We start from the raw sequence: 60,948 nt of genomic DNA, 5'->3' as shown, positions 1-60,948 counted from the left end.
ACGGGGTCAAGAACATCGCGGTCACTGGGAACCAGCTCGAAGCAGAGAACAGAAGGCCACAGACCCGGGAGATCTCACGACGCAGAGAGAACGGACTGCGCCCGCCCTGGGTGCCCGTCCGCACGCCCGCGCTGGCATCACTGGCAGAGTGCTCTGTGCCGCGGGGTGCTCCAGAAGGAATCGAACAGAAAGGTTTCAGGGGAGGGAGGAATGAAGGTGGCTCTGGGAATCGCAGGAGAGAACTCCAAGGACGCCTTTATTGCCAGGAAACTCCACGTCAGCCAGTCTGCTCTGGGGAATCATCATTGCTGCCTCACCTTTCATATTTCAGTTTTTTTTTAAAAAAAGAATGTGTACCCTAGTTTGTATCAAGGGCCATGGCCAAGGGTCAGGGTCATAAATGAAAGAAACCATCCCAAACAAAGGAGGAGGTGTAAAATAATGATAATAATAATAATAATGGTAAATGCTAGCCCTGGGCACCTGGCCCTGGGCTCAGCGTGAGTCTAACCCGGTTTCAGGCTGAGCCCGGCAGCCCGGGCTGAGCTCCTGGTGCAGGATGGGGGTCTCGGCTCTGACACTCGGGGAGCCCCGGCCGAGCAGACCCGGGCACAGGGCCGGCCGGCAGCCGCAGTGCAGAAGCAGGGAGCCCCGGCCCCGGGCCCCTCTGAGAGCCTCCTGGGGGCTTCACAGCCTCCGCGGCGGGGGAGCCGGAGAGGGTGCTGGCAGCGGGGGTGGGGGGGCGCGGGTGGGGGGGGCAGGCTGACTCCAGTCCCGGGGCGTCGAGCGCCACCTCGCGGCTGCTCGAAGCACCGCACGCTGTTTCCCAGCAGGATCCGGGCGCAAACCGCGAGCTCGCGGCCCGGGGCGCACTGATGGGGGGTCACAGAAGATGAGGTTCGGGGCCTCTCGGATCCGGAAGTTCGGGGCCTCCGGAGGGCCTCTGGGTCACACAGAGGATGTGAGGTTCGGGGCCTCCGGAGGGCCTCTGGGTCACACAAAGGATGTGGGGGTTCGGGGCCTCCCGGATCCGGAGGTTCGGGGCCTCTCCGGTCCGGGGGTTCGAGGCCTCCCGGTTCCGGAGGTCCGGGGCCTCCCGGGTCCGGAGGTTCGGGGCCTCCCGGGTCCGGAGTCTCGGTCCTCGGGAGCGCCTCTGGGTCACACCCAGGCGCACAGCTGCTCCTCGCCCTCGGGGCGGCGCTCCTCCAGCTCCCTGGCGCCGGACGCTGGGCGGCGGCCGGGTCCCCGGGCCCAGACGGGGGGCGGCAGCAGCGGGCGGAGGCGCCGGGCCAGGCGGGCGCGGGCGGCCGAGGCGAGCGCCAGCAGCGGCGGCAGCGACAGGAAGCCCAGCACCAGGAGCGCCGCGGCGGCGCGGTCCGTGAGCAGCGCGCGGCACGCGGGGCTGGGCGCCGGGTGCACCTGCGGGCGGGCGGGCGGTCACGTGGGGCTGGGGGCGGGCGGGAGGTCAGAGGGCGGGATGTCAGGGGCGGGGCCTAGAGGGGCGGGGCGGGCCAGACAGTAGGGGGCGGGCTCTGGAGGGTGGGCGGGGCCAGGCAGCAGGGGGGGGGCGGGGGGCGGGATGGAGGAGCGGGGTCTGGGTGAAGGGGCGGGGCGGGGTCTGGGTGACTGGGGGTCTGGGTGGTGGGCGGGGCCAGGCAGCAGGGAGGGGCGGGGCCTGAGTGACTGGGGGTCTGGGTGGTGGGCGGGGCCAGGCAGCAGGGAGGGGCGGGGTCTGGGTGGATGGGGGTCTGACTGGTGGGCGGGGCCTGGCAGCAGGCGGCGGGTCTGATTGGGGCGTGGTCTGGGTGGTGGGCGGGGCCTGAGGTCCTGTGGGGTCTGTGCTGAGGCTGCTGTGGGTCTGTCATTTCTCCGCCAAGGAAGGAGCTCAGGGACCCATTCACCGGAGTCCACACGGCGAACGGCCAGAGTAGGGATCTCTCCAGGGGAGGCTCAGCGAGTCCCCGCCCTCCCCGCTGTTGCCCGACCCCCCTTCCCCAGCCACACACACTGCTCCCCCGACCCTCCTCCATGCTGGCATCTGGCCCGGACCCCGGACCTGTGGGTGTCAGCTGGTGTCACCTGCTCTTTAGCGACCCCACGTCCCTCCCTCGCCTTAAGCCTACAGAAAGGGACACAGCGGCTCATCTGCCATCACCCTCCCCGCCCGGGACCAGGCCACAGCCCACTGCACATGGGGAGCCCGGCCCAGGCAGGAGGGTGTGCCAGGGGCTGTGTGTGTTGGGGGTGAGGGATGGGATGAGGCTGTGGACTGGTGAAACCTGACATCCTCTCCTCTTCCTGGAGCCCTCTCCTCCTCCCACCCTGCCCAGCTGCCCGGCCCTGGTGGCCCCTGGTACGAGGCGGGGGCCTCCGGGAGGGGCAGGGCTGTCCCCAGAGTGCGGACAAAGGCCCTTCTTCTGCTGTGGCCCACGGGGAGGGGCCGGCAGGAGGAGGCCCTCCGGGGAGGGACACACACGTCTCTGGGGGCAGGGGGAAGGCTCACCCTCAGGCCCCCTGCCCTGAGCTCCCCCAGGACCCCACGCCCCGGAGTCCCCGCCTGTGCCCCCCTGGGGCCCAGCTCACCCTGGAGTGGCACAGGAATCCCAGGTAGATGACGGCGGCCGCTGGCGTCAGCACCAGCAGGAACACGGCCCCGGGCAGCAGCAGGTGGAGCAGGAGGCCGGCCAGCAGCCGGCTGGGCAGCAGCAGGGCTGCGGGTCCGGCCCTGCAGTCTGGGCGCCTTCGGGGCAGCAAGGGCGCCGTGTCGGATGGGCCCCTTCCCTCGTCCTCCTCCGTCTCCCTCTCCTGCTCGCTCATGCTCTCCCAGCCGCCGTCAGACAGCGACCAAGACCCCTGGGGTCACCTCTGGGTCCGACCCCTTCTCAGACCTCGGCAGCCAGAGACTGGACCCGAGTGGAGGGCAGGACCCTGAGCCGGGAAGGTCCAGCCCTGACCATCCGTCACCCCTGCCTCCGTTTCCCCACGGCCAGGCGGCGGGGCCTCTGTCTGCCGGGCGGGCGCCTGCAGCTCCGGCCCTGGCCAGCCTCTGTGGCCAGCTCCTGTGGGCCGGACCCTATGGCCTGGCACTGGGGCCCTCCTCCCTCCTGGCCCCGCCCTCCCCGCAGCCCCCGCCCCGGCAATGACGTCATCTCATAGGCCTTGGCTATGATCACTGCCCCATCAGGAGCTGGTCTCCCTGGACCCCGCTTCCCCGCCCTGGTTCCTGCTGGTCCCTCCGTTCCAAACCTGGCCCTGCTCAGCCTCGGAGCGTGGGAGAGGGGGGTGCCCACACCCTGGACCTGGGAGAGGACGTGGGACCCGGCACCCGCTGGCTCGCCATGACGGCAGCCCAATCCCTCCTGAAACTGGGGTCACTGGTTCCGTCATTTCTTTATTTTGTTTAATCCTCACCCAAGGATATTTTCCCATTGAGTTTTATTTATTTTATTTTTTTAAAATATATTTTATTGATTTTGTACAGAGAGAAAGGGAGAGAGATACAGAGTTAGAAACATCGATGAGAGAGAGTCATCGATCAGCTGCCTCTTGCACACCTCCCACTGGGGATATGCCCGCAACCAAGGTACATGCCCTTGACCGGAATCGAACCCAGGACCCTTCAGTCCCCAAGCCGACGCTCTATCCATTGAGCCAAACCGGTTTCGGCTCCCATTGAGTTTTAGAGAGAGGGGAAGAGAGGGAAAGACAGAGAGACGAATTGATGTGAGAGAGGCACATCGATGGCTTGCCTCCTGCACACACCCCGGACCAGGGCCCCAGGCCGGGGAGGATACTGCAACCTGTCCTTGTCCAGAATTGAACCCGGGCCCCGTGGGTCTGTAGATGCTCTATCCACAGAGCCACACTGGCTAGAGCTGGATTCCATCCTTTCAAGGGGAGAAAAAGCATTCCAGGCCCTTCCAAAAACCCCAATGACTGCCCCCCAACCATCACTAACACCCCCGCCAACGCCCGAACCCGGGTTCCCTGCGAATGGAGCAGACGCCTGAGCCGCTGAGCAGCCACCGGCATCCGGCACTGACACCCCTCTCTCCCGCCTCCGCAGCCACCTCTCCCCGCAAGCTTTTCTCTTTCCCTGTCCCTGTGCCAGGCCTCCCGGGCCCACCGTCTCCCTTCAGACGCCTTAGAGTGGGGAGGCGACCGTGAAGTGGTGAAGTGGGGGGAGCGGGTTAAGGAACACAGGCCCCGTCAGGACCTCGGCAGCTCCCTGGACGCTCATCCACACCTGTCCCCAGGCACAAGCACAGCTCACACCTCAGGGTCTTTTTTTTTTTTTTTTAATATATTTTATTGACTTTTTTATAGAGAGGAAAAGGAGAGGGACAGAGAGCTAGAAACATCGATGAGGGAGAAACATCCGTCATCTGCCTCCTGCACACCTTCTATTGGGGATGTGCCTGCAACCAAGGTACGTGCCCTCGACCAGAATCGAACCTGGGACCCTTGAGTCCGCAGGCCGATGCTCTATCCACTGAGCCAAACCAGACAGGGCAATACCAGGGCCTTATAGGAACTATTCATTTCACCAGTGATGTGTGTGGCTGCTTTTGCTCAGTGGAGAGACCCTCAGCCTACAGACTGAAGGGCCCAGGTTCAATTCCGGTCGCGGGCACGTACTTTGGTTGCAGGCTCCTCCCCGGCCGGGGCCCCCAGCTGAGCAAATGTAGGAGACCCATCGATGTGTTTCTCTCACAGGAACATTTTTCTCTGTCTTTCCCTTTTGCTTCCACTCTCTCTACAAATCGATGGGAAAATATCCGCGGGTGAGGATTTTTTTTAATGTATACTTTTTATTGATTTCTTACAGAGAGGAAGGGAAAGGGATACAGAGTTAGAAACACTGCTGAGAGAGAAACATGGATCAGCTGCCTCCTGCACACCCCCTACTGAGGATGTGCCCGCAACCAAGGTCTGTGCCCTTGACCGGAATCAAACCTGGGACCCCTCCGTCTGCAGGTCGACGCTCTGTCCGCTGAGCCACACCGGTTAGGGCTCGGGCTTGGATTTTGTTTTAATGCTGCAAGTGGTTTGGCTAGTGTACAGACGGCGGCGAGGGTGCCTGTCTCCTCTCTGGCCCCACCCCCTCCACAGGTGAGTCACGTACACACACGCCAGGAGCAGCTCTAGGCCCTGGACTTGGCCGTGATTGAGGCCGACAGAGGGAAGGGCTGCGTGTGCCTGCCCTGACGGCCTTGCCTGAACCCACAGAGGCCGCGAGGAACGTGGAAAGGCTGCCAGGAGGCATTCCCAGGCTCCCCTGGCTCTGACCGGGTACGGGCGGCCCCCTGGGCCCCAGCAGCAAGGACTGGATCCCCAACAACAGGCAGCACTCTCTCCACCCCTCCCCCTGGTGTGGCCCACAACCTGGCCTGTTCTTTTTTTTTTAAATACTTTTTTTTTCTTTCTTTTTTTTTTTTTTTTTTTATGGATTTTAGAGGGGAAGGGAGAAAGAGACAGAAATGTCAACGATGAGACAGAATCATGGATCCGCTGCCTCCTGCACGCCCCACACTGGGGATGGAGTCTTCAACCCGGGCCTGTGCCCTGACTGGGAATTGAACCGGGAACTCCTGGTTCATAGGTCGACACTCAACCACCGAGCTGGCCCGTTCTTTTCGGTGTGACCCTGGGGGACAGGGACGCAGAGAGCTGACACCTTTGCTGCCCTTGCTTTTTCTTTCTTTAAATATATTTTATTGATTTTTACAGAGAGGAAGGGAGAGGCATAGAGAGTTAGAAACATCAATGAGAGAGAAGCATCGATCAGCTGCCTCCTGCACACCCCCTACTGGGAATATGCCTGCAACCAAGGTACATGCCCTTGACCATAATCGAACCTGGGACCTTTCAGTCTGCAGGCCGACGCTCTATCCACTGAGCCACACCGGTTTCGGCGTGCTCTTGTCTTGCTTTTTCTGGCAACGTGAGCAGCGAAGTGTCTGAACCCACCCTGAGTGCTGGCTGCCTTTCGGCCTGAACCTGCCAGCCGGGCTTTGGTCCTGGGAGAGGAAGGCAGACGTTAAAAACCAAACAGATTCTTTCACAGAGTGGTAAGTGTTAGGAAGAAAATAAAACAGGGTCAGGTCGGTGGTCAGGCGGGAGGGCCCCTCTGGGGAGCAGACGTCAGAGCAGGGGGGCCGTGGGGTGGGGTCCCTGTGGCTGGAGCCTGGGCCCCTCAGCCTCCTGCCTGGGGACCCACCCTTGGGACCCGGTACCTGCAAGGGCTGCTCTCGAGGGGGGTGGAGGGAGCAGGACAGGGCCCACAGGACACCCCATCCTTGGGAGCCTGAAGGTGGGGGCTGGGGTGGGAGCAACAGCCCCAAAGCTGTGCTGCCTCCTGGTGGACAGTCACAGAGGCAGCTGGCGCACTTCCTCCTCCTGTCGGACCCCTGACAGGTGGGCTTCCCTGGGGATGAGGAGATGGGAAGGCAGGGCCAGCCCCCCCCTGGCCCAGTCTGCCCTAGAATCAAAGTGACCCGTCCTGCAGGCCTCCCTCAGGCCCCTTCCTTCCTGCAGCACCAGTTCCAGATGCTTCTAGTCTCGTCATAGAAATGCTCCCAGGCCCGGCCGGCGTGGCTCAGTGGTTGAGTGTCGGTCTCTGAACCAGGAGGTCAGGGTTCGATTCCTGGTCAGAGCACAGGCCCAGGTTCAGGGCTCAGTCCCCCGAGTGGGGCATGCAGGAGGCAGACGATCGATCCATGATTCTCTCTCATCACTGATATTTCTCTCTCTCTCCCCCTCTCCCTCTCTGGAAGCAATAAAAATATATTTTAAACATGATACCATAGCCTGGCTCCTCCCTCTCCTGCCCAGCGGTCTGCCTTCACGGCCTCCACTGACCTGCCATCTTGAGGCGATCCCTCCCCGATGCCCTCACCCAGGTTGCCTGGCATGGGAGGGAAGGATCCCACTGTCCCGTCCACCTCCTGGAATGAGGCAGGAGGCAAAGCTCCAGCCCCAGGTGGGTGGTCTCAGTCGGCATCCCAGGAGGGGGGTGAGGGGCAGGGCCTGAGGGAGGGGCCAGGGAAGGCATGTGGGTGCCTGGGGGGGGCGGGGGGGTGGGGGGCCGGGGGGGTGGGGGGGCGGGAGGGGGGAGGGCAAGTCTTGGCGCATTAGAGGCTGCTCCTTGAAGGAGCTCAGTCCAGGGGCTTGCTCCTGCTTGCCTGGTCTTTGTCTGGGTCGGGGAGGGGGGGCACAGGCTGTTGGCAGGGAGGAGGGGACTGGGAGGGGGAGGCTGGGCCTCCAGGCAGGGCCTCACCTTAAGTTTCTGTGTAAACAGTGTGGAGAGCGGCCCTTCACCTGGCCCAGGAGGCACCCGCTCACTCCACCCCCACCCCACCTCCCCCCTACCCCCCACCCCCACCTCCCACATACACCCCACACCCCACACCCCACACCACACACACAGGCAACTGCAGCTCCAGCCTCCAGCCCTCCGGAGCCCACACCCACCTTCACAGGCTGTGGCTGGGCCAGGACGCACATGGAGAGGAGCCCCGAGTCCCTCCCGGGGCAGGCTCCCTCTGGGGTAACTGGGAGCTGAGCCCGGCTGGTGGCCTGGTTGGGGGAGGGGATATAACCGGTCCATGCTGGCCTGGAAAGGGGGCTGGGCCTGGCCCGGCCTCCGGTGTCCACACAGGATCCTTTTCTCCCAGCCAGTCTTGGGCGCCCACAGCCCGGGCAGCAGGGCCTCCCTGAGGCAGCAGCCGGGCAGGAGCTCAGGGGATGGAGCTGGGATCAGTGGATGGAGCTGAGCTCAGTGGATGGAGCTGGGATCAGTGGATGGAGCTGGGATCAGGGGATGGAGCTGGGATCAGTGGATGGAGCTGGGATCAGTGGATGGAGCTGGGCTCAGTGGATGGAGCTGGGATCAGGGGATGGAGCTGGGCTCAGTGGATGGAGCTGGGATCAGTGGATGGAGCTGAGATAAGTGGATGGAGCTGGGATCAGTGGATGGAGCTGAGATCAGGGGATGGAGCTGGGATCAGGGGATGGAGCTGGGATCAGGGGATGGAGCTGGGCTCAGTAGATGGAGCTGGGATCAGGGGATGGAGCTGAGATCAGGGGATGGAGCTGGGATCAGAGGATGGAGCTGAGATCAGGGGATGGAGCTGGGATCAGGGGATGGAGCTGGGACCAGTGGATGGAGCTGGGCTGGTGTGGATGGAGCTGGGATCAGTGGATGGAGCTGAGATCAGGGGATGGAGCTGGGTTGGGAGGAGGCCTGAGGGCGGGAGCGGAGGGGCCCGGTGTCCCCCAGGCCCAGGGCGCCTGCTGCAGGCTCCGTGGACGGGTCACAGGGGGCCAGCGTGGAGGAGAGGTGAGCCCCCCACCCCGGGGCTGCGCGGGGAGGGTGCATCCGGCCAGGAGGTGTGTGTGGAGGGGTTTTCCCTCAGGGTGAAGAGCAGGTCCGGGCGCTGGGCTGGGTGGGCGGGCAGGGGCCCTCACCGGGCGGGGCAGGACCCGGTCTTGCTCCCAGGAGCCCGCCCCAGCCTCGCCAGCGCCCGCAGGGCCCGCGCGGGGAGGACCTGCTGCCTCTGGCCGCGCTGCCGGCCACGCGCCCTCCTGGCCACGCGCCCTCGTGCGGCTCCGGCTGCGGCTCCGGCTGCGGCGCGGGGCGCGGGCCGGGGCGGAGGCGGCGGGCTCTGGGGGCTGGAGCTGCTGGCCGGGCGCGCGGGCCCAGGCCGCGAGGGGCCAGGGCTGAGCATCGCGGCGAGTGCGGGCCGCCGGCAGGTACTTGGGGGCCTCGCCCCCGGGGGGCGGGGCGGGGAGGGCGCGGGCCGAGGGGACGCGGGCAGGAGGAGGAGGAGGTTGTCCGGCTTCGGGGCTCAGGCTGGCGGGAGGGTCCAGGAGGGTCTGGGGTCCGAGTGCAGCCTGGAGTTTGCTTCCGGTTGTAGCCACCTCAGAGACGCCTGGGGAGGACCCTGGCCGGGTGCTCCAACTTTATTCTGAATACTTTTTTATTGCCCTGGCCGGTGTGGCCCAGTGGATAGAGAGTGGACCTGTGGATCATAGGGTCCTGGGTTCGATTCCGGTCAAGGGCAGGCACCGTGGTTGCAGGCTCCTCCCTGGCCTGGTCCCTGGTCAGGGCTCATGCAGGAGGCAGCCAATCCATGCATCGATGTTTCTGTCTTTCCCTCTCTCTTCCACTCTCTCTAAAAATTAATGGCAAAATATCTTTGGGTGAGAATTAAAAAAAAAAAATAAAAAAAAAAATATATATATATATAATCATTGATTTCAGAGAGGCAGGAAGAGAGAAAGAAACATGAATGATGAGAGAGAATCGTTGATTGGCTGCCTCCTGCACGCCCCACACTGGGGATTAAGCCCACAATCCAGGCATTGAACCGTGACCTCCTGGTTCACAGGTCAAGGTTCAACCCCTGACCCATGGCGCTGGGCCAGGTGTTGAAGTGTGTCTAAGGACGAGGAGGGGGGGAGAGTTAGTCTCTAGGCAGAGCCCTCCAGGTGCCCGAGGGGCTGGCACACTTACCGCCGGGAAGCCGTGCCGAGAAGAGGCCGTTAGGAGACCAGGCCAGGCGAGTGGGGATCAGGCAGATGGCGGGGCGGCCCTGTCCTCTCCTCCCCTCCTCTTCCAGGACGTGGAGACTCTGCTTGACCGGGGGGCAGACCCCAGCCTCGGACAGGCCGGGCGCTCTGCCCTCCACAGGGCCGCCGCGGGCAGACACCTGTCTGCCGCCGGCTGCTGGCCCCCTTGGGAGCAGAGGTGAATGCTGGGGACACACTGGGCCTCATCCCCGGCACCACGCTGCTCAGAGCGGCCACGTGGACGTCGCCAGCCACCTCTGGACAGGGGCGCGCAGGCTAATGCCATGGGCTGGCCCCGCTCCACACCCCTGCACCTCGCTGTGGAGCGTGGCCGCGGCCCCACCGCCAAGCTTCTGCTGAGCCGAGGGGCCAGCCCAGCCCCGAGGACGCAGTGGGGTGAGGTGACCCAGGACCACGTGGCCAAGGAGGGCCTGTCCCGGGCAAAACCTCCCCTTTGCAGAGAGCTAGGGGCCGGCTGGTGTGGCTCAATGGGTTAGCATCGACCTATGAACCAGGAGGACATGGTTCGATTCCTGGTCAGGGCACATGCCCTGGTTGGGGGCTCCATTCCCAGTGTGGGGTGTGCAGGAGGCAGCCAATCCATGATTCTCTCTCATCACTGATATTTCTATCGGCCTCCCTCTCCTTTCCTCTCTGAAACCAATAAAAGTAGATTAATTAAAAAAAAAACACACCACAAGAATGACTGCCAGGGGCACACAGCTCGGGGGATGGGAGAGGCTGAGCCGCACAGCGCAGGACAGGCGGCTCCGGGCTCCCACGGCCTTGGGGTGTGCCAGGACCCCCTCTTCGGAGCTGAGACCTGCCTGGGTGGAGGGGAGGACTGTCAAGAGTCCCTGGAATAGACGCGGACAGTGGCATCAGACTGACCCACTGACTCCCAGGAGCGCCTCACCTCTGCAGTCCAGCCTTCTCCACATTCTCCTGCAGAGAGACTGGCTCGTGCCCCAACGCCTGAGGGTCAGCCCTTTGTCTGTCCACCGTGGGGGTGTCACCCTCAGTCGCTCTCTGTCTCTGGGGGTGCTCTCACTGTGCTATCTTTGAGTTGGCATTTGTTGATTTGCAATCAGTCATGTCAGGGCTGAACCCCTGGCCACCCCTGTGATCCAGAGCCCACACACCCAGCTAACATACCCCCAACCCCAAATCACCAGGGCCAGGTACCAGACAGCTAGAGGTGGCCCCTGTGCAGCAAGGCCCACAGGGATGATCCAACAAACCAGTCCCAAGAGGTTGCCCTGCCCTGCACTGCACTTCCTGCTGGAACCCCCTGCTTCCCCACTCCTGCCTCCTCACTGATACGGGTCTCCCTGTGGCACTGCAGGCCCTGGCATGTCCCCTCCACTCAGGAAATGTAAGTGCCCACCCCTGTGCCCTCACAAAAAATCATTGCCTTTATTCAATTTAAAAGTATACCTTTTAAAAAAAATATATTTTTTATTGATTTTTACAGAGAGGAAGGTAGAGAGATAGAGAGCTAGAAACATGGACCAGCTGCCTCTTGCACACCCCCTACTGGGGATGTGCCTGCAACCAATGTACATGCCCTTGACCGGAATCGAACCTGGGACCTTTCAGTCCGCAGACCGATGCTCTACCACTGAGCCAAACCGGTTTCGGCTAAAAGTATACTTTCTTGTCTGGCCCATGTCGCTCGGTGGATGAGCGTCAATCCAGGAACCAAGAGGTCTCCAGTTCAATTCCCAATCAGGGCACGTGCCCAGGTTGCAGGCTCAGCTAATCAATGATTCTCATCATGGATGTTTCTCTCTCTCCCCCCCATCTCCCTTCCTCCTTGGAATCAATAAAATTATACATATATATATATATATATATATATACACACACACATATATATATTTTATCAAATAAAGAAATGGAACAAAATGTAAGCAATGGGTGCATCTGGGGAGAACGTATTACAGAATTCCTTCAACTAGTGTTGCAACTTTCCTAGAATTTAACAATTACATCCATGGGGAGGGGAGGGGAGGGGTGGGAGATATGGGGGAGATAAGAGATCAACCGAAGGACTTGTATGCATGCATATAAGCATAACCAATGGACACAAAACTGGGGAGGGAGGGCATGTATGGGAGTGTGTATGCGTGTGGGAATTGGTAAGATATGTACACTTATAATACCTTAGTAAAGTAAAAAGTAAATAAAAATTACATCCAAAGAAAACATTATAAAGAAATTGCAGCCAGGACCGGTTTGGCTCAGTGGATAGAGCGTCGGCTTGGGGACTGAAAGGTCCTGGGTTCGATTCCGGTCAAGGGCATGTACCTTGGTTGCAGGCATATCCCCGGTAGGGGGTGTGCAAGAGGCAGCTGATTGATGACTCTCTCTCATCGATGTTTCTAACTCTGTATCTCTCTCCCTTCCTTTATGTACAAAATCAATAAAATATATTAAAAAAAAGAAAAAAAGAAATTGCACCTACTTTTTGCCCCCTCCCTATTTTTTATGGTAAAATACACAGAAGGTGAAATGTACCAGTTTAACCATTTAAAAAAAAATATTTTTTTTAATTGATTTTTTACAGAGAGGAAGGGAGAAGGATAGAGAGCTAGAAACGTCGATGAGAGAGTAACATCGACCAGTTGCCTCTCCGGGGGTGTGCCCGCAACCTTGACCCTGGACCTTTCAGTCCGCAGACCGACACTCTACCAGTTTCGGCAAGTTTAACCATTTTTAAAGGGTCCGATGCGTTTAGGACTTTCACAGCTTATGCAACCGCCCCCGCTACCCCGGGGCAGAACACGTCAACACGCGAAAGGACACCCTGTCCCCGGGCCGCCACTCCCCGCCCCCCTCCCCGCCCCGGGCCGGTCCCGGTGGGCTCGGAGTCCGTGGACCCGCCAGTTCCGGGTATTCACCGGACGGAACCAAACGACACGCGGCCTTGGTGCCCTGCTGGCCCCGCCTGAGGCAAGGCTCCCGCAGCGGCGGTCTGCAGCGGCCCTTCGCCCTCCGCGGGGCACGCGGAAGGCCCACGCGTGGGGGAGGGCGGCATTGGCTTCTCCACCGCCCCCGCCCCGCCCCGCCGCCGGCGTCCACGCCCCCGCCCCCGCCCCCGCCCCGCCGCCAGCGTCCACGCCCCGCCCCCGCCCCGCCCCCGGCCCGCTCCGCCCCCGTCCACGCGCACAACCGGACGCGGGGGGCGGGAGGGCGGAGAGAGCGGGAGGCTGCGCGCGCACCGGCCCGCCGAGCCCGAGCATGCGCACGAAAGCGAGGCGGCGGTAGGGCCGGGGAGCATGCGCGGTGCCCCGGAAGTTCCCGGTGGGCCGCTGACCCGGAAGCCCTCGGCCGGCGCGGCGCGGCGCGGGCGTCGTTCAGCGGGGACGCGCGCGGGGAACATGGTCTTCCTCACGACGCAGCTCTGGCTGCGGGCCCGCGTCACCGACCGCTATTGGCGGGTGCAGGAGGTGCTGAAGCACGCGCGGGTGAGTCGGCCGCGCCCGCCCCGCGCCCCGGCGCGCCCGGGAGCCCGCGGACCCCGCCGCCGACCCGCCTCTCCCGTTCTTTTTGACCCAGCACTTCCGGGGGAGGTCGAACCGCTGCTACCGGCTGGCCGTCCGCGCTGTGATCAGAGCGTTTGTGAAGTGCACGAAGGCCCGGAGACTGAGGAAGAGGATCCTGCGGAGGGTGAGCCTGGACCCCGGGGGCCCGGCGTCAGCCCCCGGCCGAGGGGCCTGGCTCCCACCCTCCCCTCCCCTCCCCTCCCCTCCCCTCCCGCGGGACCCGCGGCGGCTGCGGCAGACCCCGTCCCCCTGCCGCCGAGGCGGAAGCCTCAGCACCGTTCTCCAGGCCTTTGTCTCTCTCGTTCTCATGCCCTTCACCCCAAATCCCGCAGGAACCGGTGGCCAGGGTCCCGTGCCCGCACCGCCAACCCCCGCCTGCGGCACCGCCCGTCCTTCTCCGCCCAACCATGTCCGCTTCTCAGCTCCCCTCCACCTGAGGCCCCGGGCGCTTCCCGTCCCTCCCCGCTCGTGAGGAAAGGCAGAGCCCAGCCGTGGTCACTGTGGTCTGGTCCCCGCCCTCCCGCCTGCTCCCTCCCAAGCAGTTTGCACTTGCACTTGGGTTTCCGCGAAGTGCCACCTTCTCAGGCCGGCGCCGCTCAGCGCCCTCGTGAACTCGGCATCCAACGCACCATGTGTTTTACTTGGTTGGTTGTTCTTTGCTCGCCCCCTGCCCCCACTGGAACGTAGGTTTCACAGGGGAATCTTACTGCTGTTGAACGCTGTGTGACCCAGGGTCCAGGTCAGTAACACTCTGTAAATATGGGCTGAATGGATAGAGGGGTGGGGTGTGATTTAAAAAAACATTTTGATTTTTTACAGAGAAGAGGAGAGAGGGATAGAGAGTTGGAAACATCGATGAGAAAGGATCATCGGTCAGCTGCCTCTTGCACACCCCCCACTGGGGATGTGCTCACAACCAAGGTACATGCCCTTGATTGGAATCGAACCTGGGACCGTTCAGTCCGCAGGCTGACGCTCTATCCACTGAGCAAAACCGGTTTCGGCAATTCTGACTCTTTAAAAAAGTATATACATATATTTTTATTGACTTTAGAAAGGAAGGGAGAGGGAGAGAGAACCACTGATGGGCTGCCTCCTGCAACTCACAATCCAGCCATGACCTCCTGGTTCCAACCATTGAGCCACGCCTGCCAGGGCTGTCCTTTCAATGTCAGACCCACTTCACAAACCGTAGGTTTGGTCCCCGCACAGTGAACTGTCCCTGCCTGTGAGTCTGCAGAGGGGTCTGTGCACCCAGTTCTGTTGTTTCCCCTCTGGGTCTTATCAGCAGGGGATAGAGGGGTGCTGGCCCCCCGGGCTCCTGGGGGAGACCCAGCTGTGCGCCGCTGGTTGGAATGTGCTGTGAAGAGCTGAGAGCAGGGCCTGGCAGCTCCCTCGCGTTTGCTGCCACCGAGCAGCAGGGGCTCCGGCGGGCCCTGGGGCGGCACAGCGGCTGGTGGGGCTGGCAGAAGTGTAGTCTCGGGCTCCCCGGGCACCTGCAGCAGAAGCCCCGGAGGTGGGGCAGCGATTCGTTTGACAAGCCCGTGGGCAATTCTGATGCACGGCCCAGCTTGAGGACCACGGACGGAGGGAAGAAAGGGCCCGAGCCTTAGCACTGAGTCAGGCGTGGCCTGAGAGAGCCTCCCTGTTTAACGGAGCAGTTCCATTCAGAAGCCTTTGCGTCACTGGCTGGTCCCTTCCCCCTAGCCTCCAGGTGCCTGCTCCGGAACGCCCTGCAGCTCCTTGCCAGCCAGGTCCTCCCTCCCTGCAGCCCTGCTCTGCCCTCCCCCTGCTCCCTGAGGGAGCCGCACCTCCGTGGCTCCTGCGTGACTCCACACGCGGTCCTTCCCAAACTCTGAGCCGAGTCTGCAAGTCCCCTTCAGCTGTGTTCTCGGTGCCTAAAGGGGTTTGAATTCCCCCTCACTGCACCCACTTCCCTGCGAGCTGAGAGGAGCTGGCCCTGGGGGCGAGCGCCGGCCTGGCCTCCTGCTGCTGGTGTGGAAGCCTGTTGGCCTGAGCAGGGACACGGACTCACATGCGCTGCTACAGCAGCAGCAGCAGCTCGCTCGGAGCCCTGCTGGGAGGTGTGGACTGACGTACAAGTTATGTTTTTGTTGTTGTTAATCCTCACCCTCTTCACCCTCGGATATTTTTCCATTGAATTTTAGAGGGGTGGGCAGGGAGACAAACATCTGTGACCTAGGTACGTGCCCTTCCCTGGAACCAAACCCAGGACCCTTCAGTCCATAAGCCGACACTTTATCCACTGAGCCACACTGACTAAGGCTACTATGAGTTCTTAAGTTTCTCAATATTTTCTTAATTTCAGCTCTGGGTTAATCGGATTACAGCTGCTTCCCAGGAACACGGCCTGCGCTACCAAGCATTCACTGGCAATTTAGTTAAGGTATGATTGAGGATGGGGTTCTGGTGAGATGTTGAATGTCTGCAGAAACCAAACTTCTTGACCCCATGCACCTGAACACTGATTTGTCATCCGCGTGGAGTTCTGTCAGTTCAGGGACCCCCCACATTAGCTTTGTGCTTGTCCTGCTGGTGGTAGAATTGGGAATGGACAAGACACAAATACGCATTTCCCCATCGAGGGAAAAAGGCAGAAAAACTTGGCTTTAACTTTTAAGTTTAATTTCACAGTTTTTTGGTCTGATGAGGCAGCAATGAGAGTTGAAACTCATAATAAAAGCTTAATATGCTAAGTGTCCAGTTGTCCAGTCGTCCCTTCAACTAATCAAAGCGTGATGTGCTAAAGATGTGCTAAGGCTGCTCAGCTGCTTGCTGTGACGTGCACTGACCACCAGGGGCAGACGCTCCAACCCCTAGGCTAACTTGCTGCTAGGGTCCAGCCTATGGGGACTGAGCCAGACCCTACAGGACATGCCCTTGCTGGCTAACCTCCCCTGTCCCTCCTCGGCCCCAATCATATACTGGTGGGGTACCTTGGCCTGGCCTTCGTCCGCACAATTCAGGACCCCTCTGGGGATATCGGAGAGCCAGTTTCGGCCTGATCCCGCAGACCTCTAGTGCAACCATAAAGGAGGAAAATGTCTTGAAGGGGGTAAAGGTGTGTCACAAAATCTTTGTAATTGTTCTGTTTGGTGTTTATGCTATTTCCTGAGGGGTTGGGGTTGTGCTTCTATGTTGTACCCGTTTCTGTCCTTGGTATTTTTTTTTTAAAGCTTTTTATTACTTTAGTTAATCCTCACCTGAGGGTATTTTTTCCATTTAAAAAAATATTTTTATTGATTTTAGAGAGGAAGGGAGAGGGAGAGGTAGAGAGAAACATCAATGATGAGGATCATTGGTTGGCAGCCTTCTGGCGGTCCCTTACTGAGGATTGAACCCACCACCCAGGCACATTCCCTTTTGGTGCATGGGAACACACTCAACCAACTGAGCCTCCTCCCGCCCTCCTTCCCCTTCTCCAGGCTTATTGATTTGAGAGAGAGAGAGAGAGAGAAGGGAGAGGGAGAAACATAAACCTGAAAGTGGAACATTGTCAGCCTTCTGCCTGCCCCTGCCGGGGATCAAGCCCACCACATAGGGCTGTGATGGGCCGAGGACTCAGGCTGGCAGACTTTCGGTGCACGGCACAGGACAGTGCCCCGCCAATTGAGCTGCATCGGCCAGGCCTCCAATTCCGAAGTCACCTGCAGATTTACTTTACCGACGACTTGGTTTGGCTGTCTGTGGGAATTGGGAAAGCCCAGCTTGGGTCCCTGCTTCCCCTTTGGGGCTGTCTTCGTCCTTTGCAAATGGGAGTTGTCACTTCCTCTTCTGAACTTGCCCCAGGCCCACAGTTGCATCCGTCTGGGTGATGACCCCTGACCCTAAGCAGGATCCTTGGTTTTCTGGCATCAGGACTGGATGCCAGCCTCCTCTCTGCTACCTCCTGCAGAGGAGCGCTCCCTTCCTGTCCACATTCCTCCTCCAGTGTCCTGCTTGGATGGGATTCACCTCTCCCTCCCCTTCCCCTTTGAGGGCAGAGCCTGCCCTGCAGCCGTGCAGGACATGCTCCTAGGAGTGGATCCAGCTTATGTGCTGGGACTAGGAGCTCAGCGCCTTCTCTTCTGCTTCAGAGAAACGCATTTCTGATGCTGAACGGGCTCTGCTTCTCTCCCAGTGCCAGGTGGAGCTCAACAGGAAGGTGCTGGCTGACCTGGCCATCTATGAACCAAAGACTTTTAAATCCTTGGCTGCTTTGGCCAAAAGGAGGCGAGAGGAAGGGTTTGCTGCCGCCTTGGGGGACGGGAAGGAGCCGGAAGGCATATTTTCCAGAGTGGTGCAGTACCACTGACGGGACACTGACACATTGGCCCTCTGCAGCTGGTTTCGCAGGAAGAGGCGTTTCCTGTGATCCTTAAAACAAGAATCCTTTGCCAAGAATGGGTTTAGTATGATTTGCAGTTGTGTTACTTATTTCAGTAACCATGTGAGAGAAAAGGCCTGTCTGTCCTCCTGGGGAAAGACCAGCGACTGCTTGTCGATTGTGTTAATAAAAATTGTGTGCTGGTCAGCGTTTCCGCGTGTGTCCTCTGCGTCAAGCAGGCACCTCTGTGCTCTGCCTCACGTGGTGGGAGCGGCTGCCAGGGTGAGGCGTATTGCCTGGTGACCTGCCCACTTTTCCCCATCCTCACTGCAGGCCAACATCCCTCTGGCTCCAGTCACTGCACTGGCCTAAGAAACGCCTCCTGGCCCTTGTCACCGTGTTCGGTGATGGCCACTGGACTGGAAGCGTTTCGAGGCTTGGGGAGGAGTCTCCTTCCCTCGTTGCACCTTGCCTGGGGCTGGGCTGTGCATGAGGTGCTCAGTGCACACGCTCGTCAGTAAATGGCTCCTGGGCAACAGGTGGAGAAACAGGAGCCCTTCAGTGTGGTGTGAGCACCACGTCCTGCTGTGGAGGAGCCGCCTTTTTTTAAATTTTATTTATTTTTACATATTTTATTAATTTTTTTTTGCCCCCCTCCCTCCAGGAGCTGCCTTTCAGCCAGCGATGTGGGGCAGCGGGAACACACACACACCAACCCATCGTTTTTTCTCTTCCACGCTCTAAAAGTCCGTGGAAAATGTGTCCTCACTTGGGTGAGGATTAAAAAAAAATAATAAAAGTGGTGGTGGTGGGGGAGAAATGGGGGAAAATGCAGGAGTCACCAGCAAGCAGTCAATGCTGCTATATGCTAGCAGCAACACTGGACCCATTTCCCTTCCCGGGCCTGGCCCTGACTGGATAGAGCCATAAGCTGTTGGCTGAGGGTTCCAGACAAGATCTTACTCTGGTGAGAGTTTGGAAAAACTAGCTACAGATCAGTAACACTGCGTCTGTTCCTCTGGTACAGCTACGAGAGCAGCATGCCGTCAGGTGACTTAAATACCACCAGGGGCTGGCAGTCACTAACCCAGAGCGTCCGATACAACCGACCAGGCAGTGGTGGTCAGTAGTTAGTTCATACAGGTATCAGCACCTCAAGAGCTTCCTCTGTTGGTCAGATGAAGTCCGCAGATGAAGCCTTGACCACAGCTCCTGGAACATCCCATCCTGGCCCCCTGCCCACGATGCCTAGGGAACCCTTGCCTTTCCTTGGGGTGTCATGGACTTAGGAGAAACATGGAATTCTATGTTTCCGGCTACCCCTCTTCCCGGTGAAGTCAATTCTGCTCTGTTTTGTCTTTGGCTCCATTCTGAGGGCAAGAACTCTGGTGATCTGGTAGTATTATTTGTACCCCCAACCCTGGATTCGAGAACTGAAGAGGGATGACAGTGCCAGCTGCCACGTATTAATTCAAGCAAACAGAAAAAGAGAGCCCTCAGAACAAAACCCAGAAAAGTTCAGAACACAAAAGCAGAAGGTCGGACCCAGGAGAACTTACCCCTGGAGCTCCTGAGCCGAGGAGGAAAACGAGCTCAGCTGGGTCTGTGGGCGCCGCACCTGTTTGCTCCCCAGACCTGGCGCTATGGGGACCAGGGGTCTCTCTGGATCCCAGGTGAGCCCCAAACATGCCGGACGTAAGTAAAAAGTCGGTCAGGTGTTCATTCAGCAAAAAGGATTTATTGGGGGAGGGGGTGTGTGCGGTGGGGAATGGGAGATTGCAATCCCAAATGTGTGGTCCAGGCCAGCCAAGTGGAGGTTTCCGTCCGGAGGGAAAGGAGAGCAGTACAGCCGAGAGCGGAAGAGGAAGCTAAGGGCAGGGGTCCGTCACTACCGCGGGGCTGGGTGCTCACTCCAGAGCCGTCCCCGCTGGGTTCTCCCGGTGACTGGGGTGAGAGCCCCTCCCACCCGCGGCCTAGGTTCACCTTTCTGATCTCAACGTTGACACCTTCAAATACCTCCCGGAGCCTCCGAGGGTCCCCCCAGGCTCAGGGGGCGCACCTCACAGCGGAAAAGCAGCCACGAACCCCTGCGCCTGCCCTGGTGCCGTCCCGCCGAGTGACACCGCCCCCCGGTCCGGGCCCTCACCCAGTGCCTTCCGGGTGCCCGCAAACCCCTTCGAGAACAATCGGACCCCCAAGAAGCCTTAGGGCTGCAGTGCGGGGCTCGCGAACTCGCGAATTGGTGAAGACGCAGCTCCGCCGGGGCGCCCCGGAGCGGCACCCGCAGCGAGTGCTTCCGGGTTAAGGCCCAGACCACAGCCTCTTCCGGGCGCCGCGGGGCTTCCTGGGTAAGGAGCACGGCTCCCCCCCCCCCCCGCCCGCCCGCGCCGGGTTCCGGCATCGTGCGCGGCGCTGACGGGCAGGTCTCGTAGCCAATAGTGTCAAAGGGTCGCCGGGCCTCCCGCAGGTCCAACCAATGACGCGGCAGGGCTGGATGGTCCCGGACGTAAACGTCGCGAGGAGCCGCCCTGCCGGGCAGAAGCCCGAAGAAGAGTCGGCGGCACAAAATGGCGGCGGCGGCGGCAGCGGCTGCTACGGCCGTGGCCGGGGCTCAGGGTCCAGCGGCCCCTGCGGCGGCTGCGGCGGGGACCCCGGGCCCGGGGGGCACAGCTCCCGGGTCGCAGGGCGTGCTGATTGGGGACCGACTGTACTCCGGGGTGCTCATCACCTTGGAGAACTGCCTCCTGCCCGACGACAAGCTCCGCTTCACGCCATCCATGTCGAGTGGGCTCGACACCGACACGGAGACCGACCTCCGCGTGGTGGGCTGCGAGCTCATCCAGGCGGCCGGCATCCTGCTCCGCCTGCCGCAGGTGAGGCCGCCGCGAGCCCGGCCCGAGGTAACCGCCGCGCCGGCGCCGGCGCGGGGCGCGGCCGGGCCTTTTGTTGGCGGCGGCGCCGGGCCCGTGCTGACCCCGACCCCGTCCTTTCCCCGCCGGCCCGGGCCCGGCGCTCCCCGCCGCCGGATCGCCGCTGGCGGAGAGGGCGCAGGCTCCGTGGACGTGTTGAATAAACGTGTGTTTTTCCCGGGCCGGCGGCCCTGCGGCTGTTGTCGGGCGCCTTTAAAACGCCGGCACCTTTGTCTCGCAGGTGGCCATGGCGACGGGGCAGGTGTTGTTCCAGCGGTTCTTCTACACCAAGTCCTTTGTGAAGCATTCCATGGAGGTAAGGGGTTCCGCCCGCTGCCCGCTGGCATGTGCTGGGGGGAGCCAGGGCTGGCTCTGCCGGTGGCTTCTCCGGAGGGGACGTTGGGAGTCCCGGGACCCCGCCCAGGGGGCCTGTTCCTCCGGGCGCCCCCGCTCTTAGCTCCCCGCCGCCCGGAAGCTGCGGGAGGCCTGGCGCCGGAGCAAACCTCTGCGTGTTGCAATGCTTACGTTGCAGCACGTGTCCATGGCCTGTGTGCACCTGGCCTCCAAAATAGAGGAGGCGCCCAGACGGATCCGGGATGTCATGAACGTCTTCCATCGCCTGCGACAGCTGAGGGAGAAAAAGTGAGTCCAGCACCTGCCCCAATGCCTGCCTCCTCCTTGCCGTTAGTAAGTGACACTGTTTCTGAAGCAGAATCCAGGGTGTGAGGTTCTTGTTATTGATCCTCACCCGAGGATATTTTCTGTTGATTTTAGAGAGTGGGAGAGAGGGAGAGACAGAAGTAACCAACCGTGTGAGAGAAGCACATTGATTGGTTGCCTTCTGCATGCAGCCGGGGTACATGCCCTTATGGGAATCGAACCTGGGACCCTTCGGTCTGCAGGCCTATGCTCTGTCCACTGAGCCAAGCTGGCCGGGGCCAGGGTGTGAGGATTTTAGACCAGAAGGGGGCCTGTGCCCCAGGGTCCTCACCGCGCTGCTGAGTGTGTTCAGGCCCCACAGTGAGGAGGACAGAGCGCTGGGCCTCCAGGCTGCTGGTGGGTTTCCTGATTTCCTAAAGCTGATGGACGTCCTTAGGGACTTGGCTGTTTAAAGGTTGCGCTCAAGCCAGTGGCTCAGTGGTTGGGGCTGGACCTGTGAGTCAGGAGTCCCGGTTCGATGCCATCGGGGCACTGGCCCTCTCGGCCGAGTCTGTAGAGCGGGTCTCTGGGTCAGACGGGAGGAGGCTGCTGAGGTTAGCGCTGGAGCTGTAGGGAGACTGTGGTGGAAGGACATGAACTTGCCACTTCTGTTTTGTGGTGTTTATTATGGTAGACTAGAGGCCCGGTGCATGAATTTGGGAGAGGGGTCCCCCTCTGGCCAGCCTCAGGGGGATGACTGGCAGTCGGACATCTTTTCACAATCCTGCTCACCTGCCTGCCTACCTGGTTGCCCGTCACTCCCTCCCCCTGCCAGCCTAGTTGCCCCTAACTGCCCCTCCGCCCCCTTGACGGCCTGTTTGCCCCCTACTGCCTCCCCTGTCGGCCTGATTCCCCCATGCAGCCTGCTGTTCAGTTGTTTGGATGTCCCTCACTAACCCCCTAGGCAGCCATCTTGTGAGGGTTAATTTGCATATTATCTTTGTTATATAGGAAGGATTCTAACTGGGTGGGGGTAGCCAAAAGATTAGGAAGAGTTTGTCTTGTTTGACCTGATGTACTGTGTCTTTGTAGGAAACCTACACCTCTACTGCTGGATCAGGAGTATGTTAACTTGAAGAACCAGATTATAAAGGCAGAGAGACGAGTTCTCAAGGAGCTGGGTTTCTGCGTCCATGTGAAGCACCCCCACAAGGTGGGTGGGGGCCCCAGGACCCCCGGAGCCGCACTCTGTTCTCTCCGAGATTGAAAACTGAGGACGATTAAATGTGTCCCTGGCGTGGGTTTCCATTTTCTCTCCATAATCTGAAAATGCTCTTCTCCGTTAGCCTTGTGTTTCCTGTTGATTTTGGTATTATGTTTTTAAGCGTTTTGGAAGTAGCATTCTGTTTTCAGAAATAGTGATGAAGTTGTAAATAGAGCATCTGTCTGTTTACATTTTTCTTTTTCAAAAAAATTTTTTAGCCTTCATTTGATGCGTTTTTGCTTAAAAACAAAACGATTTGAGCGAGCGAGCGAGCGAGCAAGAGAGAGAGATTGACTGCCTGCCTCTTGTATGTGCCCCAACTGGGGATGGGAACCTGCAACCTTTTGGTTCACAGGACAGTGCTTCCACCAACTGAGCCACCTGGCCACGTCTCAACAGCTTCTTTTCTTTTCTTTCTTTATTTACTTATTTATTTTAAACAGCTCGTTTTCCTTTATTTATTTGTTTGTTTGTTTATTATTTATTTATTTTAAACAGCTCGTTTTATTTATTTGTTTATTTGTTTATTTTAAACAGCTCATTTTTAAAGTTGCTTTAGTAACGGCTTCATCTCCTCCTATAACAGCCGTTTTTCATGAAGAATTAGCTGAGGAGCGTGGCTACTGTAGGGTATTCTGGTTCCTTCTCCGTTCCTCTCAAACACAAAGCTGTTGTTTATTTTGAGTTGATTTGAGAGGGGGCAGAGGGAGGGAGAAAAGGGATGTGTGCTCCGCTTATTTACGCATCCATTGGACGCTGCTCCTGCCTGTGGGGATTGGGACAATGTTCTCCCCGTCTGAGCCACCCAGCCAGGGCCCAGAGCTTGTTTTATTTTATTATTTTTTTAAAGTTAGCCTTTTTTAAAAATATACTTTTTTTTGCTTTCAGAGATTAAAGGAGAGATGGAAACATCAATGATGAAAGAATCATTGATCGGCTGCCTCCTGCATACCCCCTACTGGGGATGGAGCCTGCAACTCAGGCCTGTGCCCTTGACTGGAATTGAACCTGGGACCTTCAGTCCAAAGGCTGACACTCTGTCCACTGAGCCAAACCAGCTAGGGTCTAAAGCTTGTTTTAAAAAATACTGCTATTTGTATCTTTGTTTTCATTTTCTTTTTATTGGTGGGCTTCCTCATACTCTCTTTTTTTATTTGATTTTCTGGCATTAATTCAAAACCTCAATCAATTACCGTAGATTTAAGAGCTTTTCTTCATTTGCTGGCAGTGTTTTCACACCGTATTGTGTGTAAGTTGGTGATGGGTACACAGCTGCTGGGGGTGAAAAACAAGGTCTTCCCTGTGGGTGCAGGGAGCAGATGGCAGCAGAAGCCTCCCGCTGAGCTGTGTCCTGGGCTGGGGCCAGGAGCCTCCTGGGAGCTAGCATGAGGCTTACTGCTGCATGGCGCCCTCAAGATCTGAGATCTGGATTCCAAGGTTCTTGGTAATAACAGCCTGACCCGTATCTTCCAGATAATCGTTATGTACCTCCAGGTGTTAGAGTGTGAACGTAACCAACACCTGGTCCAGACCTCGTGGTGAGTTGGTTTTCCTTGTTTTATGAGACCAGCCGGGGCAGGCAGGAATATGTTGACTGTAGGCACTTGGGCAGTGGGTAGTTGGTCCCATGACTTGGTTGTGGGCTGGAGTTGTCTTGAGTGCCCAGTGTTCCTGCCACGTAATTCCAACCAGCCTCCCAATATCAGGCACTGGCTAACGGTAAGGTGGCCCACACCTTCCCCTGACCTCCGAGGGCAGTCGGTAGGCTTCCTGTTGGGGCTGCAGACGGGCACCCCGGGATCTTACCCCGGGTACGGGCACAGTCTTAGTCCTGTGTCTCCTGTGAATTTGCTCCCCGCTGTCTCAACAAGACTCCCAGGGAAGAGGGGATGTAAAGTTGGTGTAAGTTCTGGGGACGGGCTTTAACCATATGTTAGAGATGAGGCCTGGAGTCACAGGGCAGTGCTGGGTGCGTGGTGAGTTTCCCCCCGGAGTTAAGGCTATAAGGGTCATATTTTGCTGCTGAATTGTCTGGTGCTGTGCTATCCAAGAGAACCTGTTTTGACTTTTCTTTTCTGTACTCTTTCAATCAAAGGGGAGCCTCTGAGGGTAAGTGACTAAGACCTCTCCTCGCTGTCCAAGCGCTTCGGTGCAGGGACAGCGGCCGTCCTCAGCCACTCCCGGGCAGGCTCCACGAAGGCTGGCCTAGATGGTGGTATGCTCACGATAGTCTAGTGCTGGCCGACGCTGCTGTGGTTCTGACGGTTGCGCTTCTTGTTAACCCTCTGTCGTGCTTTGGTAATTGTATTGATTAGACTTGATAACTGTTTGACTTGAAATTTGTTCCTTTAAAACTGCTGTACCTACCTGTGCACTAAAGATGCAATACCTGTCTGTGAAAAAAAATCTGTGGAAAGCTGTGAGAATTGGCTGATGGGAACTGGGATGTAAGTAAGGGATAATGGCACTATTTCTGGAGGTTCTAGGGCTGCCATTTCAGCAGCTGAGTGAAGGTAATGCATCTTTAGATGACCCCATGAACACTTTATATTGTAACATTTCAGATATGCAATTAGCTTAAGTATATGTTTTGAGCAATTTGTCTTGTTTTTAGGACTTTAAAGTTAATAGATTAATGTTATCACTATTTGAATATTGAAAATGTTCTATTAAGATAAAAAAAAACTTCTCGATGGTTATGTGCATACGTACAATGTTTAAACTGTTCATTTGTGATGCTCTGGGTCCTGGGCCTTGGTGCCCTCACACTGGTTCTCGGTCACCTCCTGGTGCTGGAACATGAGCTTCCAGCAGGTGCCGCCAGCGGCATGTGCGGGCCTTGAGGACCTTGGAGTGCTTTGTCTGTCACCTTCTCCAGGGCTTGGGAGCAGCAATACCGGGTGGGGGTGGGGGTCGGGGTGGGGGTGGGGGTGGGAGTGGGGTGGGGTGGCGGATCAGTCAATCACAGCGTGACTTGGCTCACCTGTGGGTGCAGCTTGACTCAGGCTTGTCACCTGGGGGGTGGGGGTGGGGAGCGGTGACTGTATGACCTGTTCACCTGTTTCTCATGGAATTAATCCTTGTGTGTGCAAGATTGGTAAAGTTTCCTGTTAAGTCTTAGAGAAACACGTATGAAAGAAAATGTTAAATGTAGCCAAGTTTAAAATGTCACCTTTTAAAAACGCAAAATATTTTTGTATTTCTCTATTTTCTAAAGTATGATAAAGTTTTTAAATGTACTGGTTATGGTGAAAATGATGGTATTTTGATGCTTTTGTCTGATCTTATGAATATTCATTTTAAGACTCCTTGTTGAATGGGACAATTTGGAAATGGTTTTTGCTAAGCCTGAGAAGAGGACTGCCCTCTGGGCACTGAGCCCTCCTCGGCATGCTGTTCCCTGCTCCCAGGGCGAAGCTCCTCTCCTCGCGGACTCCCTCGTGGACGAAGGAGGAGGAACGAAGAGGACGGCTTGTCTCAGAAAAGCCTGTGGTTCCGAGCTCGCAGTCCACTGAGTTTGCATGTTTCTCTGCACTACGGATCTGAGCGCTTAGATTTCTCTAACCAAGTACTCTCTCACCCCTGTTTCTTTCTGAGGCATTGTGCTTTGCATGAGAGCAGGCAAAGTGAGAGGGAAAAGGAGAGTTAAAGTTGGTTCTCTTTCATAGCAACACCGATTTGACATTCAGCCAGGTTAAAAGTTTTTTTTTTGCCAACTATCTCCCCACCTAACTGTCCTGTGTTCAGAAAAAGCAGTTAGTTCGTTTTCCCCCGAACCCAAGAGTCCCAGGACTGTGTCAGGTCCTCACAGCAGGCTCCTTAGAGGAGGTGCCCTCCCTAGCTGAGCCCGATGGGCGTCCTGGGTTTGCCGGATGTTGCAATTCTCCCTGCGTTTGATTTCAGGAATTACATGAATGACAGCCTTCGCACAGACGTGTTTGTGCGGTTCCAGCCCGAGAGCATCGCCTGTGCCTGCATTTACCTTGCAGCCCGGACGCTGGAGGTCAGTGCTGCGCCCAGGGGTTCCGGTCGGGCCCTTCTCCAGCCTCCAGAGCTCTTAGGGGTCGGGTACAGAGTGTGCTCATTGGTGCGATGAGAGGCCGCCTCGTAGTGACCAGCGGGTGGCGTTCACTGCACCGAGTGCCTTGTTGGCCGTGAGGGCAAGCATAACCGGTAGCATTTGTTTTCAGATCCCTCTGCCCAATCGTCCCCATTGGTTTCTTTTGTTTGGAGCAACTGAAGAAGAAATTCAAGAAATCTGCTTAAAGATCCTGCAGCTGTATACTCGGAAAAAGGTGGTTCTGTGTTTTTTTGTGTTTTTTTTTTTTTTTTTTTCATGTAACATCTGTGTTTGTGATAGAAGCACCTCTTTCTGAACAGGTGGATCTTACCTTTTCTAGGTTGACCTGACACAACTGGAAAGTGAGGTGGAAAAGAAGAAGCACGCCATGGACGAGGCAAAGGCGCAAGCCAGGGGCCTGCTGCCAGGCAGCACCCCTGCCCTGGACAGCACCTCGGGGTTCTCTCCTGCCCTCAAGCTCGGTGAGTCTGCTTCCTACAGGGCGACCTTCTTCCTCTCGAGTGTCTGAGCCCGTGGTGATCCTGGAGATGTCCCTGAAGGGATTGCTTTCCTCGGCTTTATTTCCGTTAGCAAGCAGGGCTGTGGGGTGGTTTACCCAGCCGGCCCGACCCTTCCCCAGTCCCTGCAGGTGGCCCCTCTGCATCTCCGGTGCATGTCCAGGTCCCAAGTCCCAGGCTGGGAGCAGGAAGTTCCCGTTAGCATGTGTCCCCACGCGCTGTTCCGTAGAGATGGTGGTCCGTTGCTCTGCTCACCTGTTTGTAATGCTGTAGTTTTCTGAATGTCAGGTCTTAACTCCTTGTTTGGTTCTAGCGGAATCTCCCAAAGAAGGCAAGGGGAGCAAGGCTTCCCCGCTCTCGGTGAAGAGCACCAAGAGGAAAACGGAGGGTGCGAAGAAGGCCAAGGCTGACAGCCCGGTGAACGGGTGAGTGCCTGAGTGCCCCAGTGGCTGTGGGGGGTGGCGGAGCGCAGGTCTCAACTGCTGCTCCCTATTCTCAGGTTGCCGAAGGGGCGAGGCAGTCAGAGTCGGAGTGGGAGCCGTGAGCAGAGCTACTCGAGGTCTGCGTCGCGATCCGCTTCTCCTAAGAGGAGGTGTGTGCCCGAGGGGCTGCGTCTGGCGGGCGGGTGGTGGTATCCCAGGCTGCAGAGGCGAGGTGTGTGGTGCTCGGTCATCGCCTGGTGCTGCTGTTCTTCACAGGAAAAGCGACAGCGGCTCGACCACAGGAGGGTCCAAGTCCCAAAGCCGCTCGCGGAGCCGGAGCGACTCGCCCCCGAGACAGGCGCACCGAGGCGCTCCCTACAAAGGCTCCAAGGCCAGGAGCTACCGCAAGGCCAAGGACTGCAAGTACCCCGCCCAGAAGCCACACCCGTCTCGGAGCCGGAGCTCCTCCCGCTCGAGAAGCCGCTCCCGGGACCGGGCAGATAGTTCCGGCAAGTACAAGAAGAAGAGTCATTACTACAGGGACCAGCGGCGGGAGCGTTCGAGGTCTTACGAGCGCACAGGCCACGGCTACGAGCGGGACCACCCCGGACACAGCAGGCATCGGAGGTGAGGCCTGGGTCCCCGGGAGCTGCCCTCCGCCTCGCCAGGCTGACCTGTGGCTCAGCTCTCCTTGTAAATGGTTGTTGACTCTGGACCTCGGGGTGAATTCGGAGATGGAATCGAGAGGATGGCACGGTGCCCTTCAGGTTGGCTGGGCGAGGCACACACCGGTCCCGGTGCCCGGCCTGTCTTGGCCGCAGCCCTGCAGCACAAGCTGCAGAGTCGATACTGCGCACGCCGGTGGTGTGGATTGGTGCTAACGACAGGCTGTCTTCACTCCCATACCGACACTCAATTACGTTAAACCAACAAAATGACTTTTAGGACCTTTGCCTATATTAGGTTGTACTTATGTACATATTTTGCAGTATTTCACAATGAGAAAATGGCCTTAATAGCCCCTATTCTCTATCCACGTTGTAAATAAACATGTGTTTAATACAAGTTAAAGCTATATATGAGAACTCAGAACTTGAATTCTGTCAGCCTAAAACTTGTGTAGAGAATTCTGATTTTTAAAATGTGAAGGTGTTTAGATCTGTGTTGAAAGGCGTATATTTTTATCTGCGATGCTGAGTGCAGGCCACCAGCTCCTAAATAGAGGTTTCCTATCTATGCATTTCATGTGGTTGAATAAACAATTCTCTCTGCTCAGGATATTTGGACATTAAAGAATTTGTAGTGTCCTGCTTGTTACTGCGCACAGCCCGCAGCGCCCATTCTCGGGGTGTCTGTGCTGCCGCCTCTGATCTCATTAAAGCTGTTTTGTATCAAGCTCCTGTGGCTGCTCTTCTGTCAGAGGCTGGGGGCCTCGTCGTCTGCATGTCCACAAAGGCTGCAAGGGAAGGGAGAAGCACAGAAACTGCCTGCACCCGAGGCACACGGGTCCGTTAGGAGCATCGCCCCTGGCAGTGTCCCCCAGTGGGTGGCAGGCGGGTGCACAGGGCGTGGGCCCGGTGAGCAGGATGGGCCTCGTGCTGTTTCCCAGGCCTGGGTGGGCCTGTCATATGCCTGGTTTTGGCTCTCCCAGACCAGCACCTCTGCAGGTGGAAGGGCACTGTGCATGGCTCATCAGGTGCCATGGGGCCAAGGAGATGTGAAAGCCACAGGATCCGAGCTTAGGTTCCAGGTGGTGCTCTATGACCAAATCATGAAGGGCCGGATGTTGCAGCTGAGGTGGGCTGGCTATGCTCATAGACCTTCCTACTCAGGCAGCCCCTCAGGACGGGGCACAGCGCCATCCTGCGGCCTCGGTGGAGAGCAGGGCCTGGAGCCTGTGGTTTCTGCCGCCCTCCCATGGGTGGATGCAAAGCTCATTGCTTACTTAGGTTGGGGCCTGAGAAGACTGGACTCGCAGGTAGAGCCACCAACGGGCACCACTGCATCCTTCCCCTCCCCGGCACCCCTGATGGCCCTTCCAACGCAGGCCAGAGCGAGAAGGGGTCCTGGGGCCCTGGAAGCCTCCATCCTGAGAAGCAACCGGCTCAGCCAAACCCAGTCCTCCCAGGAGGCTCTTTTGGGTTTTGGACAAAAACTGAAGTTTCTGATTTCTCTTTCCACAGGCACAGTTTGGGAGTTCGCCTTAAAAAGGAAAGGCGAGGGCCTCCTCACAGGCGCGGAGAGGAGGCCGCCATGCCAAAGGGCTGGGGTGGGGCTTCGCTGGTGCCGGAGCTGCGGATCCGTCACCGGCGCCGCGGTCTGACCCCTTCACGCCCCGTCCGGGGGGAGGGAGGGGAGGGAGCTGGGTCTCCGGGGCCAGCGCCTCCAGCCCCAGCGGGCGTGGTACCCCAGTCGCTTTTGGTCGCCCCGCGCACTCCATTTCCGTCGCACTATTTAAACGTCACTTCCGCTTGCATCAGCGAAGAAGCCATGCTAGACGCCAGTTCGGCCGCGCAGGCGCAGAGAGCATCCCTGGGGTTGTGGGAGATGTAGTTTTCTTGTCTCCCTAATCCGCTGGGCTGGGGGCGTGGCTTGGCGGCTCCTCTGGCCGGAAGCCGTGGCTTTCTGGGCCCTGTGGGGCCTGAGCCGACGCGGAGTCGGGCTCTGTACGAGCGCCAGGGGGCGCTGGACGTAGGAACCGCCGGGCGGCGGCACCCGGGCTGAAGACCGAACCGGAAGTGCCTGCGCACCGCGGCGGAATGGTCAGTGTTGGTCCCCGGGTTCAGGCCTGGAAAGGGCGGGCGGGGGCCGCCGCGGGAGCCGCCGGTGTGGGCCACCCTTCCGGGGCCCGGGCCCACCCGCGGCCGTGGTGCGCCGCTCCCCGCCTCCGGCTCCGCCCCGCGCGGTCGGCGCCTGGGGTGAAGCTGAGACCCAGGGAGGCTCGGTGCCGGCCCCGGCCGCGTGGTGGGAGGCGGGTCGCTTGGGGAGGGAGCGAGGTCCTCCCGGGAGTTGAGGACCAGGAGGTGGCGGGAGCCCGGGCGAGAGGACCGCAGCCCCAGGCCCGCCAGCCGCCCCCTGACCTCCGCGCGCACCTGTGTTCCAGCTCCGCTGAGCGCCCGGGCCGCCACCGCCGACCATGTTCCTGGCGCGTCTGACCTCCCAGCTGCTCAGGGTCGCTCCACGGGCAGGTAAGCGCTCCCGTGGGGCCCGGTGGGCAGGACACACAAGCGGGTTAGTAGTCTACGCCTCCCCATCCGGAGGCCAGGGCCTGGCCAGCCAGCTGCCCTGCAAACATCCGAGCATCACAAAGGGGAAGTCCCCCGCCATCTCCCCCGCCTCTCCCCCAGAACATCAGCAGGGATTCGGACCAGGACTAAGGTCACCCCAGGCTGTGATGGCGCTTCTGCTCCGAAGTCCCGGCAGGTCCAGCCGGCTGAGTGCAGGCTACTGCAGCCTGGTGGGTGGTGACTGTCATCGTGTCTCCCGCAGGCCTCCGTGGGCCCAGGCCTGTGTCAGGAGTGCTGGGCAGCCATGTCTGCAGGCTCCGCTACGGCACGCAACCAGCAGCGCCGAGCCCGGTTGCCGTCCTCCCGGGCAAGGGGGAGCAGCAGCTGGAGCTCGAGGAGATGCTGGTCCCCAGGAAGATGTCCATCAGCCCCCTGGAGAGCTGGCTGACCGCCCACTACCTCCTGCCCAGACCGGACGCCGGGGTCCCAGGGACTGTGGCGCCAGCCCAGGCCTACGAGTGTCCGCCCGGCCAGGCGGGGGGCGGGGCTGAGCAGGGGCGCCAGGAGGTCTGGGACGCGCCCCAGATTCAGTGCAAAAACGTGCTGAAGATCCGCCGGCGGAAGATGAACCGCCACAAGTACCGCAAGCTCATCAAGAGGACCCGGTTCCTGCGGCGGAAGGTGCGGGAAGGCCGCCTGAAGCGGAAGCAGGTACCGGCGGGTCCGGCCGGCGGCGTGGGGCCAGGCGGCGGAGCGTGCGTGGCCCTCACGGGTGGGCGTCCCTTCTGCCCTCACAGGTGAGGTTCGAGAGGGACCTGAAGCGCATCTGGGTGAAGGCGGGCCTGAAGGACGCCCCTCCGGGCTGGCAGACGCCCAAGATCTACCTCCGGAACAAGTGAGCGCGGAGCCTCCGCCCCCGACGGTGCTGCTGCTGCTGCTGTTCTCTGTAATAAACGCTCCCGGAGCCCCCGCTCCTGCTGCCCGGACCCCGTCTGCCTGGTGTGAGCTGCCTTGGGATGGAGGCCGGTGCCAGCCTCGGAGGCACCGAGGCCCTGGGTGGCAGATTGGCAGGCCCTTCCCGGTGCCGGCCCCTGTCCTGGTGCCGGGCCCGTGGGCATGACGGCCTCGCTGTCTAGGAAGGAATGCCGTGGGGCTGGCTGGGACAGGGGCAGGCAGCCTCTTACTGGTCACACAGATGGCAGAGTGCCCAGGACAGCAGTAGGGCTGGCAGTGCCCGGCTGAGGTATAAGGGGGGGCTCGGGGAGGGGCGTCAGGAAAGGCCCCAGGGCCCCCAGAGGTGACGGGCGATGCTCAGCAGGCTCCAAGGACCTGGGACTCGAGTGGCCCCCTGAGCCGCCCGCCCCGCCCTGCTGGGGTCGGGCCGCTGGCCTGTGGGCTCCGTGTCCTCGGCCTCTTTCCGGGCCTGAGTTGGGCAGCTGGAGGGGGTGTCCCAGCAGGTTCGGGGTGCAGGTGGTGAGGAAGGTGTTGCCTGTGGGGCTGGAGAAGCCCTGGAGCCCTGGTGTGAGCCGGGGCCCTGTGACTGGGGTCCTTCTGGGCGGGGAGGGGAGTGCATTATCCCTAAAGGGGGGCCTGGGCGGGCCGTTCCCACCCTCAGACGCAGGCCCACGTCCTCGGAGAGGAGACCAGCGCCTTCCCGTGCTGCCCCGCCCGCCAGGCAGGCCGCCGGGCCCCTCCGCGGGGCGGGGCTTCTTAACCGGCCCCTGAGATGGGAGGGGCCCTGGGTGTGAGCTCCGGGGAGGAGGCAGGTCTCAGAGGCTTGAGCGGGTTTCCCAGCAGCTTCCCTGGGACGGACCGGACCAAGTCCCCTCGGGGAGCCAGGCGGCCCCGCCCGGCGTGTGCTGGTGGGCACACAGGCTGCCCGATGCTGTGGCCATGACAGCGAAGGGCACAGGCCTGCTTCTTCTGGTGGCCGCCAGGGGGCAGCAGTCAGCACCTGCTGCTGGGCTGACGGACATCCTCTGGGTCTTGGCTTCCCCAGCAGCGGTGGGTGAGGTCCCTGGGATGGAACGGACCCTGCCTTCCGGTGCCAAGTGTGGCCTTGGCCCTGGCAGCTGCCCCTGGCTCACCCGCCTCACCCGCCTCCCGGGCCGGCGGGAGGAGGCGCAGCTCAGTGGTCAGCGTCGGAGACAAAGCCTCCCTCTGGAGCTGGGCCGTGGGGGCCTCTGGGGGTGCGGCTGGCTAGCTGTGCACCCGGGGCTGGTGGGGCCCCCTGAGCCAGCCTCCTCCATCCTGGGCGGGGCCAGGGGGCCAGCAGAGGCAGCTGCCCATGGGCACATCCATCTGGGGACACCTGTGTGGTGATGGGAGGGACGGGGTGGAGACCAGGATGTGCTGAGTGCCCTGCTGTGCACAGGGCAGCCCCCCACGCTCCCCAGTTAGCCCCAAGCTTCCGTGGCAGCGCCGTCCAGACCCTGGTCCAGGGTCGCCAGTCTGTCAGCGCAGCTCCGGGGCCTGCCCAGTTTCTCCCCCTGCAGCCCGGGCCCTGGCAGCCCCTCCCCTTCCCCTCCTGGGCTGCGTGGCGTGCGCACGGCTCAGGCTGCCTGTGGCTTGGATGCCTGTGGGCCCAACCACAAGCTCAGGAGGCAGAACGGGGTTTTATTTTTGTCTCCACAGCCCTTCCCTCTTCCCTGCAGAGCCTCCACCCAGCCCCTTCTCCCTGTTGTCTCCCCCGTTCTGACCCAGGCGCCCCTGAGCGGGGGGGGGGGGGGGGGGGGGGCAGTGGGGGCCTGCAGGCTGCCTGCCTGGTCCTGCCCGTGGCCCACCCCTTGCTCAGTCTCCCCTGGCAGGTGCCTAGGTCTCAGGTTCCAGCCGGGGGAGGTCCCCGAGGCACAGCTGATGGGAGTGGTGGGAGGCACTTGTGAGGTCCCTGCCTGGGGGCTCCTCCGTGCTCTGGCCTGGGCATTCCCCCCCACGTGGCATTCCCCCCCAGGCCCTGCGGGAGGGCGGGCTGGGGAGGGCCGGGAGCTCTTCCCAGCCGAGCCGCTCAGCGGCAGACACAGCAGCGTCCCTGCCGGGCGGGCCCCACCATGAGCTGGGAAGGAGGCTGGGAAAGAGCGCGCGCTGATCAGCCGGCTCCACTCCGAGCTCCCCAGGGAAGGTCCCAGGGTGGGGAGGCGGGGGCGTGTCCTGCAGGGCTGAGCCGAGAGGTCCAGACCTGGGTGCCGGCCAGAGGGTGGGCACCAGAGGCCAGCCCGTGCTTCCTGAGAGCTGGACTCGACCCTCAGCTCTGTGGCTGGGAGCTTCTCCTTCCTGTGTCCCTGGAAACCACGCGTGATGCGTGTGATGAGAAAGCCTGTCTGGTGGACGGAGCTGGTGTGGGTGTGAGCTGAGGACGTGAGAGTTCAGAGAGGAAAGGAAGCTGAACTTTTTTAAAAAAATGTTTTTATTGATTTTAGAGAGAGAGAAGAAACATCGATGAGCGAGGAATATCGATTGGCTGCCTCCTGCACGCTCCCTGCTGGGGCTCAGGCCTGCACCCAGTGACCTCTCAGTGCCTGGGACTCTCAGCCACTGAGCCACACCGGCCGGGAGCATTGACCTGATGCCTGAGGAGTGTTCACCTTTAAGAAGTTATTTTCTTGCAGAATCTATGGAAGGAAGGAAGGAAGACCCCCCTCACTCAGAGTGAGGCACCCCTCACACAGCGAGAGTGCAGTGTTTAAGTCGGCCGGGAAGGTGGATGCTCACGTTTATATTAGAAAAAGCTCCGAGGATTTCAGAGAGAGGGGGCGAGAGCTAGGAACATCAATGATGAGAATCATTGATCGGCTGCCTCCTGCACACCCCCTACTGGGGCTCGAACTCACAATCTGGGCCTGTGCCCTGACGGGAATCAAACCCGGGACCCTTCAGTCCGTAGGCCGACGCTCTATCCACCGAGCCAGGCCAGCCAGGGCTCAGATAATACTTTTAACCAACACGACCCCTTGGACAGTTCAATCTGGTTTCATACTTTCATTTTGTGCCGTGATGTAACCTGGGCGGACTCCGTGGATTAGGACATCGGCCTGATGCGCCAAGGCTGCAGATCCAGCCCTGGGCAGGGCACACAAGGCGGTGAATGTAGAAATAAGTGGAACAAGCCCAGGTTTTTCTCTCAAATCGGAGAAATGAAAACAACAATGGGTCTTGACTGTATAAAAGATCAGGTGACCTGCCCTGGCTGGTGTGGCTCAGTGGATAGAGTGTCGGCTATGGACTGAAGGGTCCTGGGTTGGATTCCCAGTCAGGGCACAGGCCTGGGTTGCAGGCTTGATCCCCCGTAGGGGGCGTGCAGGAGGCAGCCGATCTGTGATTCTCATCATTGACGTTTCCCTCTTCCTTCCTCTCTGAAATCGATAAAAATATATTTTTTTAAAAAAGAGGTGACCTGACATAGCTCCTTGAAGAATTGGGCTTATTTACATACGCAAGGCTTAACTAACCTTTCCTGAGTTTCCTTGTCTGGTTTATGGGTCCGGCAAGTTATTCTCTTCCCCCCCAATAGTTGAAGGTCTTCTAGGTAAACGTTAATATTTATGTTTATTTAGATTAAAATAACAAATACAGCTCAGCCGGTGTGACCTAGGAGCCAGGAGGTCACGGTTCCTTTCCCGGCCAGAGCAATGCCCGGGATGTGGGCTCGGTCCCCAGTAAGGGTGTGGGAGGCAGCCGATCCATGATTGTCTCTCATCCTTGATGTTTCTGTCTCCCTCTCCCTCCCTTGCTGAAATCAATAAAAAAAAATTTAAAACAACTAGTATATTTTATAAAGGACATGAACCTGAGGCAGTGCTCCGAGCTGTTTGCATTTCATTATCCCTCGTCACTCGCCTCCTGTGGTGTCAGCCCCGCCCCAGGTCTGCCCCTCCCGGTGGGAGCTGGTGCCCTGCTGCCCGCTCAGGCCTTGGGGAGGAGCCTGGTGAGGAGGGGAGGGCCACGTGGGCAGAGAGGATCCAGCTGGCAGGGCCAAGCCGCCTGGGTCCAGCAGCCCCCGCTGAGCCATCGCTGCCGTTCCCACGTGGAGTGGACAGCCGGGCGGTCAGCCCCGCAGGGAGTCCTGACCTGCCGGGTCAAAGGTGGCTGACCCTGTGCCCTGCTGTGCTGGGCGGCTGGGCGCTGGGGTCCCTCGCACAGAGGAAGGTCCTCTGCTCACGCCATCACCCCTGCCAGCCGGACGCCCGGTGGCGGCTGTGTCACTGGCTCCTGTGCCCTTTGACAGCTGTCACTCATGTCCGCGCTGGCTTCCCTGCTGACTCAGCAGGTTCTGCAGGCCCCTCCCCCACGTCCTGAATAAGCCATTTCCCTGGAAGGAAGGCCCGGGAGAGCTCCCGCCTCTGCTCCTCCTTGAGTGACAGCGAGGATTCCGTGTGTGAGTGTGAGAGTGTGTGTGTGTGTGAGAGTGTGAGTGTGTGTGTGTGTGTGAGTGTGTCTGTACGTGCGTGCGTGTGTGTGTGTGAGTGTGTGTGTCTACGTGAGTGTGAGAGTGTGAGTGTGTGTGTCTGTACGTGCGTGCGTGTGTGTGTGTGTACGTGCGTGTGAGTGTGAGAGAGTGTGAGTGTGTGTGTGTGTGAGTGTGTCTGTACGTGCATGCGTGTGTGTGTGAGTGTGTGTGTCTACGTGCGTGTGAGTGTGAGAGTGTGTGTGTGTGTGTGTGTGTGTGTACCCCCGTGCACACATGCATAACCGCTTCTACGAGGCGCTGGACATGAGCTCACACGATGGCCGGCCGAGGCAGACCTGAGCCAGCTGTCCCTGTCCTGTGTGGGCCGCGCTCACAGACACAGATCCGTCACGGAGGCCAGGCTGGCTGGCACAGCTGAAGGTCTGGCATCCCTGAGTCGGTGAGCACCAACGTGGCAGTTCCATCCCTGGTGAGGGCACCTTCAAGCATCAACCAGCGATGCAGCTCTCGGTGGAACAAGGAATCAATGTTTCTCTCTCTAAAATAAAAGTTTTTTTTTTTATAAAAAGGAAAACCAGGATGTGCATCAGGTGTGGACGCAGGAAGTTGGTCTGGAGGCTGCTCTGCTCCCGGGCCCAGGCTCCCGGAAATGTGGGCGGCATCGTCCCCACAGTCAGAGGCGCAGCAGTGAAATCTGACAGCAGGTCTGCTGACAGGTCAGAGGGACCACAGAGGACGGTGTCTGGGCGTCTGGCCTGGCAGGTGGGAGTCAGTGCAGATGCCAGCCCTGCACACAGCACACCATGCCAGCGGCACCCGCCTCCGGCCTGGCTCCTGACGCTCCCAGGGTGCGTGATGTCCGTGTGTCCGGGTCACCATGTGCACTGATGGCCCCCAGCGGCTGGGACCACCGGTCTGCCTGGAGCAGGCCAGACCTGCCGCTGTGGGACGCACCAGGGCTGGGCTGGGTCTGTAGGCCCCTATCGGGACAAGCCTTACGAGGGGCCGGAAGCGTCAGAGCCGGCAGGAAGGAGGGAGCCTGACCCTGCTGCCTCCACCTCCCCCGGTGTGGACAGCACCAATGCACCCGCACCAATACACTCTGCCCGCACGGCTCCGCACACCAGCTCCCATTGCTCTTCCCTGCAGCGGGCGCTCCCCTCAGTCCCCCGGCTCCTAGGAGGCAGTCCTGTGTGAGTGTGTGTGTGTATATGTGTGTGAGTGTGTGTGTGTATATGTGTGTGAGTGTGTGTGTGTGAGTGTGTATGTGTGTGTGTGTATGTGTGTCTCTCTGTGTGTGAGTGTGTATGTGTGTGAGTGTGTATGTGTATGTGTGTCTCTCTGTGTGTGTATGTGTGTATATGTGTGTCTCTGTGTGTGAGTGTGTGTGTGAGTATATGTGTGTGTGTATGTGTGTGTGTCTCTGTGAGTGTGTGTGTGTGCGTGTCTGTGTGTGTGTGTATGTGTGTGTGAGTGTGTGTGTGTGAGTGTGTATGTGTGTCTCTGTGTGTGAGTGTGTGTGTGTGTGTGAGAGTGTGTGTGAGTGTGTATGTGTGTCTCTGTGTGTGAGTGTGTGTGTATGTGTGAGTGTGTGTGTGAGTGCGTGTAAGGCTGTGTCCAGGGATCCCCACGAACTAGCAGCTGAAGGCGGCACCCTCGGCACCGCACAGCTTCCCGCCTGCCCGCTGGTCCTCACAGGGTCACTGGGTCACAGGGTCACAGGGTCACAGGGTCGTGGTGAGGGTGAGGTCAGCCTCGGCCTCTGCATCCTCCCCGCGCAGGCTGCTTCCCGCTGGCCCTGGCGGCGGCTCCGTCGGTCGGTCAGGCTGGGCCCGGGCGGCGGCTCCGTCGGTCGGTCAGGCTGGGCCCGGGGGGCGGGCTCCGTCGGTCAGGCTGGGCCCGGGGCGGCGGCTCCGTCGGTCGGTCAGGCTGGGCCCGGGCGGCGGCTCCGTCGGTCAGGCTGGGCCCCGGGCGGCGGCTCCGTCGGTCAGGCTGGGCCCCGGGCGGCGGCTCCGTCGGTCGGTCAGGCTGGGCCCCGGGCGGCGGCTCCGTCGGTCAGACTGGGCCCGGGCGGCGGCTCCGTCGGTCGGTCAGGCTGGGCCCGGGCGGCGGCTCCGTCGGTCAGGCTGGGCCCCGGGCGGCGGCTCCGTCGGTCAGACTGGGCCCGGGCGGCGGCTCCGTCGGTCGGTCAGGCTGGGCCCCGGGCGGCGGCTCCGTCGGTCAGGCTGGGCCCCGGGCGGCGGCTCCGTCGGTCAGACTGGGCCCGGGCGGCGGCTCCGTCGGTCGGTCAGACTGGGCCCGGGCGGCGGCTCCGTCGGTCGGTCAGGCTGGGCCCGGGCGGCGGCTCCGTCGGTCGGTCAGGCTGGGCCCCGGGCGGCGGCTCCGTCGGTCGGTCAGGCTGGGCCCCGGGCGGCGGCTCCGTCGGTCGGTCAGACAGGCCCGGGCGGCGGCTCCGTCGGTCGGTCAGGCTGGGCCCCGGGCGGCGGGCTCCGTCGGTCGGTCAGGCTGGGCCCCGGGCGGCGGCTCCGTCGGTCGGTCAGGCTGGGCCCCGGGCGGCGGGCTCCGTCGGTCGGTCAGGCTGGGCCCCGGGCGGCGGCTCCGTCGGTCAGGCTGGGGCCCGGGCGGCGGGCTCCGTCGGTCAGGCTGGGCCCGGGCGGCGGGCTCCGTCGGTCAGGCTGGGCCCGGGGGGCGGGCTCCGTCGGTCGGTCAGGCTGGGCCCGGGGGGCGGGCTCCGTCGGTCGGTCAGGCTGGGCCCGGGCGGCGGCTCCGTCGGTCGGTCAGGCTGGGCCCGGGCGGCGGCTCCGTCGGTCAGGCTGGGCCCCGGGCGGCGGGCTCCGTCGGTCCGTCAGGCTGGGCCCCGGGGGGCGGGCTCCGTCGGTCGGTCAGGCTGGGCCCGGGCGGCGGGCTCCGTCGGTCGGTCAGGCTGGGCCCGGGCGGCGGCTCCGTCGGTCGGTCAGGCTGGGCCCGGGCGGCGGGCTCCGTCGGTCGGTCAGGCTGGGCCCCGGGCGGCGGGCTCCGTCGGTCGGTCAGGCTGGGCCCCGGGCGGCGGGCTCTGTCGGTCGGTCAGGCTGGGCCCCGGGCGGCGGCTCCGTCGGTCGGTCAGGCTGGGGCCCGGGCGGCGGGCTCTGTCGGTCGGTAGACTGAGGCCCAGGTGGCTCTGGTTGGCGGCAGCTGGGCTGCCTTGTGGTCCCCGTCCCCCAGAGAGTTCCTAGTGCTTACCCATGTGGGTGCGAAGCGCTATCCACTGTACTCACCACTCCTGCCCACACTCACAGTATGGGCGCGTGGGGGGTGGATGCCATGGGGAGGGCGGACATATGGGGAGGGGGGGGCCCCAGGGGGCCCGGGGGGGGATGCCCGGTGAGCCCCGGGGGGGGGGTCCCGGGGGGGCTCCGGGGGGGGTGCCCGGTGAGCCCCGGGGGAGGGTCCCGGGGGGGCCCCGGGGGGGTGGGTGCCCGGTGAGCCCCGGGGGGAGGCCCAGGGGAGGGTCCCGGGGGGGGGCGCCGCGGGGGGTAGGTGCCCGGTGAGCCCCGGGGGAGGGTCCCGGGGGCCCCGGGGGGGAGGGTCCCAGGGGGGTCCCGGGGGGAGGCCCGGGGGGGCCCCGGGGGGGAGGGTCCCAGGGGGGTCCCGGGGGGGTGGGTGCCCGGTGAGCCCCGAGGCCCCACAGAAGCTGCACCAACCATTCAGGCATTTCCTGCCTCCCAGCCCCGTCCCTGCGCTCAGTCCCAGGCCCGGCTCCGAGGGCCTTCGGGAGCCAGACCACAGCAGGCTCCCTCTCCCTCACCTGGGAGGGCTTTCCGCGCCTTCCCTGTGGGTGTCGCCCCCCAGAAGCCACTGCGGCCGGTCCAGGCAGGGAGGCGGCCCTGGGCACCTGACAGCACCCTCCTGTGCGCGGAGTGTGTGTGTGCGTGTGTGTGTGTGTGTGACCTGGCGGCCAGCTGCCCTCCTCACGGCTCCGGCCGCGGGAGCCTGGCCTCCGCACTGCCCCCACCGCGCACAGTAGGTGCTCAGCGCACAGTAGGTGACCACGTGGGAGCCTGCTGGTGCCGCTCGGAGCGCCTGTGGTTTTCCTCCCGATGAGCCAGGCGGCCTGGAATGTCCGGGTCCCAGGAGCCGGAGCCAGAGTCTGGTTCTCAGCCCGCGGAGGGAGGAGGCTCCGGGCTAGGGGGGTGCAGGGATTGGGGGGGCTGGGCCTGAGCTCAGGCGGACGGGGGATGCTGCCAGCGTCCTCAGCCCGGTCTGCTCTCCCCGCGGAGCGTCCCGAGGCCGGGCACCCATGGGAGAGGAGGGAGAGGAAGCTGGGCGGCCGCGGCGGGAGGGGCACTGGCCTGGTCCCGCTGCTCTGCTCACATCTGTGCCATTTCCTACCGAAGACGGGGCGGGCGGCCCTCTGCGGCTCCTGGGGCTCAGCTGGCCTCCGCGGAGGGAACGGGAGGAGGGGGCCCTGACTGTTCTCTGTCCTGCCCGCTGGGGCGAGGGGTCAGGGTGCACTCAGGGGCGCCCCCCCCCCAACATCCTCATGCACTTGGGTCTGCAGCAGGGGGAGCCCGGGAGCCTCAGGACCGAGGGGGGGGGCGCCCCTGAGTGCACCCTGACCCCTCGAGTTTAGGGTGTAACCGGGCCCCTCAGACCAGTGGCCGGCCCTGGCCTTCCTGCCTCTCTCCAGCTGCCTGGGCGTCTTCCCTCCACGCAGGGGAGCAGGCGGCCAAGGGGCCAAGGGGCGGGCGGAGGATGGAGATGGAGGAGCAGACCCGGGGGCAGGCGGGGGAGGGGGGATGCAGGGGGGCGGAGAGCACCACCCGCCCTAACACAAACCAGTTAGAAAAACAAGGGGAGCTGGCCTCGAGGCCCGGGGCCCGGGGCGGAGGCCAGCTTGTTTTTCCAGAATGAAAGGCCCTGGAGGAGCCGGGGTGAGGGCAGCTGGTTTGGAAACGGCCCGCCCCCCAGGGCCGGATCCTGCTGAGGAGCCGCCGTGAAGTCTGTGGGTGTGGGCGCGGGGGGCTCCCTCCTGTCACCGGCGCCCCCTCTGGGCGCCCGGAGCTGGGCGGTGCCCGGCTGGTCAGGGACGGGGGACCAGGGCAGGGTCACGCGGAGACCGAGCCCAGGGGGCGGGGCCGGGCGGGCTGGCCACCACATCCCGGCCGCCCGCCCGGAGGAATGCGCTGTGGGTTCCTCTCTGAGGTTTGCTCAACGAGAGGGAGTGGGCTCGTACCCAGCGCCGCTCTGTCATTTCCCATTTGTTTACGCGACTCCGCGGGTTTTCCCCGAGTTTCAAATTAGTGCCTTCTGCGGTGGGGGCTCCGGTACCCTCCCTCCCCTCTCCGCTGGGTGGGGGCGCCCCCAGGAGCTGGTGACCCGGGTTTGAGTTCAGGGACACCCATTCTGCCCTGGGTGGTGGGCAGGTGCTGGGGGGAGGGGGGGCAGGCCAGAGAGGTGGGCATGGCTCCCACGCTGGCCCCCCTCCGTGCTCAGGGTCCCCCCATGTCCCCCTGGCTCCTGTGGAGCCATCAGGGCCTCATGCTGTGCCCAGGCCCCGCCCAGGCCTCCCCCCAGGGCTGGGCTGTGCGGATCCCCCTTTTCTGGATGAAATGTGGGGTCATCGCAGGCTAACGGAAGCGGGAAGAGCCGGCGGTTTGGCTGCCTGGATCCCCGGGGGTCCCTGCCCGGATGCCTGCACCCCGGGTGGGCAGGGCCAGGCCGCCCACGAGGGGGTGCCCCGGGCAGGGTCCCGGGCAGAGGTGGGGTGAGGGGCGCTCACGGCGGAACCCCAGCTGCAGCAGGCGCCCCAGCAGGACCCGCATGTCACAGCCGCCCACCCACAGGCATCGGGGGACCTCACCCTCGGCCCTCCCGGACCCGGACCCGGACCCGGGCCAGAGGGCCCCTCCCCATGGCCGCGGGGTGGGGAGGCCGGGCCGGGCAGAGCGAGGGGGCGGTCTGCAGCCCTGGCCGGCCCAGTGCTCCGTGATGTCATGGCGGGGCCGGGGGAGGGGGCCGGGCTGTTTTTCTGGAGTTGGAGCGGAGGGAGCAGACAAAGCCCAGCTGCCGGCGGCACCATGGTGCTGGGGGCCGGAGTCCTGCTCTGGAAACTTCTGCTGCTGCAGAGTGAGTGCGGGTGGGCTCGGCGCCGGCCACAGCGCGGCTGGTTTTAGGCAAAGCCGCCTGTGGGAGCGGAGCCCCGTGAGGGGGCTGCCCGGTGGGAAGGGACAGGCAGGGGGACCTCAGAGATGGCGGGGTCCCGGGCCCAGGAGGGTGTGAGCCTCCAGGTCCTCCTCTCGCGGAGCTGGAGCCAGAGGTCCAGGGCGGGGGCGGGGGGGGGGGGGGATCCTGTGGCAGGAGGGGAGCCGCTGGGGACATGGGGCCTGGGGACTGTGGGGCTTGCAGGGCCTGCTCCTGGCTTCCTGCACACACACCCCCCCTCCGCCCGCCGAGCTGGCCTGCTGACCCGGCACATTCCTCCCGCCTGGCGCCCGCGCTCTGCAGCGGGAGCTGGGCTGTGAGGTGGCAGATGTGGGTCCCTCCTCACGTCCAGCATGTCGGTGCTCAGACCCTGCCCTTCAGGACTGGGGCTCCAGCCCTGAGCGGGGGGGTGGGGTGGCTCCAGGTGAGGCCCTGAGGCTCCAGCCTGGCCCCGGCAGGTGCAGTGCCTGCCTCCGGGACACCAGCTCCCTGTGCCCAGCCTCCCGGGCACCAGCTCCCTGCGCCCAGCCTCCCGGGCACCAGCTCCCTGTGCCCAGCCTCCCGGGCACCAGCTCCCTGTGCCCAGCCTCCCGGGCACCAGCTCCCTGTGCCCAGGCTCCCTGTGCCCAGCCTCCCGGGCACCAGCTCCCTGTGCCCAGCCTCCCGGGCACCAGCTCCCTGTGCCCAGGCTCCCTTGCTGGCCCTCCATCCCCTGAGCGGGAGGTGCTGAGGAGCATGCACCCCAGACCCAGCCAGTGGGGTCTAACCCGAACCCACCGCTCACCACGCACCCCAAAGGGCAGGTGCATCCCTGCAGTGGCTGTGAGGGTTAGGGGGGCTGTGAGGGTTAAGGGGGGGCTGTGAGGGTTAAGGGGGGCTGTGAGGGTTAGGGGGGGCTGTGAGGGTTAAGGGGGGCTGTGAGGGTTAAGGGGGCTGTGAGGGTTAGGGGGGGCTGTGAGGGTTAAGGGGGATTAAGGGGGGCTGTGAGGGTTAAGGGGGGGCTGTGAGGGTTAAGGGGGGCTGTGAGGGTTAAGGGGGGTTAAGGGGGGCTGTGAGGGTTAAGGGGGGGCTGTGAGGATTAGGGGGGCTGTGGGAAAGAAGACCTGTGTCTTCTCTGGCTTTATCGCCACCCATAAACCGGGTGCCAGCACCCACCTCAGCGGGGACTACAGACGGGACAAGTGGTTGAGCATCGACCTATGAACCAGGAAGTCAGGGTTCGATTCCCTGATTCCCGACAGGGCACATGCCCGGCTGTGGGCTCAGTGCCCAGTGGGGGGCGAGGGGGAGGCACTTGATCAAGGATTCTCTCTCATCACTGATGTTTTTCTCCCTCTCCCCCTCTCCCTCCCTCTCTGAAATCAATAAAAATATATATTAAAAAAAAGAGGGGGGTCCTAACCGGTTTGGCCGCCTGCGGACTGAAGGGTCCCGGGCTTGATTCTGGCACATCCCCAGTAGGGGGCGTGCAAGAGGAAGCTGATCAATGACTTTCATGGACGTTTCTAACTCTATCTCTCTCCCTTCCTCTCTGTAAAAAAATCAATAAAATATATTAAAAATGTTGCTCAAAAAAAATTGGGGGGGAACAAGGGCCAGTGCCCCTCCCCGGGGCTGTGCCGGGATGTGAAGGCCAAGGCCACCCCTCCCCCGCATGACTGGCTCTTCTTGTCCCTCCAGGCTCCGCGGTCCTGTGCTCCGGTGAGTGACCGCCCCACTGCGGACAGTCCCCTCCCGTCCCCGCCAGGCCAGCCCCGCCCCGCCCCTGCCCCCTGGTCCCCGCCCGGTCCCTGCCCCCTGATCCCCCCCACCCCCGTCCCTGTCCCCCTGGGCCCACCCGGTCCCTGCCCCCTGGGCCCCCCCCCACCCCCGTCCCTGTCCCCCTGGACCCCACCCGGTCCCTGCCCCCTGGTCCCCACCCGGTCCTGCCCCCTGGCCCACCCCTCCCTGCCCCCTGGGCCCACCCCCTCCCTGCCCCCTGGGCTCACTCCGTCCCTGCCCCCTGGTCCCCACCCCGTCCCTGCCCCCTGGTCCACCCCTCCCTGCCCCCTGGCCCACCCCTCCCTGCCCCCTGGTCCCCACCCCGTCCCTGCCCCCTGGTCCCCGCCCGGTCCTGCCCCCTGGTCCCCACCCCCTCCCTGCCCCCTGGGCTCACCCCCTCCCTGCCCCCTGGTCCCCACCCGGTCCCTGCCCCCTGGGCCCCCCCAACCCCGTCTCTGTCCCCCTGGGTCCACCCCGTCCCTGCCCCCTGGATCCCACACCCTCCCTGCCCCCTGGGCTCACCCCGTCCCTGCCCCCTGGCCCACCCCTCCCTGCCCCCTGGGCTCACCCCGTCCCTGCCCCCTGGTCCCCACCCCGTCCCTGCCCCCTGGTCCCCACCCCCTCCCTGCCCCCTGGGCTCACCCCCTCCCTGCCCCCTGGTCCCCACCCCCTCCCTGCCCCCTGGTCCCCACCCGGTCCCTGCCCCCTGGGCCCCCCCCAACCCCGTCTCTGTCCCCCTGGGTCCACCCCGTCCCTGCCCCCTGGATCCCACACCCTCCCTGCCCCCTGGGCTCACCCCGTCCCTGCCCCCTGGCCCACCCCTCCCTGCCCCCTGGGCTCACCCCGTCCCTGCCCCCTGGTCCCCACCCCGTCCCTGCCCCCTGGTCCCCACCCCCTCCCTGCCCCCTGGGCTCACCCCCTCCCTGCCCCCTGGTCCCCACCCCCTCCCTGCCCCCTGGTCCCCACCCCGTCCCTGCCCCCTGGTCCCACCCCCTCCCTGCCCCCTGGGCTCACCCTGTCCCTGGCCCCTGGTCCCCACCCCGTACCTGCCCCCTGGTCCCCACCCCCTCCCTGCCCCCTGGGCTCACCCCCTCCCTGCCCCCTGGGCTCACCCCGTCCCTGCCCCCTGGTCCCCACCCCCTCCCTGCCCCCTGGCCCACCCCTCCCTGCCCCCTGGGCTCACCCCGTCCCTGCCCCCAGGTCCCCACCCCCTCCCTGCTCCCTGGTCCCCACCCCCTCCCTGCCCCCTGGGCTCACCCTGTCCCTGGCCCCTGGTCCCCACCCCGTACCTGCCCCCTGGTCCCCACCCCCTCCTTGCCCCCTGGGATCACCCCCTCCCTGCCCCCTGGGCTCACCCCGTCCCTGCCCCCAGGTCCCCACCCCCTCCCTGCTCCCTGGTCCCCACCCCCTCCCTGCCCCCTGGGCTCACCCTGTCCCTGGCCCCTGGTCCCCACCCCGTACCTGCCCCCTGGCCCACCCCTCCCTGCCCCCTGGGCTCACCCCGTCCCTGCCCCCAGGTCCCCACCCCCTCCCTGCCCCCTGTGCCCACCCGGTCCCCCGGTCCCCCTGCTCAGCGCCCCCTCCTCCTCCTCCAGGGCCGGCGGGCGGCGCGGTGGTGGCGGAGGCCGCGGTGAGCGGGCCCGCGGGCGGCCGCGCCGAGCTGCGCTGCCAGAGCCCCCGGATGGTGTGGACGCAGGACCGGCTGCACGACCGGCAGCGCGTGCTGCACTGGGACCTGCGCGGCCCCGCCGGCCCCGCGCGCCGCCTCGTGGACCTGTTCTCGGCGGGCGAGCAGCGCGTGTACGAGCCGCGCGACCGGGGCCGCCTGCTGCTGCCGCCCGCCGCCTTCCTGGACGGCAACTTCTCGCTGCTCATCCGCGGTACCGGCCTGCCCTTCCGCCCCCGGGCCAGCCCCCCGCCCCCCGCCCCGCCCCGCCCCGCCCCTCCGTCCCCCGGCCCCCGGCCCTCCTCCCCCCCCCCCCCGCCCTCCCCCTCCGCCCCCCGCCCTCCCTCCTTCCGTCCCCCGCCCTCCGCCCCCGGCCTCACCCTTCCGCCCCCCGCCCTCCGCCCCCCGCCCCCCCCCCCCCGCCACCCCCTTCCGCCCCCGGCCCTGCCCCCCGCCCCCCGCCCTCCCCCCCGCCCCCTGCCCCGCCCCTCCGTCCCCCGCCCCAGCCCCTCCGCCCCCCACCCTCCCCCCTCAGCCCCCCGCCCCGGCCCTGCCCCCCGCCCTCCCCCCCGTCCCCCGCCCTCCCCCCTCCGCCCCCGGCCCTGCCCCCCGCCCCCCGCCCTCCCTCCTTCCGTCCCCGCCCTCCGCCCCTCGCCCCCCCCCCCGGCCTCACCCCCTCCGCCCCCCCGCCCTCCGCCCCACCCCTGCCCCGCCCCCCGCCCTCCACCCGCGGGAGCGCACGGCGGGGAGGGCACGGGGAGGGCACGGGGGGGGGGTCACGGCGGGAGGGGGCGGGGCGCTGCCGTGGCCGGAGCCACTGCCCGGGGCGGGTTCACGGCACGGGCGTGGGCATCGGGGGCGCGGGCGGGAGCTCACCGCGGCCTCCGCCCCCTCCCGGGCCAGCGGTGGAGGAGGCGGACGCCGGGCTGTACACCTGCAACCTGCACCACCATTACTGCCACCTGGACGAGAACCTGGCCGTCCAGCTGGAGGTCACCGACGACCGTGAGTGCCGGCCCCGCGGGACGCCCCTCCATCCCCGGCCGCTACGGGCCGCGCCCCGCCCCGCCCCGCCCGCCTCTGCCCCCATCCACACCCCAACCCCCTTCCCCCGCACTAAGCGGTCCGCCCCGCCCCGCCCCGCCCGCAGCCCTAGCGCCTCCCCCTCCGCCTCTGCCCCCCCCCGCCCCCTCCCTTCCCCCTGCCCCCCGCCCCCCGCCCCTGCCCCCCGCCCCGCACTGAGCGGCCTCCCCGCAGCCCGGGCCGCCGGCGCGCACTGGGACGGCGAGAAGGAGGTGCTGGTGGCGGCGCGCGGGGCGCCCGCGCTGCTGACCTGCGTGAACCGCGCGGCCGTGTGGACGGACCGGCAGCCGCTGGAGGAGGCGCAGCAGGTGGCGCACTGGGACCGGCAGCCGCCGGGCGTCCCGCACGACCGCGCCGACCGCCTGCTCGACCTGTACGCGTCCGGCGAGCGCCGCGCCTACGGGCCGCCCGTGCTGCGCGACCGCGTGTCCGTGCGCGCCGACGCCTTCGCGCGCGGCGACTTCTCGCTGCGCATCGAGCCGCTGGAGCCGGCGGACGAGGGCACCTACTCCTGCCACCTGCACCACCACTACTGCGGCCTGCACGAGCGCCGCGTCTTCCGCCTGACGGTCACCGCGCCCGCCCCGCCGCCGCCGCCGCCCCCGGGCAACGGCTCCCGCCCCGGCGGCGCGCCGGCCCCAGGTGCCCGGCCGCCCCGGCTCCCCCCGGCCACCCCCTCCCCCCAGGCCGCCCCGGCTCCCCCCGGGCTCCCCCAGGCCGCCCCCTCTCCCCCCAGGCCGCCCCCCCCAAGGCCGCCCCGGCTCCCCCCGGCCACCCCCTCCCCCCAGGCCGCCCCCTCTCCCCCCAGGCCGCCCCGGCTCCCCCCGGGCTCCCCCAGGCCGCCCCCTCTCCCCCCAGGCCGCCCCCCTCACCCCCGGCTCCCCCAGGCCGCCCCCTCTCCCCCCAGGCCGCCCCCCCCCAAGGCCGCCCCGGCTCCCCCCGGCCACCCCCTCCCCCCAGGCCGCCCCGGCTCCCTCGGGGCTCCCCCCAGGCCGCCCCGGCTCCCCCCAGGCCGCCCCCCTCACCCCGTGGTCCCACAGGCCGCCCCCCTCCCCCCAGGCCGCCCCGGCTCTCCCCGGGCTCCCCCAGGCCGCCCCCTCTCCCCCCAGGCCGCCCCAGCTCCCCCGGGGCTCCCCCAGGCCGCCCCCTCTCCCCCCAGGCCGCCCCCCTCACCCCGGGCTCCCCCAGGCCGACCCCCTCACCCCGGGCTCCCCCCTCACCCCAGGCTCCCCCAGGCCGCCCCCTCTCCCCCCAGGCCGCCCCCCCCCAAGGCCGCCCCGGCTCCCCCCGGCCACCCCCTCCCCACAGGCCGCCCCGGCTCCCCCCGGGCTCCCCCAGGCCGCCCCCCTCACCCCGGGGTCCCACAGGCCGCCCCCCTCCCCCCAGGCCGCCCCCCTCCCCCCAGGCCGCCCCGGCTCCCCCCGGGCTCCCCCCGGCCATCCCCTCCCCCCAGGCCGCCCCGGCTCCCCCCGGGCTCCCCCAGGCCGCCCCCTCTCCCCCCAGGCCACCCCCCTCCCCCCGGGGTCCCACAGGCCGCCCCCCTCCCCCCAGGCCTCCGCGGCTCCCCCCGGGCTCCCCCCAGGCGCCCCCTCTCCCCCCAGGCCGCCCCCCTCACCCCGGGGTCCCACAGGCCGCCCACCCTCCCCCCAGGCCGCCCCGGCTTCCCCCGGGCTCCCCCTGGCCACCCCCCCTCCCCCCAGGCCGCCCCAGTTCCCCCCGGGCTCCCCCAGGCCGCCCCCTCTCCCCCCAGGCCGCCCCGGCTCCCCCGGGCTCCCCCCAGGCGCCCCCTCTCCCCCCAGGCCGCCCCCTCTCCCCCCAGGCCGCCCCGGCTCCCCCGGGCCCCCCCCAGGCGCCCCCTCTCCCCCCAGGCCGCCCCCCCCAGGCCGCCCCGGCTCCCCCAGGCCGCCCCCCCAGGCCTCCGCGGCTCCCCCCGGGCTCCCCCCAGGCGCCCCCTCTCCCCCAAGGCCGCCCCCCCAGGCCGCCCCGGCTCTCCCGGGGCTCCCCAAGGCCGCCCCCCAAGGCCGCCCCGGCTCTCCCGGGGCTCCCCAAGGCCGCCCCCCCAGGCCGCCCCGGCTTCCCCCGGGCTCCCCCCAGGCGCCCCCTCTCCCCCCAGGCCGCCCCCCCCCCCAAGGCCGCCCCGGGCCCCTGGAAAACATCTAGGGGCCGGGAACGGCCGGGCCCGGCTGCTGGGAGCCCGGCCGGCCCCTCCCCATCCCACGGGAGGGCCCCTGGGGGCCAGCGAGGGGAGGCCCCGCGGGGGGGGTCAGCGCAGGGTGAGGCTGGGGTCAGGGTGCACAGGCTGCAGCCCCGCCCCTGACCTCTGACCCCCCCCCCCGCGGCCCCGCAGACCCCACGCTGGCGCGCGGCCGCAGCGTCATCAACGTGATCGTGCCCGAGGGCCGCGCGCTCTTCTTCCAGCAGCTGGGCTACGTGCTGGCCGCGCTGCTGCTCTTCCTGCTGCTGCTGCTCACCGTGGTGCTGGCCACGCGGCAGCGCCGGCGCGGGGGTGAGCGGCGCGGGGGGCGGGGGCGCCCCGGAGCCTGGGTGCGGGGGTGAGCGCGGGGCGGGGGGCGGGGGCGCCCCGGGAGCCTGGGTGCGGGGGTGAGCGGCGCGGGGGGCGGGGGCGCCCCGGAGCCTGGGTGCGGGGGTGAGCGGCGCGGGGGGCGGGGGCGCCCCGGAGCCTGGGTGCGGGGGTGAGCGGGCCGGGGGGCGGGGGGCGCCCCGGAGCCTGGGTGTGCAGGGTGAGCGCGGGGCGGAGGGGGCGCCCCGGAACCTGGGTTCGGGGGGTGCGGTTCGTGGCTGGGGGGCGGGCAGACTGCCCCCCCCCCACGCGCGCGCGTCTCCCTCCCCAGGTTATGACTACTCGGACCAGAGGCCTGGGAGGGCCAGGGGGTGAGTCTCCCCCTCTCCCCGCAGTCCACGTTGGGTTGGGCGGGGCCGGGCCCGGGCCCTCCCGCTGACCTGACCCGCCCTCCCCTCCCCCCCAGGAAGGACGTGAACTTGTCGGAGTTTCCTGTGGCCACAGGGGACCAGGCCTTCTGCAGGAGCGAGGACTTCCCGCTGGGTGAGGCGCCTGCCACACGCACAGACACCTACACGCACACACATACACACATACATGCACACGCAGAGAGACTCACACATGCACACACATACATGCACATGCACATACATACATGCACACAGAGACACATACATGCACATGCACACACATACATGCACATGCACTCAGAGATTCACACATGCACACGCACATACACACACAGACACACACAGTGGGGAGGCTCCCCTGGGGCTCACCCTCGGCGCTCCCGCCTCAGATCACAAAAACAACCTCCTGAAGGAGCGGGCCGCGTGGGCACACAGAGAGACATACACGCACACATACATGCACACACGCACACACACAGTGGGGAGGCACCCCTGGGGCTCACCGCGCTCCCCCCTACCCCCCTGCCCCCCCAGATTACAAAAACAACCTCCTGAAGGAGCGGGCTGCGCTGGCGCAGTGCCCCCCGCCCGCCAAGCACATCGACCTGGACAAAGGTGCGTAGCCTGGAGGGAAGCGCTGCCCTCGGGCGGAACCGGGCGTCCTGCGGGGAGGGCGGGGCGCCCACCGGCCGCCTGTCTTCCAGAGTTCCGGAAGGAGTACTGCAAGTGAGGAGGCGGCCCGGGCTGGCCGGCCGGCCACCCTCCCCGGCGTCCGCCTGCCCCGCCGCTCCCGACCCTCCAGCGGCTGGTCCCGCTGCCCCGAACTGAACCGGACTGAGCTGGCGGGAGAAGGCAGAGCGCTCCCCTGGAGCCGCCCCCAGAGCCCTCACCTCACCAGCAGCGGGGCGGGGGCCTCCTTGGCTCCGCCTGCTCCGGGCTGCACCCCGCCCCCCGGCAGCCCCCTGCAGCGCACACGGCCGGCCCTGCCCCCTCCGGCCAGCCGAGCCCACCGCCGGTCACCCGGCCTCTCCAGGCCTCTGCCCTCTGGGGGAGCCCGGCCGCTGCAGGGGGCAGCGGGGGCCTGGGGGCTGGGTCAGCCGGGGGCTGGGTCAGCCCGGGGCTGGCACTGCCCCTTCCTCAGGCCTTCCTGGGGGAGCTGCCCTCTGGCTCCGGACTGCACTGCGTCTTGTTAGCCAGGCTGCCCTGCGCGGGCACGGGGCCTAAGGACAGCATTCCCTGCCCCGGCTGATGTCCCTCTGCTGCCACCGGCCGCCTGGGCTGTGGGGCCCTATCTCCGCTTCCAGCCTCCTTTGCAATCAGCTGCCTTGACAGACCCTGGGCTCCAGGCGACTTTGGGCCCCTCCCTGGGCAGGAGCCCGGGGCTGGGGCGTCATTTGGCTTCTGTTCTATCCAAAGACCAAGGACGGAGGAGGGTGAAGATGGTGCTAGAGTGGCCCCCGCAGCCACTCCAGACGCCCCATTGGCACCTCCTGGGGAATGGCCACATCACAATAAAGACCTTTCTGATTGGTAGACCCGCCTCTGCTGCCCCCTCCTCCTCCCAGGCAGGGTGGGCCTTGGAACCCCAGATTCCTTCCTTCATCTGAAACCCCCCATCATCACCCACGAGTGGAAGGTCTGGGTGGGGTGTCCTGAGAAGGGTGACCTACGGGATTTTTCAGCACTTACACCTGTTTGGGACGAAGTGTGGGGCAGCTCCTGAGGGTTTGTTTTGTATTGTGTTAAATATATTTCTTTATTGGTTTCAGAGAGGAAGGAAGAGGGAGAGAGAGAAACATCAATGATGAGAAATTATGGATCAGCTGCCTCCTGCCCGCCCCTACTGGGGATGTGCCTGCAACCCAGACATGTGCCTTTGGCCAGAATCGAACCTGGGACCCTTCAGTCCCCAGGTCGACACTGTTCACGGAGCCAAACTGGGTAGGGCTGTTTTGTGTGTGTTTTAAAAATATATTTTTATTGATTTCAGAGAGGAAGGGAGAGGGAGAAACATCACTGATTAGAGAGAATCATTGATCGGCTGCCTCCTGCATGCCCACTCCCCCTCCCTGGGAATGGAGCCCGAAACCCGGACATGTGCCCTGACAGGGAATTGAACCCTGGCCTCCTGGCTCATAGGTTGATGCTCAATGACTGAGCCACACTGGTCAGGCTCCTGAGAGTTTATTTGAATGTGTGTGCGTGTGGGGGGGAGGGGAGCATGCTGGTGGTGGTAGCTCAGTGCTTTGAGAAGCAGGTGGGACTGGAGGTGTGAGGACTGACAGGTGGGGGTAACAAGGCACCCGCAGAAGGGGCAGGTCCGACACCGCTGGGGGAGGGGCTGTGGCAGGAAGGAGCCTGTGTTCCCCCGACCCTGACCCCATCCTCCAAAGCCCCGTCAGGACAGCAGGGAGTGGACAGCCTCCGGGCTGGGGTGTGAGGAACGTGACCAGCTGAAGGAGGAGGCAAAAGCCATCCACACGGTGGGTGTCCGAGCTCCCAGGCCGGGCACAGAAAGCTCCGGGCTGTTTTCATGAAGACGCCGTGTCAATAAACTCACAAAGGAAATAGAGTCGAAAGATTTATTACTTTGCAGACCCCAGAACCCGGGCAGCGGGCGAGGGCAGCCCTCTGCCTCAGCTCACAAGCCTGCAGCAGGCAGAGCCGGTGGAAGCACCTGCTTCTGATATGGTGGTTGGCCTGGAGGTCACTGCTTTCTCAGAGGCTTTACTTTGAGTGGTTATTTTATTCTTAAATATTTTTTATTGATTTCAGAGAGGAAGAGAGAAACATCCACGATGAGAGAGAATCATGGATAGGCTGCCTCCTGCACCCCCCACACTGGATATTTTGAGCCCAGGCATGAGCCCTGATCAGGAATCAAACCGGGACCTCCTGGTTCCTAGGTGGATACTCAACCACTGAGCCACACTGGCCGGGCTGAGTGGTCATTTTATTTTTTAAAATATATTTTATTGATTTTTTACATAGAGGAAGAGAGAGGGATAGAGTTAGAAACATCAATGAGAGAAAATCATCCATCAGCTGCCTCTTGCACACCCCCTACTGGGGATGTGCCCACAACCAAGGTACATGCCCCTGACCGGGATCGAACCCGGGACCTTTCAGTCTGCAAATCGACACTCTATCCACAGAGCCAAACCGGTTCCAGCTGAGTGGTCATTTTAAAAGGTGCTCAGGGCCCTGACCTGTGTGGCTCAGTGGATAGAGTATCGGCCTGTGGACTGAAGGGCCCCAGGTTCGATTCCGGTCAAGGGCATGTACCTTGGTTGCAGGCACATCCCCAGTAGGAGGTGTGCAGGAAGCAGCTGATCGATGTTTCTAACACTCTACCCCTCTTCTTTCCTCTCTGTAAAAAAGTCAATAAAATATATTTTAAAAAATCAATAAAATATATTTTAAAAAAATAAATAAAAGGTGCTCAGGAAAAGCGAGGGCGGGACTTGGGTAGGAATTCTCAGCTCTGGTCCTTACCTGAGTCCAGATTTGATGAGCAGGGTTGTCGGATGGTAGAATGCCCAGGCAATGACTTAAATCGCTGCTCCCCTTGCATCCCTCCCCCGGGACCCGTAGTGGCTGAGGCAGGGAGGGAGGCTGGCCGGGTCCTGTGGTTTGAGAACGTGACTCTATCCCAGCCCAGTGGCCCCTGGCCCCACAGGCCACCACTTCCACTGAACAAAGCCCGGCCTGTCAGGCTGAGGCCCTGGCCACAGACTCACGCAGGGGCCTGAGCTTGACCACTGAGGCATTGGCTGGGCATCCGTCAGCTGGGACAGATAACCTTGGGGTTAGCTGGAGTGCAGCTGGGGGGTCAGACCACCCCATTGGAGGGCCTGGTGTAGAGGCCCTGTGTCTCTCCTTCCCTGGACACCAGTTGAGAGAGCTGTGACAGGCCCTCCCTCCAAGGCCATCCTGCCTGGCTCTGCAGACCTGAGCGAGGGGAGAAGGCTCCGGCTTTGCCCAGTGGGTACCACCCTCATGGAGCCAAGGGGACTGGAGGCAGGGTCCCAGGCTCAGGCTGACCTGGGATGGTCCCCAGCCTGGGCGCCTCTGGCCCCTAGTGGCCTGGTGGGGTCTTCTGCTCCGGCCCATTGCCCGAGGGTCAGGCTCCAGCCAGCTTCGGGGGGTGAGGGGGGAACAGGGGCCTCACCCCCCCATCCCCATCCCTCTGGTTCTCCCTCCCGTGCATCCTCCTGGTGGCAGCGCTGCTCAGGGTCTCCCTTGAGGAGGGCCTCAGGCTTGCTTGTTTGAGTGACAGCGGCTGGGGTGGGGGACCCTTCACCTGCGGCCTGGGCACCTCTGCACAGTGCGCGCCTGGAGCTGCGTGGTGACCCCTCCCCGCGACCCCCGCTGTCACCTCGGCATCACACCCGTGTGCTCACACCTGCACGCCGAGCCCTCCCCGCACCCAATGGACCGTGTTTCTCAGCCCCGTGGGCACCGGCAACGGGGGAGCCATGTCGGGGCTGGGAGGGGGCGGCGGGGGCGCAGGCTGCCGGTGTCCTCCGCTCCCTGCCGGGGCGACAGGGTCCTCAGCCCCCTTAGGGCCCCGCAGCCTCGGGTCTCAGCCCCGCGGACCAGGGGGCTCTCCGAGGGCCGGAGGGCCGGTGTCAGAGGTGCCCGCCGCGCTCCGGAGGGGTCCCGGCGAGGCGGGGCGGGGTCTCCCTTCCCACAGCTCGGGGCGCGACATGCGGGGCGTCCCACCCACTTCCTGCCCCTGGCGCGCCCCGTCTGTCCACGCGCGGCAGCCCGGGCCCAGAGCGCGTCGCGGGCGCCCGGCGCGCGGGGCTGGAGGCGGGGGTCCGGCTACGGAGCGCGCGGCCAAGGCCTCGCGAGCTGCGCGCACACCGCTCCGCCCCGCGCGCCCCGCCTCCCGCGCAGCCCCGCCCCCGGCGCGCCCCGCCTCCCGCGCCTGCGCAGCCCCGGCCCCGCGCGCCCCGCCTCCTGCGCCCGCGCAGCCCCGCCCCCGGCGCGCCCCGCCTCCCGCGCCTGCGCAGCCCGGTCCCCACGCGCCCCGCCTCCCGCGCCTGCGCAGCCCCGCCCCCGCCCGTGACGCCAGCGCCGCCGCGCTCTCGGGCGCCCCCCGCGGGCCGCGCGCAGCGCCGCTGGGCGTCCCTGGAACTGCGCGGCCCGAGGGGGCGGCGGGCGCAGGACGCGGCCGGGCCTGGAGCGCTCCCAGCGGCGTCCCGGGCGCGGCGGATGGGCGGCCGCCGGCCGCGGGGCAGCAGGCGAGGCGCGCGCGGAGCGGGGGGCGGCGGGGCGGGCGCGGCCGGGGCCGGGGCCGGGGCGGCCGGGCCGGGAGCGGCGGGCGGGCGGGCGGGGCGCAGGCCGGCGGCGGGGAGGCGCCCGCGGCGGTGCCCGGGCCGGGCCTGACGCCGCCGCCGCGCCATGGCGGAGACCAAGATCATCTACCACATGGACGAGGAGGAGACGCCGTACCTGGTGAAGCTGCCCGTGGCGCCCGAGCGCGTCACGCTGGCCGACTTCAAGGGCGTGCTCAGCAACCGGCCGGTGCACGCCTACAAGTTCTTCTTCAAGTCCATGGACCAGGACTTCGGGTGGGTGCCCGGGCCGGCCGGGCGGCGGGCGGCACCTGTCCGCGCGGGCGGGGCCGGGGCCGGGGCCGGGGCCGATCCTCCGCCCCGCACGGTGTGTGTCCACCTGTCCGTGCCCCGCGCGGAGGCACGTGGGGCCCCGGAGCCGAGGACCCAGGGCGGCGGGCAGCGGCGTCCTGCTCCCCCTCCCGCCCCGGGCCCGGTGTAACCTCCGGGTTCAGTCTGTGGCCCCATGTGGGACCGCTCAGACTCAGGGCCGCCGCCCCCTGTGTGTGTGTGTGTGTGTGTGTGTGTGTGTGTGTGTGTGTGTGTTGGGGGGCGCACAGGTGCCTGGAGAGCTGTGCCTCGGGGAGCCTGGGGTCCCAGGAACATTCACGGAGTGGGAGTGTCGTTGGGGAAGGGGTGGGTCCCTGGTTAGGGTGGGGAGGGAACTCGGGACCTGGCACAGGGGTACGGATCTGTCTGGAGGCTCAGGACAGCCTACCCCTGGCCCCACTCTTCCGGGATCCGGAGGTCAGTGCAGAGGTCAAGGGTCACTCCACCCACGCCCGCCCTGGGTGGCTTGCCATTGGGCCTCTGTCCCCGCCGGGCCACACGGCACTCGGTGTCCTGGGAGCGGGCTCCCGTCAGCCTCCAGCGCCCGGTCCTGGGGGCCGTCTGTGGAGAGGACTCCCCACGGGCGCTGGCCTGGCCCCCGGGGCCGGGAGCGGGCGGCGGGCTGTGGGCTCCAGGCCTGACCTGGCTCGGCCACCGGTAACCCGAGTCCCCCGCTCGGCAGGGCCGGGGAGGGGGGCCGGGCCGTGGGCCGAGCAGGTGTGCCCACGTCCTTGTGTGGGGCCGTGTCCGGGGACTTTGACATTGAGGCCACTTCCTGGATCCTGTGGTTGGCCCGGGCCCTGGGCAGCCAGGCCGGGTCAGGCCGGGGCCACTGTGCAGCTCCTGAGGACCTGGGGGAGTTTGGACAACTGGACTCTGCTGCCCCCCCCACACCCCCAACTAAGGGGCGGGATTGGGTGGGTGTGTCCCTGGCGGCCTCGGACGGACAGCAGGACGCCCCGGCCTGGGTGGCCGGCCTTCCTGCTGGCTCGGCTCAGGAGCCGCATGGGGCCGGCCTGCAGTGGGGCCTCCCGAGCCCCTCGCAGCCCCCGGGGGCTGCCCCTCGGGGTCCGGGCTGCTGTGGCCGTGACCGTCTGCCGTGTGAAAGGGCACTTTCGTTTTCAGCTTAGTCTGTTATTCCGTGTTTATTTTTAAAGTATGTTTTCACTGGTTTCCGAGAGGAAGGGCTATCGCTCTTGCCTCTCCCTTCCTCTCGGAAGGGAGAGGCAAGAGCGATAGAAACATTCACGATGAGAGAGTCAGAGCCCACAACCCCGGCCTGTGCCCTGACCTGGAATTGAACCCTGACTTCCTGGTTCATAGGTGGACGCTCAGCCGGCCCAGTGTGGCTCAGTTTACTGCTTTCGCAGAGGTTACCGAGCTCACACACACCTCTGTCACCAACCGAAGCCACACCGAGCCTGTGCCAGGGCGTGTGCCCAGGTCCCAGTTTTTGTCCTGGGGCCAGAGCCATGGGTCACCCACCCCACACGCACACCCTGCAGAGGCCGGCCTGCTGGGGGTTTGCAGGCCACGTGGGTCCCTGGCCTGGGAGGAGGGTGGGCAGACGGCTGGAGCAGCCCTGGAGTTCTTCAGGCCTGGAAGTGGCTGGGCGTGGGGCAGCGAGCAGGGCCCGCTGGGAGATGGGGCAGCCCTGGGTTTGAGGGGGGTCAGCAGGGGAATGGGTTTGGGCAGACAGCACGGGCTGGCGTATGTCCTCCCGGGTCCCTGGCCACCAGGCCCCCGAAGAACCCCCTCCGCTGCCCCTCAGCTCTGTCTGCAGAGCCCCCGGAGTGCCCGCCTGTAGCCGTGTATTCGGCGGGCTGGCTCCCGCTGGGAGGGGTGATCTGTTACACTTCAGTGCGAGTGAGACTGGGTGCCTAGCGGACGTGACTGGAGGTGTGGGGCGGGCGGGCAGGTCCGTGACAGGGCGGCCTCAGTGGAAAGCTGTGAGAGCACCCTGGTGAGCCGGGCCTCCTGCTCCGCCCCAACCCACGCCCCACTGCGGGCGGGGCTGGAGTTCCCTGAGTCTGTCCTGGCCACGGAGTGAGGGGAGGGAGCGTCTTCCCATGGGTGTCCTTGGCCAGGTGGGTAGAGGGGTCCTGCCCCTGCCCCCCACTTTCCCATGCATGTCAGCTGCTCTGACCTGGCCTGTGGGGGTGTGGTGTGGGGAAGAGGGAGCCCTCAGTTCCGTGACTCGGAGGGTCCTGGGCTCACAGCCCCTCCAGGGCCGCTACCTCTGGTCTCTGGGCCGCCTGCTTACGGGCCTGGATGGGGCTGGGTGGGGCCTGACTGTCCCACTCTGCTCTCCGTAGCGGTGCCATTTGGGGCCAGTAGCCCAGGAGGTGTTGGTCCCCCCCCCCAAGCTTGTGGCAGGACGTGGGGCACAGAGCCCCCTTCCCTGGACTCTGGGGGGCTCTTTTTGGGCTTGGGGACACCCCTTCCTCCCCTGCCCTGTGCCAGCTCTCTGCCAGCTCCCTGCCCTGTGGCGGGAGGAGAGGATGGGGACCCTGTGCCCCTGTGGACGCCCCTCGAGCTGCCCAAGGGGGGGCTGGCCCCTCGGGTCCTCCTGGGCCCTGGCCACACTCGGCCCCCAGGGTGGGCCTGCAGGGCTGGCGGGTGAGGGGTGCCTGGGCGGCCTCCGAGGAGATGCTGTGGAGGCCTCGCTGGGCAGAGCGCCTCAGGGCTGTCAGGAGGTGCTGCCCCCGGCTCCCCGCCAGCATGGGGCACTCCCGGAGGAGGGGAGCCTGAGCCGTTTGCCCTGGGGGCTCCAGCGGCTCCTCCTCCATCGGTGCCCTCCTCCCTCTGGTCCCGGCCACGCTGGGCTGGGCCTGTGGGGCCCGGTCGCCCTGCCCCCCGGTGGACGCAGGATGCTCTGTCACACGTGTAGACGGGGTGCGGACGGGTGCTCAGGCTGGCGAGGGCCGGGGAGCAGGGCCTCTGAGGGCCGGGAGGGCCCTGTGCCTCAGGCAGCCCTTGGTGGGAGGTCATGGGGAGGTCCTGGCCAGGCGGGCAGGAGGGGCTTGGGTGCTCCTGAGCCTCTGAGGGAGCCGTGTGCCTGTGGAAGGGGGTGCCTCCCTGTGGGTGAATCAGAAAGGGGCGGAGCTTGGTGTGGCAGTGTGGGGATGAGGCCCCCTCCCCCCTCCTTCCCCCCTCCCCCTGGTCAGTCAGCTGCAGCTGGCGGGTCCCCATGTCCCCGCCCCACCCCAGGTCTTCCTGTGGTGCCAGCCTCGGGTCTGGGCTGCGTCACGGCCTCCCTGGGTCTGCAGGGCTGCGGACTGAGTGGGGGCAGCAGATGTGGGGCCATGAGGTCCTGAGAAGGGACCTCCTCTGCAGGCTGAGGTGCCCAGCTTAGGGATGCCTGTGGGGCTGGCCCTAAAGGCGTCTGGGGGTGCCCCCTCCCCCCAGGCTGGCCTGTCTCCTCAGCCTGCGCTGCCCCAGGGTCCAGGGCCCCCTCCCTGTGTGTGAAGCTGTGCTCCCTGGTCAGGACCCCAGGGTGCCAGCCCTGGGGGCTCCTGCCACCTGCTGCTGCCCAGGACCCGCCTGGTGAGGCTGCCTCCTGCCCTGTGCCCTGGCCCCGTCTCCGCTGGGCATGGTCCTCGGCGTGGAGAGCCCGCGGTGCTGGGTGGGAAGGCGTCTCGGTCCCTCAGCTGCAGGCCCCACCTGCCTGGCCTGCCCAGGGCCCCTGCCAGCTGTGCTGGCTGCTGCTCCCCTTACCTCGGGGCCTGAAACCTTGACCCCCACACGCACCTGTTTCTGAGCCCCGGGGTCATGGGCCTGGTGTCCAGCTGGCGTGGCTCTGGTTGAGTGTCGGCCTGTGAACCAGCAGGTCGCGGTTCAGTTCCCGGTCAGGGCACGTCTGCAGGCTGCAGGCTGCTCCCTCGTGTGGGGCGAGCATGAGGCAGCTGATCCGATTCTCTCCCATCCTTGATGTTTCTGTCTCTCTCTCCCTCTCCCTTCCTCTTTGGAATCAACAAAAACGTTTAGAGATGATAATAAAGAAATAGGCCTGGCTGCCCGCTGTGCAGTGGGTCTGGCCACTGTGCAGAGTCAGGGAGGGGCTCGCTGACCGCTCAGTGGGCCCAGCTGGCCTCTCAGGCCCGGAGTTGAGCAGGTGCAGCAAGTGGGGTCTGCTTGTCTCCCTGGGCGGGCGGGCGTGTGCGTGTGCGTGTGCGTGTGCGTGTGCGTGTGGTATACATGAGGGGTGCGTGTACTGAGCCATCTCGACCTGCCTGTGTCCATGGTGTCCTGTGCTGGGCTGAGGGGCGTGCAGAGGAGAAGCCAGACGAAGCTCTTCCCCTGGGCGCACACAGAGCTAGGCGGCCTGGAGGTGCAGGTGTGAGGCCGGGGTCTGCAGGAGCACTAGAGCCCAGGAAGAGAATGTGGGGGCGGGACAGCCACACAGACTGACAGCTGGGCATGTGCTGGGCACCTGGTCGGAGGGGGCTTCTCTGGGAGCACCCTGGGGAGAGCGGCCGTGTGTGTGTGTGTGTGTGTGTGTGTGTCTGTGTCTGTGTCTGTGTCTGTGTCTGTGTGTCTGTGTGTGTCTGTGTATGTGTGGTGTGTCTGTGTCTGTGTGTCTGTGTATGTGTGGTGTGTGTGTGTGTGTGTCTGTGTGTGTGGTGTGTGTGTCTCTGTGTGTGTGTGGTGTGTGTGTGTGTCTGTGTGTGTGTCTGTGTGTGTGTCTGTGTTTGTGTGGTGTGTGTGTGTGTCTGTGTGTGTGGTGTGTGTGTGTGTCTGTGTGTGTGGTGTGTGTGTCTGTGTCTGTGTGTGTGGTGTGTGTGTGGTGTGTGTGTCTGTGTCTGTGTGTGGTGTGTGTGTGTCTGTGTGTGTGGTGTGTGTGTGTCTCTGTGTGTGTCTGTGTCTGTGGTGTGTGTGTCTCTGTGTGTGTGTCTGTGTGTGGTGTGTGTGTAGTGTGTGTGTGTGTGGTCTGTGTGTCTGTGTGTCTGTGTGTGGTGTGTGTGTCTCTGTGTGTCTCTCTGTGTGTGTCTGTCTGTTTGTGGTGTGTGTGTGTCTGTGTGGTGTGTGTGTGTGTCTGTGTGTCTCTGTGTGTGTGGTGTGTGTCTGTGTGTGGTGTCTCTGTGTGTGTCTATGTGTGTGGTGTCTCTGTGTGTGTGGTGTGTGTGTGTGTCTGTGTGTGGTGTGTGTGTGTCTCTGTGTGTGTCTGTGTGTGTGTGGTGTGTGTGTGTGTGTGTGGTGTGTGTCTGTGTGTGTGTCTGTGTCTGTGTGTGGTGTGTCTGTGTCTGTGGGGGGGGGATGAGGGGGCTCACGGGTGTGTTGCCTGCAGGGTGGTGAAGGAGGAGATCTCTGCGGACAATGCCCGGCTGCCCTGCTTCAATGGCCGAGTGGTCTCCTGGGTGAGCCTGGGGGCGTTGGCAGGGGCGTTGGCTGAGGTGGGGGCCCCAGGACCGGAGGGGGCTGGGCCCTGGGCTCCGCTGAGCCTCACTGTCCCCGCAGCTGGTCCTGGCGGAGGGCGCGCACTCGGACTCGGGCTCTCAGGCCACCGACGGCCACGCCGACCTGCCCCCCGCCCTGGAGCGGATGGGTGGCATCGGGGACTCCCGGCCCCCATCGTTCCAGTAAGAACTGGGGGGACTGAGCCCATGTCCTGTGGGTCCTGGCTGTCGGGGGGCGGGCAGCTGAGCAGGTGGGTGGGGTCAGGGTCTCGCCGGGCAGGGGGGAGGCAAGGGCCGAAAGGGTCCCGGCCCTGGGGGCCCCGTCTGCCCAGCACTCTTGTCGGCACAGCCCGAACGTGGCCAGCAGC

At 64.2% G+C, this 60,948-nt stretch overlaps 6 protein-coding genes and 1 long non-coding RNA gene across 21 annotated transcripts in view; 5 read left to right on the top strand and 2 right to left on the bottom strand.

Moving 5' to 3' along the window:
• Positions 1-1,158: 1,158 nt before the first annotated feature.
• TMEM88B (transmembrane protein 88B) lies at positions 1,159-3,005 on the bottom strand. Its single transcript, XM_036461028.2, has 2 exons — positions 2,584-3,005; positions 1,159-1,419 (listed from the first exon to the last, which is right to left on the bottom strand). Exons 1-2 carry the CDS (start codon positions 2,815-2,817, stop codon positions 1,159-1,161), a joined length of 495 nt encoding a protein of 164 aa, XP_036316921.1. The 5' UTR covers positions 2,818-3,005.
• Positions 3,006-12,873: 9,868 nt separating this feature from the next.
• Positions 12,874-17,660, top strand: MRPL20 (mitochondrial ribosomal protein L20). 2 transcript variants are annotated; one of them, XM_036461024.2, is made up of 4 exons: positions 12,874-13,043; positions 13,135-13,245; positions 15,451-15,528; positions 17,263-17,660. In XM_036461024.2, the coding sequence occupies exons 1-4, from the start codon at positions 12,957-12,959 to the stop codon at positions 17,434-17,436; spliced, it is 450 nt and encodes a 149-aa protein (XP_036316917.1). In that variant the 5' UTR covers positions 12,874-12,956; the 3' UTR covers positions 17,437-17,660. The 2 variants fall into 2 exon arrangements, with proteins under 2 accessions (XP_036316917.1, XP_036316918.1); XM_036461025.2 differs by lacking the exon at positions 15,451-15,528.
• Positions 17,088-17,706, bottom strand: LOC123651079. Its single transcript, XR_006739556.1, has 3 exons — positions 17,692-17,706; positions 17,243-17,490; positions 17,088-17,206 (listed from the first exon to the last, which is right to left on the bottom strand). It is a non-coding gene; the product is annotated as an uncharacterized LOC123651079 (long non-coding RNA).
• A 1,570-nt stretch (positions 17,707-19,276) lies between these two features.
• Positions 19,277-51,298, top strand: CCNL2 (cyclin L2). Of its 8 annotated transcripts, XM_036460990.2 has the most exons (11): positions 19,854-20,321; positions 20,599-20,673; positions 20,890-20,999; positions 22,089-22,209; positions 23,734-23,798; positions 26,164-26,263; positions 26,451-26,555; positions 26,661-26,802; positions 27,152-27,263; positions 27,338-27,430; positions 27,537-28,538. In XM_036460990.2, exons 1-11 carry the CDS (start codon positions 20,016-20,018, stop codon positions 27,889-27,891), a joined length of 1,584 nt encoding a protein of 527 aa, XP_036316883.1. In that variant the 5' UTR covers positions 19,854-20,015; the 3' UTR covers positions 27,892-28,538. The 8 variants fall into 8 exon arrangements, 6 of the variants coding, with proteins under 6 accessions (XP_036316887.1, XP_036316884.1, XP_036316883.1 ...); XR_004992023.2 differs by lacking the exons at positions 26,164-26,263; positions 26,451-26,555; positions 26,661-26,802; ... (1 more) ...; positions 27,338-27,430; positions 27,537-28,538 and adding exons at positions 24,356-24,369; positions 25,565-25,717; positions 32,789-32,800; positions 40,764-40,766; positions 51,286-51,298 and having other exon boundaries at positions 19,277-20,321; XM_036460991.2 differs by lacking the exons at positions 27,152-27,263; positions 27,338-27,430; positions 27,537-28,538 and adding exons at positions 32,615-32,618; positions 34,507-34,518 and having other exon boundaries at positions 19,408-20,321; positions 26,661-26,853.
• On the top strand, positions 29,846-31,473 carry AURKAIP1 (aurora kinase A interacting protein 1). 4 transcript variants are annotated; one of them, XM_036461018.2, is made up of 4 exons: positions 29,846-30,022; positions 30,364-30,448; positions 30,750-31,198; positions 31,285-31,473. In XM_036461018.2, the coding sequence occupies exons 2-4, from the start codon at positions 30,397-30,399 to the stop codon at positions 31,384-31,386; spliced, it is 603 nt and encodes a 200-aa protein (XP_036316911.1). In that variant the 5' UTR covers positions 29,846-30,022; positions 30,364-30,396; the 3' UTR covers positions 31,387-31,473. The 4 variants fall into 4 exon arrangements, with proteins under 4 accessions (XP_036316911.1, XP_036316913.1, XP_036316912.1 ...); XM_036461020.2 differs by lacking the exon at positions 29,846-30,022 and adding an exon at positions 30,048-30,199 and having other exon boundaries at positions 30,363-30,448; XM_036461019.2 differs by lacking the exon at positions 29,846-30,022 and adding an exon at positions 30,048-30,204.
• MXRA8 (matrix remodeling associated 8) lies at positions 41,862-51,045 on the top strand. Of its 2 annotated transcripts, XM_045570523.1 has the most exons (10): positions 41,862-41,996; positions 43,752-43,772; positions 45,428-45,712; positions 46,402-46,503; positions 46,756-47,223; positions 48,929-49,087; positions 49,434-49,473; positions 49,569-49,645; positions 50,047-50,127; positions 50,217-51,045. In XM_045570523.1, the coding sequence occupies exons 1-10, from the start codon at positions 41,864-41,866 to the stop codon at positions 50,240-50,242; spliced, it is 1,392 nt and encodes a 463-aa protein (XP_045426479.1). In that variant the 5' UTR covers positions 41,862-41,863; the 3' UTR covers positions 50,243-51,045. The 2 variants fall into 2 exon arrangements, with proteins under 2 accessions (XP_045426479.1, XP_045426480.1); XM_045570524.1 differs by lacking the exon at positions 45,428-45,712 and having other exon boundaries at positions 41,878-41,996.
• Positions 51,299-54,829: 3,531 nt separating the features above from the next.
• DVL1 (dishevelled segment polarity protein 1) overlaps positions 54,830-60,948 on the top strand; it is a 14,649-nt gene continuing 8,530 nt past the window's right edge. For 2 of the 3 annotated variants that reach the window (XM_036460981.2, XM_045570513.1), the window contains exons 1-4: positions 54,831-55,091; positions 60,472-60,541; positions 60,642-60,763; positions 60,930-60,948. The exon at positions 60,930-60,948 is cut by the window's right edge and continues 85 nt beyond it. In XM_036460981.2, the coding sequence (XP_036316874.1) occupies positions 54,922-55,091; positions 60,472-60,541; positions 60,642-60,763; positions 60,930-60,948 (381 nt within the window). In that variant the 5' untranslated portion in view covers positions 54,831-54,921. Of the gene's footprint in view, positions 55,092-60,471; positions 60,542-60,641; positions 60,764-60,929 lie in introns of all 3 variants that reach the window. The other variant, XM_045570512.1, reaches the window with a different exon arrangement.

The sequence above is a fragment of the Pipistrellus kuhlii genome, unplaced genomic scaffold (assembly GCF_014108245.1).
Source record: "Pipistrellus kuhlii isolate mPipKuh1 unplaced genomic scaffold, mPipKuh1.p scaffold_m20_p_34, whole genome shotgun sequence".
Lineage (NCBI taxonomy): Eukaryota > Metazoa > Chordata > Mammalia > Chiroptera > Vespertilionidae > Pipistrellus > Pipistrellus kuhlii.
The sequence above is the reverse complement of the archived record's forward strand: the minus strand, read 5'-3'. Positions and strand labels throughout refer to the sequence as shown.

Excerpts from the sequence above, each read along its gene's own strand:
- TMEM88B (XM_036461028.2), bottom strand. The coding sequence starts at position 2,817 with ATGAGCGAGCAGGAGAGGGAGACGGAGGAGGACGAGGGAAGGGGCCCA. Across the intron at positions 1,420-2,583 it reads GATTCCTGTGCCACTCCAGG|GTGCACCCGGCGCCCAGCCC; the intron begins GTGAGCTGGGCC and ends GCCCGCCCGCAG.
- MRPL20 (XM_036461024.2), top strand. The coding sequence starts at position 12,957 with ATGGTCTTCCTCACGACGCAGCTCTGGCTGCGGGCCCGCGTCACCGAC. Across the intron at positions 13,044-13,134 it reads AGGTGCTGAAGCACGCGCGG|CACTTCCGGGGGAGGTCGAA; the intron begins GTGAGTCGGCCG and ends TTTTTGACCCAG. Across the intron at positions 15,529-17,262 it reads TCACTGGCAATTTAGTTAAG|TGCCAGGTGGAGCTCAACAG; the intron begins GTATGATTGAGG and ends CTTCTCTCCCAG.
- CCNL2 (XM_036460990.2), top strand. The coding sequence starts at position 20,016 with ATGGCGGCGGCGGCGGCAGCGGCTGCTACGGCCGTGGCCGGGGCTCAG. Across the intron at positions 20,674-20,889 it reads TTGTGAAGCATTCCATGGAG|CACGTGTCCATGGCCTGTGT; the intron begins GTAAGGGGTTCC and ends CTTACGTTGCAG. Across the intron at positions 27,431-27,536 it reads TCCGCTTCTCCTAAGAGGAG|GAAAAGCGACAGCGGCTCGA; the intron begins GTGTGTGCCCGA and ends TGTTCTTCACAG.
- AURKAIP1 (XM_036461018.2), top strand. The coding sequence starts at position 30,397 with ATGTTCCTGGCGCGTCTGACCTCCCAGCTGCTCAGGGTCGCTCCACGG. Across the intron at positions 30,449-30,749 it reads CAGGGTCGCTCCACGGGCAG|GCCTCCGTGGGCCCAGGCCT; the intron begins GTAAGCGCTCCC and ends TGTCTCCCGCAG. Across the intron at positions 31,199-31,284 it reads GCCGCCTGAAGCGGAAGCAG|GTGAGGTTCGAGAGGGACCT; the intron begins GTACCGGCGGGT and ends CTGCCCTCACAG.
- MXRA8 (XM_045570523.1), top strand. The coding sequence starts at position 41,864 with ATGGCGGGGCCGGGGGAGGGGGCCGGGCTGTTTTTCTGGAGTTGGAGC. Across the intron at positions 46,504-46,755 it reads GCTGGAGGTCACCGACGACC|CCCGGGCCGCCGGCGCGCAC; the intron begins GTGAGTGCCGGC and ends GCCTCCCCGCAG. Across the intron at positions 49,646-50,046 it reads GAGCGAGGACTTCCCGCTGG|ATTACAAAAACAACCTCCTG; the intron begins GTGAGGCGCCTG and ends CTGCCCCCCCAG.